Genomic DNA, 58,302 nt, shown 5'->3' on the forward strand with positions numbered 1-58,302 from the left:
GGAGCTTCACTCTGTGTCTATCCCATGCCCTGGGAGTGTGTGATGGGACAGTGTAGAGGGAGTTTCACTCTGTGTCTGACCTGTACACCTGGGAGTGTGTGATGGGACAGTGTAGAGGGAGTTTCACTCTGTGTCTGACCTGTGTCCCTGGGAGAGTGTGATGGGACAGTGTAGAGGGAGTTTCTCTCTGTGTCTGACCTGTGTCCCTGGGAGAGTGTGATGGGACAGTGTAGAGGGAGTTTCACTCTGTGTCTGACCTGTATATCTGGGAGTGTGTGATGGGACAGTGTAGAGGGAGCTTCACCACGTATCTAAACTGTGTCCTGGGAGAGTGTGATGGAACAGTGTAGAGGGAGCTTCACTTTGTGTCTATCCCATGCCCTGGGAGAGTGTGATGGGACAGTGTAGAGGGAGCTTCACTCTGTGTCTATCCCATGCCCTGGGAGAGTGTGATGGGACAGTGTAGAGGGAGTTTCACTCTGTGTCTGACCTGTACACCTGGGAGTGTGTGATGGGACAGTGTAGAGGGAGTTTCACTCTGTGTCTGACCTGTGTCCCTGGGAGAGTGTGATGGGACAGTGTAGAGGGAGTTTCACTCTGTGTCTGACCTGTATATCTGGGAGTGTGTGATGGGACAGTGTAGAGGGAGCTTCACCACGTATCTAAACTGTGTCCTGGGAGAGTGTGATGGAACAGTGTAGAGGGAGCTTCACTTTGTGTCTATCCCATGCCCTGGGAGAGTGTGATGGGACAGTGTAGAGGGAGTTTCTCTCTGTGTCTGACCTGTGCACTGGAGTGTGTGATGGGACAGTGTAGAGAGAGCTTCACTGTATCTAACCTGTACACCTGGGAGAGTGTGATGAGACAGTGTAGAGAGAGCTTCACTGTATCTAACCTGTACACCTGGGAGAGTGTGATGAGACAGTGTAGAGGGAGTTTCACACTGTGTCTGACCTGTACACTGGGAGAATGTGCTGGGACAGTGTAGAGGGAGTTTCACTCTGTCTCTAACCCATGTCCTGCGAGTGTGTGATGGGAGAGTGTAGAGGGAGTTTCACTCTGTGTCTGACCTGTACACTGGGAGAGTGTGCTGGGACAGTGTAGAGGGAGTTTCACTCTGTCTCTAACCCATGTCCTGCGAGTGTGTGATGGGACAGTGTAGAGAGAGCTTCACTTTGTGTCTAAACTGTGCCGTGATTGTGTGATGGGACTGTGCAGAGGCCCCCTTGGGCAATGCATTCTCCCTCTGGTGGGGAAAGTTAAAATTCAGGTCCTTTTTAAACCTACACCCTCACCTGAAACCTTAACCTTCTAACCTTAGCTGTAATCATCAATGAAAAAAACTATTCCCCTAACAGCCCTAGCACCCATCGGGGAAGAGGTACAGGAGCCTGAAGACACACACTCAGCGATTCAGGAACAGCTGGTTCCCCTCTGCCATCAGGGAGGAGGTACAGGAGCCTGAAGACACACACTCAACGATTCAGGAACAGCCTCTTCCCGTCTGCCATCAGGGAGGAGGTACAGGAGCCTGAAGACACACACTCAGCGATTCAGGAACAGCTGGTTCCCCTCTGCCATCAGGGAGGAGGTACAGGAGCCTGAAGACACACACTCAACGATTCAGGAGCAGCTTCTTCCCCTCTGCCATCAGGGAGGAGGTACAGGAGCCTGAAGACACACACTCAACGATTCAGGAACAGCTTCTTCCCCTCTGCCATCAGGGAGGAGGTACAGGAGCCTGAAGACACACACTCAGTGATTCAGGAACAGCTTCTTCCCTTCTGCCATCAGGGAGGAGGTACAAGAGCCTGAAGAGACACACTCAACAATTCGGGAACAGCTTCTTCCCCTCTGCCATCAGGGAGGAGGTACAGGAGCCTGAAGACACACACTCAACGAATCAGGAACAGCTTCTTCCCCTCTGCCATCCGGGAGGAGGTACAGGAGCCTGAAGACACACACTCAGTGATTCAGGAACTGCTCCTTCCCCTCTGCCATCAGGGAGGAGGTACAGGAGCCTGAAGACACACACTCAACGATTCAGGAACAGCTTCTTCCCCTCTGCCCTTAGGGAGGAGGTACAGGAGCCTGAAGACACACACTCAACGATTCAGGAACAGCTTCTTCCCCTCTGCCCTTAGGGAGGAGGTACAGGAGCCTGAAGACACACACTCAGTGATTCAGGAACAGCTTCTTCCCCTCTGCCATCAGGGAGGAGGTACAGGAGCCTGAAGACACACACTCAGTGATTCAGGAACAGCTTCTTCTCCTCTGCCATCCGATTCCTAAATGGACATTGAGCCCTTGGACACTAAATCACTTTTTGAATGCATATTATTTCTATTTTTGCTTGATTATTTAATCTGTTCAAAATACATTTACTGTAATTGATTTACTTGTTTATTTATTACTTTTTTTCCCCCTATATTGTGAATTGCATTGAACTGCTATTACTAAGTTAACAAATTTCACGTCACATGCCGGTGATAATGAACCTGATTCTGACAATGATTCTGATAATCATCTGTTCTGCACCAAGATACCAAAACCAGCCCCATCCAGCCTATCTTCATCCCCATAAGACGGCAATCCCAGGCAGCGTCCCGGGGAATCTCCTCTGCACCCTCTCCATGGGAAATCGTGCCATTCCCACCGCCCGGAGACCAGAACTAGTAGTCTGGCTGTAACTAGTGCGGAGCAAAGCTCGGTGAGCGCAGAAGAGATTCTTCAGCAACACACCTGAGATGGTGGGAGAACTTCTGTCAGAAACAGGATTAACATCACCGGCATGTGTCGTGAAATTTGTTGTCTTTGCGGCAGCAGTTCTATGCAATACTTAATAATAAAAACTAAAATAAAGCATGTGTAATATATATATGTGTAAAAAGTTAAATCAGTCATGCAAAAAATAAATAATGAGGCAGTGTTCATGGCTTCAGTGCCCATTCAGAAATCTGATGGCAGAGGGGAAGAAGCTGTTCCTGAATTGTTGAGTGTGTGTCTTCAGGCTCCTGTACCTCCTCCCTGATGGCAGAGGGGAAGAAGCTGTTCCTGAATCGCTGAGTGTGTGTCTTCAGGCTCCTGTACCTCCTCCCTGATGGCAGAAGGGAAGAAGCTGTTCCTGAATTGCTGAGTGTGTGTCTTCAGGCTCCTGTACCTCCTCCCTGATGGCAGAGGGGAAGAAGCTGTTCCTGAATCGCTGAGTGTGTGTCTTCAGGTTCCTGTACCTCCTCCCTGATGGCAGAGGGGAAGAAGCTGTTCCTGAATCGCTGAGTGTGTGTCTTCAGGCTCCTGTACCTCCTCCCTGATGGCAGAGGGGAAGAAGCTATTCCTGAATCGTTGAATGTGTGTCTTCAGGCTCCTGTACCTCCTCCCTGATGGCAGAGGGGAAGATGCTATTCCTGAATCGTTGAGTGTGTGTCTTCAGGCTCCTGTACCTCCTCCCTGATGGCGGAGGGGAAGAAGCTGTTCCTGAATCGCTGTGTCTTCAGGCTCCTGTACCTCCTCCCTGATGGCAGAGGGGAAGAAGCTGTTCCTGAATCGTTGAGTGTGTGTCTTCAAGCTCCTGTACCTCCTCCCTGATGACAGAGGGGAAGAAGCTGTTACTGAATCGTTGAGTGTGCGTCTTCAGGCTCCTGTACCTCGTCCCTGATGGCAGAGGGGAAGAAGCTGTTCCTGAATCGTTGAGTGTGTGTCTTCAGGCTCCTGTACCTCGTCCCTGATGGCAGAGGGGAAGAAGCTGTTCCTGAATCGTTGAGTGTGTTTCTTCAGGCTCCTGTACCTCCTCCCGGATGGTATCAATGAGAAGAGGGCACGTCCTGGGTGATGGGGGTCCTTAATGATGGACATCTCCTTTCTGAGGCACCAGTTCTTGCAGATGTCCTGGATTTTATGGAATTCGGTGACCGTGACGGAGCTGACCGAGTTTACAACCTTCTGCTAGCCTATTCTGATCCTGTGCAGTACCCCTCCCCTCCCTCTCCCCACCCTGGCATGCAAAAAATAAATAATGAGATAGTGTTCATGGCTTCAGTGCCCATTCAGAAATCTGATGGCAGAATGCTCGAAACGTTACATCTGAAGAAAATTCCAAGTGTCTTTGGTGACAGAGCAAATCTGCTGAAACTCGGAGTGAAATATAGCCGCTGCCTTTGCAGCCGCATCGATATGTTGGGCGCAGGTTAAAAACCCTCCGAGATATTGACACTGCTCGCACGTTCCGCTGAGTTTGCCCACCATTTGCCGACTGTGATGTCTCTATCCACCAGCGGTTCCCGAACTTCTTCCTTCATGCCACGGACCTCTACCGTTAACTGGGGGGAATAGTCTGTGGGCGCCAGGTTGGGAACCCCTCATCTGATTTTCCTGAATTAACCCCGCGTCCCTCTTCCTCCTTCCCCGTACCTGTTCAACCGTTACAACTGTATCTGCCTTACCACTGTTCCAACCTGGCATCCTCAGGCCGCCTCCCCCTCCCCCCCTACACCCCCGCAGGGGTTAACGTGCTTATTCCAGGCGGCTTCCTCGTGGCGGATCCCTGAAGTCTCACTCAAAGTAGAAGTTTATCGTCGGGGCAGGTAGACGTCACCACATACCACCCTGAGATTCTTTTTCCTGCGAGCAGACGCTACAAATCTGTACGACGACGACTGTAAACAGGTTCTGAAACCCGTAAACATCAGGAACTGTAAACTGTAAACAAACTGTGCCAATCCAGACAATAGATAAATGAGCTTGAAATAACCCAGATAAAAGGGTCCTTAAATTAGTTTAGTTATCCCTTTTGTTCAAGAGCCTAATGGGTGAGGGTTATAATTGTTCCTGAACCTGGTGGTGTGGGTCCTGAGGCTCCTGTACCTCCTTTCTGATGGTTGAGGGGTTATAACTGTCCCTGAACCTGGTGGTGTGGGTCCTGAGGCTCCTGTACCTCCGTTCTGATGGTTGAGGGGTAATAGCTGTTCCTGAACCTGGTGGTGTGGGTCCTGAGGCTCCTGTACCTCCTTTCTGATGGTTGAGGGGTTATAACTGTCCCTGAACCTGGTGGTGTGGGTCCTGAGGCTCCTGTACCTCCTTTCTGATGGTTGAGGGGTAATAGCTGTTCCTGAACCTGGTGGTGTGGGTCCTGAGGCTCCTGTACCTCCTTCCTGATGGTTGAGGGGTAATAGCTGTTCCTGAACCTGGTGGTGTGGGTCCTGAGGCTCCTGTACCTCCTTCCTGATGGTTGAGGGGTAATAGCTGTTCCTGAACCTGGTGGTGTGGGTCCTGAGGCTCCTGTACCTCCTTCCTGATAGTTGAGGGGTAATAGCTGTTCCTGAACCTGGTGGTGTGGGTCCTGAGGCTCCTGTACCTCCTCCTGATGGTTGAGGGGGTAATAACTGTTCCTGAACCTGGTGGTGTGGGTCCTGAGGCTCCTGTACCTCCTTCCTGATGGTTGAGGGGTTATAACTGTCCCTGAACCTGGTGGTGTGGGTCCTGAGTCTCCTGTACCTCCTTCCTGATGGTTGAGGGGGTAAGAACTGTTCCTGAACCTGGTGGTGTGGGTCCTGAGGCTCCTGTACCTCCTCCTGATGGTTGAGGGGGTAATAAATGTTCTTGAACCTGGTGGTGTGGGTCCTGAGGTTCCTGTACCTCCTTCCTGATGGTTGAGGGGTTATAACTGTCCCTGAACCTGGTGGTGTGGGTCCTGAGGCTCCTGTACCTCCTTCCTGATGGTTGAGGGGGTAAGAACTGTTCCTGAACCTGGTGGTGTGGGTCCTGAGGCTCCTGTGCCTTCTACCTGATGGTTGAGGGGTAATAATTGTTCCTGAACCTGGTGGTGTGGGCCCTGAGGTTCCTGAACCTCCTTCCTGATGGTTGAGGGGGTAATAACTGTCCTGAACCTGGTGGTGTGTGTCCTGAGGCTCCTGTGCCTTCTTCCTGATGGTTGAGGGGTAATAATTGTTCCTGAACCTGGTGGTGTGGCCCTGAGGTTCCTGTACCTCCTTCCTGATGGTTGAGGGGGTAATAACTGTTCCTGAACCTGGTGGTGTGGGTCCTGAGGCTCCTGTACCTCCTCCTGATGGTTGAGGGGGTAATAAATGTTCCTGAACCTGGTGGTGTGGGTCCTGAGGCTCCTGTACCTCCTTCCTGATGGTTGAAGCGTAATAACTGTTCCTGAACATGGTGGTGTGGGACCTGAGGTTCCTGTACCTCCTTCCTGATGGTTGAGGGGGTAATAACTGTTCCTGAACCTCATGGTGTGGGTCCTGAGGCTCCTGTACCTCTTTCCTGATGGTTGAGGGGTAATAACTGTTCCTGAACCTGGTGGTGTGAGTCCTGAGACTCCTGTACCTCCTTCCTGATGGTTGAGGGGTAATAACTGTTCCTGAACCTGGTGGTGTGGGTCCTGAGGCTCCTGTACCTCCTTCCTGATGGTTGAGGGGTAATAGCTGTTCCTGAACCTGGTGGTGTGGGTCCTGAGGCTCCTGTGCCTTCTTCCTGATGGTTGAGGGGTAATAATTGTTCCTGAACCTGGTGGTGTGGGCCCTGAGGTTCCTGTACCTCCTTCCTGATGGTTGAGGGGGTAATAACTGTCCTGAACCTGGTGGTGTGGGTCCTGAGGCTCCTGTAACTCCTTCCTGATGGTTGAAGCGTAATAGCTGTTCCTGAACCTGGTGGTGTGGGTCCTGAGGCTCCTGTGCCTTCTTCCTGATGGTTGAGGGGTAATAATTGTTCCTGAACCTGGTGGTGTGGGCCCTGAGGTTCCTGTACCTCCTTCCTGATGGTTGAGGGGGTAATAACTGTCCTGAACCTGGTGGTGTGTGTCCTGAGGCTCCTGTGCCTTCTTCCTGATGGTTGAGGGGTAATAATTGTTCCTGAACCTGGTGGTGTGGGCCCTGAGGTTCCTGTACCTCCTTCCTGATGGTTGAGGGGGTAATAACTGTTCCTGAACCTGGTGGTGTGGGTCCTGAGGCTCCTGTACCTCCTCCTGATGGTTGAGGGGGTAATAAATGTTCCTGAACCTGGTGGTGTGGGTCCTGAGGCTCCTGTACCTCCTTCCTGATGGTTGAAGCGTAATAACTGTTCCTGAACATGGTGGTGTGGGTCCTGAGGTTCCTGTACCTCCTTCCTGATGGTTGAGGGGGTAATAACTGTTCCTGAACCTCATGGTGTGGGTCCTGAGGCTCCTGTACCTCTTTCCTGATGGTTGAGGGGTAATAACTGTTCCTGAACCTGGTGGTGTGGGTCCTGAGGCTCCTGTACCTCCTTCCTGATGGTTGAGGGGTAATAGCTGTTCCTGAACCTGGTGGTGTGGGTCCTGAGGCTCCTGTACCTCCTTCCTGATGGTTGAGGGGTAATAGCTGTTCCTGAACCTGGTGGTGTGGGACCTGAGGCTCCTGTACCTCTTTCCTGATGGTTGAGGGGTAATAACTGTTCCTGAACCTGGTGGTGTGGGTCCTGAGGCTCCTGTACCTCCTCCTGATGGTTGAGGGGTAATAGCTGTTCCTGAACCTGGTGGTGTGGGTCCTGAGGCTCCTGTACCTCCTTCCTGATGGTTGAGGGGGTAATAACTGTTCCTGAACCTCATGGTGTGGGTCCTGAGGCTCCTGTACCTCTTTCCTGATGGTTGAGGGGTAATAACTGTTCCTGAACCTGGTGGTGTGGATCCTGAGGCTCCTGTACCTCCTCCTGATGGTTGAAGCGTAATAACTGTTCCTGAACCTGGTGGTGTGGGTCCTGAGGCTCCTGTACCTCCTTCCTGATGGTTGAGGGGTAATAGCTGTTCCTGAACCTGGTGGTGTGGGTCCTGAGGCTCCTGTGCCTTCTTCCTGATGGTTGAGGGGTAATAATTGTTCCTGAACCTGGTGGTGTGGGCCCTGAGGTTCCTGTACCTCCTTCCTGATGGTTGAGGGGGTAATAACTGTCCTGAACCTGGTGGTGTGTGTCCTGAGGCTCCTGTGCCTTCTTCCTGATGGTTGAGGGGTAATAATTGTTCCTGAACCTGGTGGTGTGGGCCCTGAGGTTCCTGTACCTCCTTCCTGATGGTTGAGGGGGTAATAACTGTTCCTGAACCTGGTGGTGTGGGTCCTGAGGCTCCTGTACCTCCTCCTGATGGTTGAGGGGGTAATAAATGTTCCTGAACCTGGTGGTGTGGGTCCTGAGGCTCCTGTACCTCCTTCCTGATGGTTGAAGCGTAATAACTGTTCCTGAACATGGTGGTGTGGGTCCTGAGGTTCCTGTACCTCCTTCCTGATGGTTGAGGGGGTAATAACTGTTCCTGAACCTCATGGTGTGGGTCCTGAGGCTCCTGTACCTCTTTCCTGATGGTTGAGGGGTAATAACTGTTCCTGAACCTGGTGGTGTGGGTCCTGAGGCTCCTGTACCTCCTTCCTGATGGTTGAGGGGTAATAGCTGTTCCTGAACCTGGTGGTGTGGGTCCTGAGACTCCTGTACCTCCTTCCTGATGGTTGAGGGGTAATAGCTGTTCCTGAACCTGGTGGTGTGGGTCCTGAGGCTCCTGTACCTCCTTCCTGATGGTTGAGGGGTAATAGCTGTTCCTGAACCTGGTGGTGTGGGTCCTGAGGCTCCTGTACCTCCTCCTGATGGTTGAGGGGGTAATAACTGTTCCTGAACCTGGTGGTGTGGGTCCTGAGGCTCCTGTACCTCCTTCCTGATGGTTGAGGGGGTAATAAATGTTCCTGAACCTGGTGGTGTGGGTCCTGAGGCTCCTGTACCTCCTTCCTGATGGTTGAGGGGTAATAGCTGTTCCTGAACCTGGTGGTGTGGGTCCTGAGACTCCTGTACCTCCTTCCTGATGGTTGAGGGGTAATAGCTGTTCCTGAACCTGGTGGTGTGGGTCCTGAGGCTCCTGTACCTCCTTCCTGATGGTTGAGGGGTAATAGCTGTTCCTGAACCTGGTGGTGTGGGTCCTGAGGCTCCTGTACCTCCTCCTGATGGTTGAGGGGGTAATAACTGTTCCTGAACCTGGTGGTGTGGGTCCTGAGGCTCCTGTACCTCCTTCCTGATGGTTGAGGGGTTATAACTATCCCTGAACCTGGTGGTGTGGGTCCTGAGTCTCCTGTGCCTTCTTCCTGATGGTTGAGGGGTAATAATTGTTCCTGAACCTGGTGGTGTGGGCCCTGAGGTTCCTGTACCTCCTTCCTGATGGTTGAGGGGGTAATAACTGTCCTGAACCTGGTGGTGTGTGTCCTGAGGCTCCTGTGCCTTCTTCCTGATGGTTGAGGGGTAATAATTGTTCCTGAACCTGGTGGTGTGGGCCCTGAGGTTCCTGTACCACCTTCCTGATGGTTGAGGGGGTAATAACTGTTCCTGAACCTGGTGGTGTGGGTCCTGAGGCTCCTGTACCTCCTCCTGATGGTTGAGGGGGTAATAAATGTTCCTGAACCTGGTGGTGTGGGTCCTGAGGCTCCTGTACCTCCTTCCTGATGGTTGAAGCGTAATAACTGTTCCTGAACATGGTGGTGTGGGTCCTGAGGTTCCTGTACCTCCTTCCTGATGGTTGAGGGGGTAATAACTGTTCCTGAACCTCATGGTGTGGGTCCTGAGGCTCCTGTACCTCTTTCCTGATGGTTGAGGGGTAATAACTGTTCCTGAACCTGGTGGTGTGGGTCCTGAGGCTCCTGTACCTCCTCCTGATGGTTGAAGCGTAATAACTGTTCCTGAACCTGGTGGTGTGGGTCCTGAGGCTCCTGTACCTCCTTCCTGATGGTTGAGGGGTAATAGCTGTTCCTGAACCTGGTGGTGTGGGTCCTGAGGCTCCTGTACCTCCTTCCTGATGGTTGAGGGGTAATAGCTGTTCCTGAACCTGGTGGTGTGGGACCTGAGGCTCCTGTACCTCTTTCCTGATGGTTGAGGGGTAATAACTGTTCCTGAACCTGGTGGTGTGGGTCCTGAGGCTCCTGTACCTCCTTCCTGATGGTTGAAGCGTAATAACTGTTCCTGAACCTGGTGGTGTGGGTCCTGAGGCTCCTGTACCTCCTTCCTGATGGTTGAGGGGTAATAGCTGTTCCTGAACCTGGTGGTGTGGGTCCTGAGGCTCCTGTACCTCCTTCCTGATGGTTGAGGGGGTAATAACTGTTCCTGAACCTCATGGTGTGGGTCCTGAGGCTCCTGTACCTCTTTCCTGATGGTTGAGGGGTAATAACTGTTCCTGAACCTGGTGGTGTGGGTCCTGAGGCTCCTGTACCTCTTTCCTGATGGTTGAGGGGTAATAGCTGTTCCTGAACCTGGTGGTGTGGGTCCTGAGGCTCCTGTACCTCCTTCCTGATGGTTGAGGGGTAATAGCTGTTCCTGAACCTGGTGGTGTGGGTCCTGAGGCTCCTGTGCCTTCTTCCTGATGGTTGAGGGGTAATAATTGTTCCTGAACCTGGTGGTGTGGGCCCTGAGGTTCCTGTACCTCCTTCCTGATGGTTGAGGGGGTAATAACTGTCCTGAACCTGGTGGTGTGTGTCCTGAGGCTCCTGTGCCTTCTTCCTGATGGTTGAGAGGTAATAATTGTTCCTGAACCTGGTGGTGTGGGCCCTGAGGTTCCTGTACCTCCTTCCTGATGGTTGAGGGGGTAATAACTGTTCCTGAACCTGGTGGTGTGGGTCCTGAGGCTCCTGTACCTCCTCCTGATGGTTGAGGGGGTAATAAATGTTCCTGAACCTGGTGGTGTGGGTCCTGAGGCTCCTGTACCTCCTTCCTGATGGTTGAAGCGTAATAACTGTTCCTGAACATGGTGGTGTGGGTCCTGAGGTTCCTGTACCTCCTTCCTGATGGTTGAGGGGGTAATAACTGTTCCTGAACCTCATGGTGTGGGTCCTGAGGCTCCTGTACCTCTTTCCTGATGGTTGAGGGGTAATAACTGTTCCTGAACCTGGTGGTGTGGGTCCTGAGGCTCCTGTACCTCCTTCCTGATGGTTGAGGGGTAATAGCTGTTCCTGAACCTGGTGGTGTGGGTCCTGAGACTCCTGTACCTCCTTCCTGATGGTTGAGGGGTAATAGCTGTTCCTGAACCTGGTGGTGTGGGTCCTGAGGCTCCTGTACCTCCTTCCTGATGGTTGAGGGGTAATAGCTGTTCCTGAACCTGGTGGTGTGGGTCCTGAGGCTCCTGTACCTCCTCCTGATGGTTGAGGGGGTAATAACTGTTCCTGAACCTGGTGGTGTGGGTCCTGAGGCTCCTGTACCTCCTTCCTGATGGTTGAGGGGTTATAACTATCCCTGAACCTGGTGGTGTGGGTCCTGAGTCTCCTGTACCTCCTTCCTGATGGTTGAGGGGGTAAGAACTGTTCCTGAACCTGGTGGTGTGGGTCCTGAGGCTCCTGTACCTCCTCCTGATGGTTGAGGGGTAATAACTGTTCCTGAACCTGGTGGTGTGGGTCCTGAGGTTCCAGTACCTCCTTCCTGATGGTTGAGGGGTTATAACTGTCCCTGAACCTGGTGGTGTGGGTCCTGAGGCTCCTGTACCTCCTTCCTGATGGTTGAGGGGTTATAACTGTCCCTGAACCTGGTGGTGTGGGTCCTGAGGCTCCTGTACCTCCTTCCTGATGGTTGAGGGGGTAAGAACTGTTCCTGAACCTGGTGGTGTGGGTCCTGAGGCTCCTGTACCTCCTTCCTGATGGTTGAAGCGTAATAACTGTTCCTGAACATGGTGGTATGGGTCCTGAGGTTCCTGTACCTCCTTCCTGATGGTTGAGGGGGTAATAACTGTTCCTGAACCTCATGGTGTGGGTCCTGAGGCTCCTGTACCTCCTTCCTGATAGTTGAGGGGGTAATAACTGTTCCTGAACCTGGTGGTGTGGGTCCTGAGGCTCCTGTGCCTTCTTCCTGATGGTTGAGGGGTAATAATTGTTCCTGAACCTGGTGGTGTGGGTCCTGAGGCTCCTGTACCTCCTTCCTGATGGTTGAAGCGTAATAACTGTTCCTGAACATGGTGGTGTGGGTCCTGAGGTTCCTGTACCTCCTTCCTGATGGTTGAGGGGGTAATAACTGTTCCTGAACCTCATGGTGTGGGTCCTGAGGCTCCTGTACCTCCTTCCTGATAGTTGAGGGGGTAATGACTGTTCCTGAACCTGGTGGTGTGGGTCCTGAGGCTCCTGTGCCTTCTTCCTGATGGTTGAGGGGTAATAATTGTTCCTGAACCTGGTGGTGTGGGCCCTGAGGTTCCTGTACCTCCTTCCTGATGGTTGAGGGGGTAATAACTGTCCTGAACCTGGTGGTGTGTGTCCTGAGGCTCCTGTACCTCCTCCTGATGGTTGAGGGGGTAATAAATGTTCCTGAACCTGGTGGTGTGGGTCCTGAGGCTCCTGTACCTCCTTCCTGATGGTTGAAGCGTAATAACTGTTCCTGAACATGGTGGTGTGGGTCCTGAGGTTCCTGTACCTCCTTCCTGATGGTTGAGGGGGTAATAACTGTTCCTGAACCTCATGGTGTGGGTCCTGAGGCTCCTGTACCTCTTTCCTGATGGTTGAGGGGTAATAACTGTTCCTGAACCTGGTGGTGTGGGTCCTGAGGCTCCTGTACCTCCTCCTGATGGTTGAAGCGTAATAACTGTTCCTGAACATGGTGGTGTGGGTCCTGAGGTTCCTGTACCTCCTTCCTGATGGTTGAGGGGGTAATAACTGTTCCTGAACCTCATGGTGTGGGTCCTGAGGCTCCTGTACCTCTTTCCTGATGGTTGAGGGGTAATAACTGTTCCTGAACCTGGTGGTGTGGGTCCTGAGGCTCCTGTACTTCCTTCCTGATGGTTGAAGCGTAATAACTGTTCCTGAACCTGGTGGTGTGGGTCCTGAGGCTCCTGTACCTCCTTCCTGATGGTTGATGGGTAATAGCTGTTCCTGAACCTGGTGGTGTGGGTCCTGAGGCTCCTGTACCTCCTTCCTGATGGTTGAGGGGTAATAGCTGTTCCTGAACCTGGTGGTGTGGGACCTGAGGCTCCTGTACCTCTTTCCTGATGGTTGAGGGGTAATAACTGTTCCTGAACCTGGTGGTGTGGGTCCTGAGGCTCCTGTACCTCCTCCTGATGGTTGAAGCGTAATAACTGTTCCTGAACCTGGTGGTGTGGGTCCTGAGGCTCCTGTACCTCCTTCCTGATGGTTGAGGGGTAATAGCTGTTCCTGAACCTGGTGGTGTGGGTCCTGAGGCTCCTGTACCTCCTTCCTGATGGTTGAGGGGTAATAGCTGTTCCTGAACCTGGTGGTGTGGGTCCTGAGGCTCCTGTACCTCCTCCTGATGGTTGAGGGGGTAATAACTGTTCCTGAACCTGGTGGTGTGGGTCCTGAGGCTCCTGTACCTCCTCCTGATGGTTGAGGGGGTAAGAACTGTTCCTGAACCTGGTGGTGTGGGTCCTGAGGCTCCTGTACCTCCTTCCTGATAGTTGAGGGGGTAATAACTGTTCCTGAACCTGGTGGTGTGGGTCCTGAGGCTCCTGTGCCTTCTTCCTGATGGTTGAGGGGTAATAATTGTTCCTGAACCTGGGTGGTGTGGGTCCTGAGGCTCCTGTACCTCCTTCCTGATGGTTGAAGCGTAATAACTGTTCCTGAACATGGTGGTGTGGGTCCTGATGTTCCTGTACCTCCTTCCTGATGGTTGAGGGGTAATAATTGTTCCTGAACCTGGTGGTGTGGGCCCTGAGGTTCCTGTACCTCCTTCCTGATGGTTGAGGGGGGTAATAACTGTTCCTGAACCTGGTGGTGTGGGTCCTGAGGCTCCTGTACCTCCTCCTGATGGTTGAGGGGGTAATAAATGTTCCTGAACCTGGTGGTGTGGGTCCTGAGGCTCCTGTACCTCCTTCCTGATGGTTGAAGCGTAATAACTGTTCCTGAACATGGTGGTGTGGGTCCTGAGGTTCCTGTACCTCCTTCCTGATGGTTGAGGGGGTAATAACTGTTCCTGAACCTCATGGTGTGGGTCCTGAGGCTCCTGTACCTCCTTCCTGATGGTTGAAGCGTAATAACTGTTCCTGAACATGGTGGTATGGGTCCTGAGGTTCCTGTACCTCCTTCCTGATGGTTGAGGGGGTAATAACTGTTCCTGAACCTCATGGTGTGGGTCCTGAGGCTCCTGTACCTCCTTCCTGATAGTTGAGGGGGTAATAACTGTTCCTGAACCTGGTGGTGTGGGTCCTGAGGCTCCTGTGCCTTCTTCCTGATGGTTGAGGGGTAATAATTGTTCCTGAACCTGGTGGTGTGGGTCCTGAGGCTCCTGTACCTCCTTCCTGATGGTTGAAGCGTAATAACTGTTCCTGAACATGGTGGTGTGGGTCCTGAGGTTCCTGTACCTCCTTCCTGATGGTTGAGGGGGTAATAACTGTTCCTGAACCTCATGGTGTGGGTCCTGAGGCTCCTGTACCTCCTTCCTGATAGTTGAGGGGGTAATGACTGTTCCTGAACCTGGTGGTGTGGGTCCTGAGGCTCCTGTGCCTTCTTCCTGATGGTTGAGGGGTAATAATTGTTCCTGAACCTGGTGGTGTGGGCCCTGAGGTTCCTGTACCTCCTTCCTGATGGTTGAGGGGGTAATAACTGTCCTGAACCTGGTGGTGTGTGTCCTGAGGCTCCTGTACCTCCTCCTGATGGTTGAGGGGGTAATAAATGTTCCTGAACCTGGTGGTGTGGGTCCTGAGGCTCCTGTACCTCCTTCCTGATGGTTGAAGCGTAATAACTGTTCCTGAACATGGTGGTGTGGGTCCTGAGGTTCCTGTACCTCCTTCCTGATGGTTGAGGGGGTAATAACTGTTCCTGAACCTCATGGTGTGGGTCCTGAGGCTCCTGTACCTCTTTCCTGATGGTTGAGGGGTAATAACTGTTCCTGAACCTGGTGGTGTGGGTCCTGAGGCTCCTGTACCTCCTCCTGATGGTTGAAGCGTAATAACTGTTCCTGAACCTGGTGGTGTGGGTCCTGAGGCTCCTGTACCTCCTTCCTGATGGTTGATGGGTAATAGCTGTTCCTGAACCTGGTGGTGTGGGTCCTGAGGCTCCTGTACCTCCTTCCTGATGGTTGAGGGGTAATAGCTGTTCCTGAACCTGGTGGTGTGGGACCTGAGGCTCCTGTACCTCTTTCCTGATGGTTGAGGGGTAATAACTGTTCCTGAACCTGGTGGTGTGGGCCCTGAGGCTCCTGTACCTCCTCCTGATGGTTGAGGGGTAATAGCTGTTCCTGAACCTGGTGGTGTGGGTCCTGAGGCTCCTGTACCTCCTTCCTGATGGTTGAGGGGGTAATAGCTGTTCCTGAACCTGGTGGTGTGGGTCCTGAGGCTCCTGTACCTCCTCCTGATGGTTGAGGGGGTAAGAACTGTTCCTGAACCTGGTGGTGTGGGTCCTGAGGCTCCTGTACCTCCTCCTGATGGTTGAGGGGGTAAGAACTGTTCCTGAACCTGGTGGTGTGGGTCCTGAGGCTCCTGTACCTCCTTCCTGATAGTTGAGGGGTAATAGCTGTTCCTGAACCTGGTGGTGTGGGTCCTGAGGCTCCTGTACCTCCTTCCTGATGGTTGAGGGGTAATAGCTGTTCCTGAACCTGGTGGTGTGGGTCCTGAGGCTCCTGTACCTCCTCCTGATGGTTGAGGGGGTAATAACTGTTCCTGAACCTGGTGGTGTGGGTCCTGAGGCTCCTGTACCTCCTCCTGATGGTTGAGGGGGTAAGAACTGTTCCTGAACCTGGTGGTGTGGGTCCTGAGGCTCCTGTACCTCCTTCCTGATAGTTGAGGGGGGTAATAACTGTTCCTGAACCTGGTGGTGTGGGTCCTGAGGCTCCTGTGCCTTCTTCCTGATGGTTGAGGGGTAATAATTGTTCCTGAACCTGGTGGTGTGGGTCCTGAGGCTCCTGTACCTCCTTCCTGATGGTTGAAGCGTAATAACTGTTCCTGAACATGGTGGTGTGGGTCCTGATGTTCCTGTACCTCCTTCCTGATGGTTGAGGGGTAATAATTGTTCCTGAACCTGGTGGTGTGGGCCCTGAGGTTCCTGTACCTCCTTCCTGATGGTTGAGGGGGTAATAACTGTTCCTGAACCTGGTGGTGTGGGTCCTGAGGCTCCTGTACCTCCTCCTGATGGTTGAGGGGGTAATAAATGTTCCTGAACCTGGTGGTGTGGGTCCTGAGGCTCCTGTACCTCCTTCCTGATGGTTGAAGCGTAATAACTGTTCCTGAACATGGTGGTGTGGGTCCTGAGGTTCCTGTACCTCCTTCCTGATGGTTGAGGGGGTAATAACTGTTCCTGAACCTCATGGTGTGGGTCCTGAGGCTCCTGTACCTCCTTCCTGATGGTTGAAGCGTAATAACTGTTCCTGAACATGGTGGTATGGGTCCTGAGGTTCCTGTACCTCCTTCCTGATGGTTGAGGGGGGTAATAACTGTTCCTGAACCTCATGGTGTGGGTCCTGAGGCTCCTGTACCTCCTTCCTGATAGTTGAGGGGGTAATAACTGTTCCTGAACCTGGTGGTGTGGGTCCTGAGGCTCCTGTGCCTTCTTCCTGATGGTTGAGGGGTAATAATTGTTCCTGAACCTGGTGGTGTGGGTCCTGAGGCTCCTGTACCTCCTTCCTGATGGTTGAAGCGTAATAACTGTTCCTGAACATGGTGGTGTGGGTCCTGAGGTTCCTGTACCTCCTTCCTGATGGTTGAGGGGGTAATAACTGTTCCTGAACCTCATGGTGTGGGTCCTGAGGCTCCTGTACCTCCTTCCTGATAGTTGAGGGGGTAATGACTGTTCCTGAACCTGGTGGTGTGGGTCCTGAGGCTCCTGTGCCTTCTTCCTGATGGTTGAGGGGTAATAATTGTTCCTGAACCTGGTGGTGTGGGCCCTGAGGTTCCTGTACCTCCTTCCTGATGGTTGAGGGGGGTAATAACTGTCCTGAACCTGGTGGTGTGTGTCCTGAGGCTCCTGTACCTCCTCCTGATGGTTGAGGGGGTAATAAATGTTCCTGAACCTGGTGGTGTGGGTCCTGAGGCTCCTGTACCTCCTTCCTGATGGTTGAAGCGTAATAACTGTTCCTGAACATGGTGGTGTGGGTCCTGAGGTTCCTGTACCTCCTTCCTGATGGTTGAGGGGGGTAATAACTGTTCCTGAACCTCATGGTGTGGGTCCTGAGGCTCCTGTACCTCTTTCCTGATGGTTGAGGGGTAATAACTGTTCCTGAACCTGGTGGTGTGGGTCCTGAGGCTCCTGTACCTCCTCCTGATGGTTGAAGCGTAATAACTGTTCCTGAACCTGGTGGTGTGGGTCCTGAGGCTCCTGTACCTCCTTCCTGATGGTTGATGGGTAATAGCTGTTCCTGAACCTGGTGGTGTGGGTCCTGAGGCTCCTGTACCTCCTTCCTGATGGTTGAGGGGTAATAGCTGTTCCTGAACCTGGTGGTGTGGGACCTGAGGCTCCTGTACCTCTTTCCTGATGGTTGAGGGGTAATAACTGTTCCTGAACCTGGTGGTGTGGGCCCTGAGGCTCCTGTACCTCCTCCTGATGGTTGAGGGGTAATAGCTGTTCCTGAACCTGGTGGTGTGGGTCCTGAGGCTCCTGTACCTCCTTCCTGATGGTTGAGGGGTAATAGCTGTTCCTGAACCTGGTGGTGTGGGTCCTGAGGCTCCTGTACCTCCTCCTGATGGTTGAGGGGGTAATAACTGTTCCTGAACCTGGTGGTGTGGGTCCTGAGGCTCCTGTACCTCCTCCTGATGGTTGAGGGGGTAAGAACTGTTCCTGAACCTGGTGGTGTGGGTCCTGAGGCTCCTGTACCTCCTTCCTGATAGTTGAGGGGGTAATAACTGTTCCTGAACCTGGTGGTGTGGGTCCTGAGGCTCCTGTGCCTTCTTCCTGATGGTTGAGGGGTAATAATTGTTCCTGAACCTGGTGGTGTGGGTCCTGAGGCTCCTGTACCTCCTTCCTGATGGTTGAAGCGTAATAACTGTTCCTGAACATGGTGGTGTGGGTCCTGAGGCTCCTGTACCTCCTCCTGATGGTTGAGGGGGTAATAACTGTTCCTGAACCTGGTGGTGTGGGTCCTGAGGCTCCTGTACCTCCTCCTGATGGTTGAGGGGGTAAGAACTGTTCCTGAACCTGGTGGTGTGGGTCCTGAGGCTCCTGAACCTCCTTCCTGATAGTTGAGGGGGTAATAACTGTTCCTGAACCTGGTGGTGTGGGTCCTGAGGCTCCTGTGCCTTCTTCCTGATGGTTGAGGGGTAATAATTGTTCCTGAACCTGGTGGTGTGGGTCCTGAGGCTCCTGTACCTCCTTCCTGATGGTTGAAGCGTAATAACTGTTCCTGAACATGGTGGTGTGGGTCCTGATGTTCCTGTACCTCCTTCCTGATGGTTGAGGGGTAATAATTGTTCCTGAACCTGGTGGTGTGGGCCCTGAGGTTCCTGTACCTCCTTCCTGATGGTTGAGGGGGTAATAACTGTTCCTGAACCTGGTGGTGTGGGTCCTGAGGCTCCTGTACCTCCTCCTGATGGTTGAGGGGGTAATAAATGTTCCTGAACCTGGTGGTGTGGGTCCTGAGGCTCCTGTACCTCCTTCCTGATGGTTGAAGCGTAATAACTGTTCCTGAACATGGTGGTGTGGGTCCTGAGGTTCCTGTACCTCCTTCCTGATGGTTGAGGGGGTAATAACTGTTCCTGAACCTCATGGTGTGGGTCCTGAGGCTCCTGTACCTCCTTCCTGATGGTTGAAGCGTAATAACTGTTCCTGAACATGGTGGTATGGGTCCTGAGGTTCCTGTACCTCCTTCCTGATGGTTGAGGGGGTAATAACTGTTCCTGAACCTCATGGTGTGGGTCCTGAGGCTCCTGTACCTCCTTCCTGATAGTTGAGGGGGGTAATAACTGTTCCTGAACCTGGTGGTGTGGGTCCTGAGGCTCCTGTGCCTTCTTCCTGATGGTTGAGGGGTAATAATTGTTCCTGAACCTGGTGGTGTGGGTCCTGAGGCTCCTGTACCTCCTCCTGATGGTTGAGGGGGTAATAACTGTTCCTGAACCTGGTGGTGTGGGTCCTGAGGCTCCTGTACCTCCTCCTGATGGTTGAGGGGGTAAGAACTGTTCCTGAACCTGGTGGTGTGGGTCCTGAGGCTCCTGTACCTCCTTCCTGATAGTTGAGGGGGTAATAACTGTTCCTGAACCTGGTGGTGTGGGTCCTGAGGCTCCTGTGCCTTCTTCCTGATGGTTGAGGGGTAATAATTGTTCCTGAACCTGGTGGTGTGGGTCCTGAGGCTCCTGTACCTCCTTCCTGATGGTTGAAGCGTAATAACTGTTCCTGAACATGGTGGTGTGGGTCCTGAGGCTCCTGTACCTCCTCCTGATGGTTGAGGGGGTAATAACTGTTCCTGAACCTGGTGGTGTGGGTCCTGAGGCTCCTGTACCTCCTCCTGATGGTTGAGGGGGTAAGAACTGTTCCTGAACCTGGTGGTGTGGGTCCTGAGGCTCCTGAACCTCCTTCCTGATAGTTGAGGGGGTAATAACTGTTCCTGAACCTGGTGGTGTGGGTCCTGAGGCTCCTGTGCCTTCTTCCTGATGGTTGAGGGGTAATAATTGTTCCTGAACCTGGTGGTGTGGGTCCTGAGGCTCCTGTACCTCCTTCCTGATGGTTGAAGCGTAATAACTGTTCCTGAACATGGTGGTGTGGGTCCTGATGTTCCTGTACCTCCTTCCTGATGGTTGAGGGGTAATAATTGTTCCTGAACCTGGTGGTGTGGGCCCTGAGGTTCCTGTACCTCCTTCCTGATGGTTGAGGGGGTAATAACTGTTCCTGAACCTGGTGGTGTGGGTCCTGAGGCTCCTGTACCTCCTCCTGATGGTTGAGGGGGTAATAAATGTTCCTGAACCTGGTGGTGTGGGTCCTGAGGCTCCTGTACCTCCTTCCTGATGGTTGAAGCGTAATAACTGTTCCTGAACATGGTGGTGTGGGTCCTGAGGTTCCTGTACCTCCTTCCTGATGGTTGAGGGGGTAATAACTGTTCCTGAACCTCATGGTGTGGGTCCTGAGGCTCCTGTACCTCCTTCCTGATGGTTGAAGCGTAATAACTGTTCCTGAACATGGTGGTATGGGTCCTGAGGTTCCTGTACCTCCTTCCTGATGGTTGAGGGGGTAATAACTGTTCCTGAACCTCATGGTGTGGGTCCTGAGGCTCCTGTACCTCCTTCCTGATAGTTGAGGGGGTAATAACTGTTCCTGAACCTGGTGGTGTGGGTCCTGAGGCTCCTGTGCCTTCTTCCTGATGGTTGAGGGGTAATAATTGTTCCTGAACCTGGTGGTGTGGGTCCTGAGGCTCCTGTACCTCCTTCCTGATGGTTGAAGCGTAATAACTGTTCCTGAACATGGTGGTGTGGGTCCTGAGGTTCCTGTACCTCCTTCCTGATGGTTGAGGGGGTAGTAACTGTTCCTGAACCTCATGGTGTGGGTCCTGAGGCTCCTGTACCTCCTTCCTGATAGTTGAGGGGGTAATGACTGTTCCTGAACCTGGTGGTGTGGGTCCTGAGGCTCCTGTGCCTTCTTCCTGATGGTTGAGGGGTAATAATTGTTCCTGAACCTGGTGGTGTGGGCCCTGAGGTTCCTGTACCTCCTTCCTGATGGTTGAGGGGGTAATAACTGTCCTGAACCTGGTGGTGTGTGTCCTGAGGCTCCTGTACCTCCTCCTGATGGTTGAGGGGGTAATAAATGTTCCTGAACCTGGTGGTGTGGGTCCTGAGGCTCCTGTACCTCCTTCCTGATGGTTGAAGCGTAATAACTGTTCCTGAACATGGTGGTGTGGGTCCTGAGGTTCCTTTACCTCCTTCCTGATGGTTGAGGGGGTAATAACTGTTCCTGAACCTCATGGTGTGGGTCCTGAGGCTCCTGTACCTCTTTCCTGATGGTTGAGGGGTAATAACTGTTCCTGAACCTGGTGGTGTGGGTCCTGAGGCTCCTGTACCTCCTCCTGATGGTTGAAGCGTAATAACTGTTCCTGAACCTGGTGGTGTGGGTCCTGAGGCTCCTGTACCTCCTTCCTGATGGTTGATGGGTAATAGCTGTTCCTGAACCTGGTGGTGTGGGTCCTGAGGCTCCTGTACCTCCTTCCTGATGGTTGAGGGGTAATAGCTGTTCCTGAACCTGGTGGTGTGGGACCTGAGGCTCCTGTACCTCTTTCCTGATGGTTGAGGGGTAATAACTGTTCCTGAACCTGGTGGTGTGGGCCCTGAGGCTCCTGTACCTCCTCCTGATGGTTGAGGGGTAATAGCTGTTCCTGAACCTGGTGGTGTGGGTCCTGAGGCTCCTGTACCTCCTTCCTGATGGTTGAGGGGTAATAGCTGTTCCTGAACCTGGTGGTGTGGGTCCTGAGGCTCCTGTACCTCCTCCTGATGGTTGAGGGGGTAATAACTGTTCCTGAACCTGGTGGTGTGGGTCCTGAGGCTCCTGTACCTCCTCCTGATGGTTGAGGGGGTAAGAACTGTTCCTGAACCTGGTGGTGTGGGTCCTGAGGCTCCTGTACCTCCTTCCTGATAGTTGAGGGGGTAATAACTGTTCCTGAACCTGGTGGTGTGGGTCCTGTGTCTCCTGTGCCTTCTTCCTGATGGTTGAGGGGTAATAATTGTTCCTGAACCTGGTGGTGTGGGTCCTGAGGCTCCTGTACCTCCTTCCTGATGGTTGAAGCGTAATAACTGTTCCTGAACATGGTGGTGTGGGTCCTGATGTTCCTGTACCTCCTTCCTGATGGTTGAGGGGTAATAATTGTTCCTGAACCTGGTGGTGTGGGCCCTGAGGTTCCTGTACCTCCTTCCTGATGGTTGAGGGGGTAATAACTGTTCCTGAACCTGGTGGTGTGGGTCCTGAGGCTCCTGTACCTCCTCCTGATGGTTGAGGGGGTAATAAATGTTCCTGAACCTGGTGGTGTGGGTCCTGAGGCTCCTGTACCTCCTTCCTGATGGTTGAAGCATAATAACTGTTCCTGAACATGGTGGTGTGGGTCCTGAGGTTCCTGTACCTCCTTCCTGATGGTTGAGGGGGTAATAACTGTTCCTGAACCTCATGGTGTGGGTCCTGAGGCTCCTGTACCTCCTTCCTGATAGTTGAGGGGTAATAACTGTTCCTGAACCTGGTGGTGTGGGACCTGAGGCTCCTGTACCTCTTTCCTGATGGTTGAGGGGTAATAACTGTTCCTGAACCTGGTGGTGTGGGTCCTGAGGCTCCTGTACCTCCTCCTGATGGTTTAAGCGTAATAACTGTTCCTGAACCTGGTGGTGTGGGTCCTGAGGCTCCTGTACCTCCTTCCTGATGGTTGAGGGGTAATAACTGTTCCTGAACCTGGTGGTGTGGGTCCTGAGGCTCCTGTACCTCCTTCCTGATGGTTGAGGGGTAATAGCTGTTCCTGAACCTGGTGGTGTGGGTCCTGAGGCTCCTGTACCTCCTTCCTGATGGTTGAGGGGTAATAGCTGTTCCTGAACCTGGTGGTGTGGGACCTGAGGCTCCTGTACCTCTTTCCTGATGGTTGAGGGGTAATAACTGTTCCTGAACCTGGTGGTGTGGGGTCCTGAGGCTCCTGTACCTCCTTCCTGATGGTTGAGGGGTAATAGCTGTTCCTGAACCTGGTGGTGTGGGTCCTGAGGCTCCTGTACCTCCTTCCTGATGGTTGAGGGGTAATAGCTGTTCCTGAACCTGGTGGTGTGGGTCCTGAGGCTCCTGTACCTCCTCCTGATGGTTGAGGGGGTAATAACTGTTCCTGAACCTGGTGGTGTGGGTCCTGAGGCTCCTGTACCTCCTTCCTGATGGTTGAGGGGTTATAACTGTCCCTGAACCTGGTGGTGTGTGTCCTGAGTCTCCTGTACCTCCTTCCTGTTGGTTGAGGGGGTAAGAACTGTTCCTGAACCTGGTGGTGTGGGTCCTGAGGCTCCTGTACCTCCTCCTGATGGTTGAGGGGTAATAACTGTTCCTGAACCTGGTGGTGTGGGGTCCTGAGGTTCCTGTACCTCCTTCCTGATGGTTGAGGGGTTATAACTGTCCCTGAACCTGGTGGTGTGGGTCCTGAGGCTCCTGTACCTCCTTCCTGATGGTTGAGGGGTTATAACTGTCCCTGAACCTGGTGGTGTGGGTCCTGAGGCTCCGGTACCTCCTTCCTGATGGTTGAGGGGGTAAGAACTGTTCCTGAACCTGGTGGTGTGGGTCCTGAGGCTCCTGTACCTCCTTCCTGATGGTTGAAGCGTAATAACTGTTCCTGAACATGGTGGTATGGGTCCTGAGGGTTCCTGTACCTCCTTCCTGATAGTTGAGGGGGTAATAACTGTTCCTGAACCTCATGGTGTGGGTCCTGAGGCTCCTGTACCTCCTTCCTGATAGTTGAGGGGGTAATAACTGTTCCTGAACCTGGTGGTGTGGGTCCTGAGGCTCCTGTGCCTTCTTCCTGATGGTTGAGGGGTAATAATTGTTCCTGAACCTGGTGGTGTGGGCCCTGAGGTTCCTGTACCTCCTTCCTGATGGTTGAGGGGGTAATAACTGTCCTGAACCTGGTGGTGTGTGTCCTGAGGCTCCTGTGCCTTCTTCCTGATGGTTGAGGGGTAATAATTGTTCCTGAACCTGGTGGTGTGGCCCCTGAGGTTCCTGATGGTTGAGGGGGTAATAAATGTTCCTGAACCTGGTGGTGTGGGTCCTGAGGCTCCTGTACCTCCTCCTGATGGTTGACGGGGTAATAAATGTTCCTGAACCTGGTGGTGTGGGTCCTGAGGCTCCTGTACCTCCTTCCTGATGGTTGAAGCGTAATAACTGTTCCTGAACATGGTGGTGTGGGTCCTGAGGTTCCTGTACCTCCTTCCTGATGGTTGAGGGGGTAATAACTGTTCCTGAACCTCATGGTGTGGGTCCTGAGGCTCCTGTACCTCCTTCCTGATAGTTGAGGGGGTAATAACTGTTCCTGAACCTGGTGGTGTGGGACCTGAGGCTCCTGTACCTCTTTCCTGATGGTTGAGGGGTAATAACTGTTCCTGAACCTGGTGGTGTGGGTCCTGAGGCTCCTGTACCACCTCCTGATGGTTGAAGCGTAATAACTGTTCCTGAACCTGGTGGTGTGGGTCCTGAGGCTCCTGTACCTCCTTCCTGATGGTTGAGGGGTAATAGCTGTTCCTGAACCTGGTGGTGTGGGTCCTGAGGCTCCTGTACCTCCTTCCTGATGGTTGAGGGGTAATAGCTGTTCCTGAACCTGGTGGTGTGGGACCTGAGGCTCCTGTACCTCTTTCCTGATGGTTGAGGGGTAATAACTGTTCCTGAACCTGGTGGTGTGGGTCCTGAGGCTCCTGTACCTCCTTCCTGATGGTTGAGGGGTAATAGCTGTTCCTGAACCTGGTGGTGTGGGACCTGAGGCTCCTGTACCTCTTTCCTGATGGTTGAGGGGTAATAACTGTTCCTGAACCTGGTGGTGTGGGTCCTGAGGCTCCTGTACCTCCTTCCTGATGGTTGAGGGGTAATAACTGTTCCTGAACCCGGTGGTGTGGGTCCTGAGGCTCCTGTACCTCCTTCCTGATGGTTGAGGGGTTATAACTGTCCCTGAACCTGGTGGTGTGTGTCCTGAGTCTCCTGTACCTCCTACCTGATGGTTGAGGGGGTAATAACTGTTCCTGAACCTGGTGGTGTGGGTCCTGAGGTTCCTGTACCTCCTTCCTGATGGTTGAGGGGTTATAACTGTCCCTGAACCTGGTGGTGTGGGTCCTGAGGCTCCTGTACCTCCTTCCTGATGGTTGAGGGGTTATAACTGTCCCTGAACCTGGTGGTGTGGGTCCTGAGGCTCCGGTACCTCCTTCCTGATGGTTGAGGGGGTAAGAACTGTTCCTGAACCTGGTGGTGTGGGTCCTGAGGCTCCTGTACCTCCTTCCTGATGGTTGAAGCGTAATAACTGTTCCTGAACATGGTGGTATGGGTCCTGAGGTTCCTGTACCTCCTTCCTGATGGTTGAGGGGGTAATAACTGTTCCTGAACCTCATGGTGTGGGTCCTGAGGCTCCTGTACCTCCTTCCTGCAAGTTGAGGGGGTAATAACTGTTCCTGAACCTGGTGGTGTGGGTCCTGAGGCTCCTGTGCCTTCTTCCTGATGGTTGAGGGGTAATAATTGTTCCTGAACCTGGTGGTGTGGGCCCTGAGGTTCCTGTACCTCCTTCCTGATGGTTGAGGGGGTAATAACTGTCCTGAACCTGGTGGTGTGTGTCCTGAGGCTCCTGTGCCTTCTTCCTGATGGTTGAGGGGTAATAATTGTTCCTGAACCTGGTGGTGTGGGCCCTGAGGTTCCTGATGGTTGAGGGGGTAATAAATGTTCCTGAACCTGGTGGTGTGGGTCCTGAGGCTCCTGTACCTCCTTCCTGATGGTTGAAGCGTAATAACTGTTCCTGAACATGGTGGTGTGGGTCCTGAGGTTCCTGTACCTCCTTCCTGATGGTTGAGGGGGTAATAACTGTTCCTGAACCTCATGGTGTGGGTCCTGAGGCTCCTGTACCTCCTTCCTGATAGTTGAGGGGGTAATGACTGTTCCTGAACCTGGTGGTGTGGGTCCTGAGGCTCCTGTGCCTTCTTCCTGATGGTTGAGGGGTAATAAATGTTCCTGAACCTGGTGGTGTGGGTCCTGAGGCTCCTGTACCTCCTTCCTGATGGTTGAAGCGTAATAACTGTTCCTGAACATGGTGGTGTGGGTCCTGAGGTTCCTGTACCTCCTTCCTGATGGTTGAGGGGGTAATAACTGTTCCTGAACCTCATGGTGTGGGTCCTGAGGCTCCTGTACCTCCTTCCTGATAGTTGAGGGGGTAATAACTGTTCCTGAACCTGGTGGTGTGGGACCTGAGGCTCCTGTACCTCTTTCCTGATGGTTGAGGGGTAATAACTGTTCCTGAACCTGGTGGTGTGGGTCCTGAGGCTCCTGTACCTCCTTCCTGATAGTTGAGGGGGTAATAACTGTTCCTGAACCTGGTGGTGTGGGACCTGAGGCTCCTGTACCTCCTTCCTGATGGTTGAGGGGTAATAGCTGTTCCTGAACCTGGTGGTGTGGGTCCTGAGGCTCCTCTACCTCCTTCCTGATGGTTGAGGGGTAATAGCTGTTCCTGAACCTGGTGGTGTGGGACCTGAGGCTCCTGTACCTCTTTCCTGATGGTTGAGGGGTAATAACTGTTCCTGAACCTGGTGGTGTGGGTCCTGAGGCTCCTGTACCTCCTTCCTGATGGTTGAGGGGTAATATCTGTTCCTGAACCTGGTGGTGTGGGTCCTGAGGCTCCTGTACCTCCTTCCTGATGTTTGAGGGGTAATAGCTGTTCCTGAACCTGGTGGTGTGGGTCCTGAGGCTCCTGTACCTCCTCCTGATGGTTGAGGGGGTCATAACTGTTCCTGAACCTGGTGGTGTGGGTCCTGAGGCTCCTGTACCTCCTTCCTGATGGTTGAGGGGTTATAACTGTCCCTGAACCTGGTGGTGTGTGTCCTGAGTCTCCTGTACCTCCTTCCTGATGGTTGAGGGGGTAAGAACTGTTCCTGAACCTGGTGGTGTGGGTCCTGAGGCTCCTGTACCTCCTCCTGATGGTTGAGGGGTAATAACTGTTCCTGAACCTGGTGGTGTGGGTCCTGAGGTTCCTGTACCTCCTTCCTGATGGTTGAGGGGTTATAACTGTCCCTGAACCTGGTGGTGTGGGTCCTGAGGCTCCTGTACCTCCTTCCTGATGGTTGAGGGGTTATAACTGTCCCTGAACCTGGTGGTGTGGGTCCTGAGGCTCCGGTACCTCCTTCCTGATGGTTGAGGGGGTAAGAACTGTTCCTGAACCTGGTGGTGTCGGTCCTGAGGCTCCTGTACCTCCTTTCTGATGGTTGAAGCGTAATAACTGTTCCTGAACATGGTGGTATGGGTCCTGAGGTTCCTGTACCTCCTTCCTGATGGTTGAGGGGGTAATAACTGTTCCTGAACCTCATGGTGTGGGTCCTGAGGCTCCTGTACCTCCTTCCTGATAGTTGAGGGGGTAATAACTGTTCCTGAACCTGGTGGTGTGGGTCCTGAGGCTCCTGTGCCTTCTTCCTGATGGTTGAGGGGTAATAATTGTTCCTGAACCTGGTGGTGTGGGCCCTGAGGTTCCTGTACCTCCTTCCTGATGGTTGAGGGGGTAATAACTGTCCTGAACCTGGTGGTGTGTGTCCTGAGGCTCCTGTGCCTTCTTCCTGATGGTTGAGGGGTAATAATTGTTCCTGAACCTGGTGGTGTGGGCCCTGAGGTTCCTGATGGTTGAGGGGGTAATAAATGTTCCTGAACCTGGTGGTGTGGGTCCTGAGGCTCCTGTACCTCCTTCCTGATGGTTGAAGCGTAATAACTGTTCCTGAACTTGGTGGTGTGGGTCCTGAGGTTCCTGTACCTCCTTCCTGATGGTTGAGGGGGTAATAACTGTTCCTGAACCTCATGGTGTGGGTCCTGAGGCTCCTGTACCTCCTTCCTGATAGTTGAGGGGGTAATGACTGTTCCTGAACCTGGTGGTGTGGGTCCTGAGGCTCCTGTGCCTTCTTCCTGATGGTTGAGGGGTAATAATTGATCCTGAACCTGGTGGTGTGGGCCCTGAGGTTCCTGTACCTCCTTCCTGATGGTTGAGGGGGTAATAACTGTCCTGAACCTGGTGGTGTGTGTCCTGAGGCTCCTGTGCCTTCTTCCTGATGGTTGAGGGGTAATAATTGTTCCTGAACCTGGTGGTGTGGGCCCTGAGGTTCCTGTACCTCCTTCCTGATGGTTGAGGGGGTAATAACTGTTCCTGAACCTGGTGGTGTGGGTCCTGAGGCTCCTGTACCTCCTCCTGATGGTTGAGGGGGTAATAAATGTTCCTGAACCTGGTGGTGTGGGTCCTGAGGCTCCTGTACCTCCTTCCTGATGGTTGAAGCGTAATAACTGTTCCTGAACATGGTGGTGTGGGTCCTGAGGTTCCTGTACATCCTTCCTGATGGTTGAGGGGGTAATAACTGTTCCTGAACCTCATGGTGTGGGTCCTGAGGCTCCTGTACCTCCTTCCTGATAGTTGAGGGGGTAATAACTGTTCCTGAACCTGGTGGTGTGGGACCTGAGGCTCCTGTACCTCTTTCCTGATGGTTGAGGGGTAATAACTGTTCCTGAACCTGGTGGTGTGGGTCCTGAGGCTCCTGTACCTCCTTCCTGATGGTTGAGGGGTAATAGCTGTTCCTGAACCTGGTGGTGTGGGTCCTGAGGCTCCTGTACCTCCTTCCTGATGGTTGAGGGGTAATAGCTGTTCCTGAACCTGGTGGTGTGGGTCCTGAGGCTCCTGTACCTCCTCCTGATGGTTGAGGGGGTAATAACTGCTCCTGAACCTGGTGGTGTGGGTCCTGAGGCTCCTGTACCTCCTTCCTGATGGTTGAGGGGTTATAACTGTCCCTGAACCTGGTGGTGTGTGTCCTGAGTCTCCTGTACCTCCTTCCTGATGGTTGAGGGGGTAAGAACTGTTCCTGAACCTGGTGGTGTGGGTCCTGAGGCTCCTGTACCTCCTCCTGATGGTTGAGTGGTAATAACTGTTCCTGAACCTGGTGGTGTGGGTCCTGAGGTTCCTGTACCTCCTTCCTGATGGTTGAGGGGTTATAACTGTCCCTGAACCTGGTGGTGTGGGTCCTGAGGCTCCTGTACCTCCTTCCTGATGGTTGAGGGGTTATAACTGTCCCTGAACCTGGTGGTGTGGGTCCTGAGGCTCCGGTACCTCCTTCCTGATGGTTGAGGGGGTAAGAACTGTTCCTGAACCTGGTGGTGTGGGTCCTGAGGCTCCTGTACCTCCTCCTGATGGTTGAGGGGTAATAACTGTTCCTGAACCTGGTGGTGTGGGTCCTGAGGTTCCTGTACCTCCTTCCTGATGGTTGAGGGGTTATAACTGTCCCTGAACCTGGTGGTGTGGGTCCTGAGGCTCCTGTACCTCCTTCCTGATGGTTGAGGGGTTATAACTGTCCCTGAACCTGGTGGTGTGGGTCCTGAGGCTCCGGTACCTCCTTACTGATGGTTGAGGGGGTAAGAACTGTTCCTGAACCTGGTGGTGTGGGTCCTGAGGCTCCTGTACCTCCTTTCTGATGGTTGAAGCGTAATAACTGTTCCTGAACATGGTGGTATGGGTCCTGAGGTTCCTGTACCTCCTTCCTGATGGTTGAGGGGGTAATAACTGTTCCTGAACCTCATGGTGTGGGTCCTGAGGCTCCTGTACCTCCTTCCTGATAGTTGAGGGGGTAATAACTGTTCCTGAACCTGGTGGTGTGGGTCCTGAGGCTCCTGTGCCTTCTTCCTGATGGTTGAGGGGTAATAATTGTTCCTGAACCTGGTGGTGTGGGCCCTGAGGTTCCTGTACCTCCTTCCTGATGGTTGAGGGGGTAATAACTGTCCTGAACCTGGTGGTGTGTGTCCTGAGGCTCCTGTGCCTTCTTCCTGATGGTTGAGGGGTAATAATTGTTCCTGAACCTGGTGGTGTGGGCCCTGAGGTTCCTGATGGTTGAGGGGGTAATAAATGTTCCTGAACCTGGTGGTGTGGGTCCTGAGGCTCCTGTACCTCCTTCCTGATGGTTGAAGCGTAATAACTGTTCCTGAACTTGGTGGTGTGGGTCCTGAGGTTCCTGTACCTCCTTCCTGATGGTTGAGGGGGTAATAACTGTTCCTGAACCTCATGGTGTGGGTCCTGAGGCTCCTGTACCTCCTTCCTGATAGTTGAGGGGGTAATGACTGTTCCTGAACCTGGTGGTGTGGGTCCTGAGGCTCCTGTGCCTTCTTCCTGATGGTTGAGGGGTAATAATTGATCCTGAACCTGGTGGTGTGGGCCCTGAGGTTCCTGTACCTCCTTCCTGATGGTTGAGGGGGTAATAACTGTCCTGAACCTGGTGGTGTGTGTCCTGAGGCTCCTGTGCCTTCTTCCTGATGGTTGAGGGGTAATAATTGTTCCTGAACCTGGTGGTGTGGGCCCTGAGGTTCCTGTACCTCCTTCCTGATGGTTGAGGGGGTAATAACTGTTCCTGAACCTGGTGGTGTGGGTCCTGAGGCTCCTGTACCTCCTCCTGATGGTTGAGGGGGTAATAAATGTTCCTGAACCTGGTGGTGTGGGTCCTGAGGCTCCTGTACCTCCTTCCTGATGGTTGAAGCGTAATAACTGTTCCTGAACATGGTGGTGTGGGTCCTGAGGTTCCTGTACATCCTTCCTGATGGTTGAGGGGGTAATAACTGTTCCTGAACCTCATGGTGTGGGTCCTGAGGCTCCTGTACCTCCTTCCTGATAGTTGAGGGGGTAATAACTGTTCCTGAACCTGGTGGTGTGGGACCTGAGGCTCCTGTACCTCTTTCCTGATGGTTGAGGGGTAATAACTGTTCCTGAACCTTGTGGTGTGGGTCCTGAGGCTCCTGTACCTCCTCCTGATGGTTGAAGCGTAATAACTGTTCCTGAACCTGGTGGTGTGGGTCCTGAGGCTCCTGTACCTCCTTCCTGATGGTTGAGGGGTAATAGCTGTTCCTGAACCTGGTGGTGTGGGTCCTGAGGCTCCTGTACCTCCTTCCTGATGGTTGAGGGGTAATAGCTGTTCCTGAACCTGGTGGTGTGGGACCTGAGGCTCCTGTACCTCTTTCCTGATGGTTGAGGGGTAATAACTGTTCCTGAACCTGGTGGTGTGGGTCCTGAGGCTCCTGTACCTCCTTCCTGATGGTTGAGGGGTAATAGCTGTTCCTGAACCTGGTGGTGTGGGTCCTGAGGCTCCTGTACCTCCTTCCTGATGGTTGAGGGGTAATAGCTGTTCCTGAACCTGGTGGTGTGGGTCCTGAGGCTCCTGTACCTCCTCCTGATGGTTGAGGGGGTAATAACTGTTCCTGAACCTGGTGGTGTGGGTCCTGAGGCTCCTGTACCTCCTTCCTGATGGTTGAGGGGTTATAACTGTCCCTGAACCTGGTGGTGTGTGTCCTGAGTCTCCTGTACCTCCTTCCTGATGGTTGAGGGGGTAAGAACTGTTCCTGAACCTGGTGGTGTGGGTCCTGAGGCTCCTGTACCTCCTCCTGATGGTTGAGGGGTAATAACTGTTCCTGAACCTGGTGGTGTGGGTCCTGAGGTTCCTGTACCTCCTTCCTGATGGTTGAGGGGTTATAACTGTCCCTGAACCTGGTGGTGTGGGTCCTGAGGCTCCTGTACCTCCTTCCTGATGGTTGAGGGGTTATAACTGTCCCTGAACCTGGTGGTGTGGGTCCTGAGGCTCCGGTACCTCCTTCCTGATGGTTGAGGGGGTAAGAACTGTTCCTGAACCTGGTGGTGTGGGTCCTGAGGCTCCTGTACCTCCTTCCTGATGGTTGAAGCGTAATAACTGTTCCTGAACATGGTGGTATGGGTCCTGAGGTTCCTGTACCTCCTTCCTGATGGTTGAGGGGGTAATAACTGTTCCTGAACCTCATGGTGTGGGTCCTGAGGCTCCTGTACCTCCTTCCTGATAGTTGAGGGGGTAATAACTGTTCCTGAACCTGGTGGTGTGGGTCCTGAGGCTCCTGTGCCTTCTTCCTGATGGTTGAGGGGTAATAATTGTTCCTGAACCTGGTGGTGTGGGCCCTGAGGTTCCTGTACCTCCTTCCTGATGGTTGAGGGGGTAATAACTGTCCTGAACCTGGTGGTGTGTGTCCTGAGGCTCCTGTGCCTTCTTCCTGATGGTTGAGGGGTAATAATTGTTCCTGAACCTGGTGGTGTGGGCCCTGAGGTTCCTGATGGTTGAGGGGGTAATAAATGTTCCTGAACCTGGTGGTGTGGGTCCTGAGGCTCCTGTACCTCCTTCCTGATGGTTGAAGCGTAATAACTGTTCCTGAACATGGTGGTGTGGGTCCTGAGGTTACTGTACCTCCTTCCTGATGGTTGAGGGGGTAATAACTGTTCCTGAACCTCATGGTGTGGGTCCTGAGGCTCCTGTACCTCCTTCCTGATAGTTGAGGGGGTAATAACTGTTCCTGAACCTGGTGGTGTGGGACCTGAGGCTCCTGTACCTCTTTCCTGATGGTTGAGGGGTAATAACTGTTCCTGAACCTGGAGGTGTGGGTCCTGAGGCTCCTGTACCTCCTCCTGATGGTTGAAGCGTAATAACTGTTCCTGAACCTGGTGGTGTGGGTCCTGAGGCTCCTGTACCTCCTTCCTGATGGTTGAGGGGTAATAACTGTTCCTGAACCTGGTGGTGTGGGTCCTGAGGCTCCTGTACCTTCTTCCTGATGGTTATGGGGTAATAACTGTCCCTGAACCTGGTGGTGTGGGACCTGAGGCTCCTGTACCTTCTTCCTGATGGTTATGGGGTAATAACTGTCCCTGAACCTGGTGGTGTGGGTCCTGAGGCTCCTGTACCTTCTTCCTGATGGTTATGGGGTAATAACTGTCCCTGAACCTGGTGGTGTGGGTCCTGAGGCTCCTGTACCTTCTTCCTGATGGTTATGGGGTAATAACTGTCCCTGAACCTGGTGGTGTGGGTCCTGAGGCTCCTGTACCTTCTTCCTGATGGTTATGGGGTAATAACTGTCCCTGAACCTGGTGTTGTGGGACCTGAGGTTCCTGATGGTTGAGGGGGTAATAAATGTTCCTGAACCTGGTGGTGTGGGTCCTGAGGCTCCTGTACCTCCTTCCTGATGGTTGAAGCGTAATAACTGTTCCTGAACATGGTGGTGTGGGTCCTGAGGTTCCTGTACCTCCTTCCTGATGGTTGAGGGGGTAATAACTGTTCCTGAACCTCATGGTGTGGGTCCTGAGGCTCCTGTACCTCCTTCCTGATAGTTGAGGGGGTAATGACTGTTCCTGAACCTGGTGGTGTGGGTCCTGAGGCTCCTGTGCCTTCTTCCTGATGGTTGAGGGGTAATAATTGTTCCTGAACCTGGTGGTGTGGGCCCTGAGGTTCCTGTACCTCCTTCCTGATGGTTGAGGGGGTAATAACTGTCCTGAACCTGGTGGTGTGTGTCCTGAGGCTCCTGTGCCTTCTTCCTGATGGTTGAGGGGTAATAATTGTTCCTGAACCTGGTGGTGTGGGCCCTGAGGTTCCTGTACCTCCTTCCTGATGGTTGAGGGGGTAATAACTGTTCCTGAACCTGGTGGTGTGGGTCCTGAGGCTCCTGTACCTCCTCCTGATGGTTGAGGGGGTAATAAATGTTCCTGAACCTGGTGGTGTGGGTCCTGAGGCTCCTGTACCTCCTTCCTGATGGTTGAAGCGTAATAACTGTTCCTGAACATGGTGGTGTGGGTCCTGAGGTTCCTGTACCTCCTTCCTGATGGTTGAGGGGGTAATAACTGTTCCTGAACCTCATGGTGTGGGTCCTGAGGCTCCTGTACCTCCTTCCTGATAGATGAGGGGGTAATAACTGTTCCTGAACCTGGTGGTGTGGGACCTGAGGCTCCTGTACCTCTTTCCTGATGGTTGAGGGGTAATAACTGTTCCTGAACCTGGTGGTGTGGGTCCTGAGGCTCCTGTACCTCCTCCTGATGGTTGAAGCGTAATAACTGTTCCTGAACCTGGTGGTGTGGGTCCTGAGGCTCCTGTACCTCCTTCCTGATGGTTGAGGGGTAATAGCTGTTCCTGAACCTGGTGGTGTGGGTCCTGAGGCTCCTGTACCTCCTTCCTGATGGTTGAGGGGTAATAGCTGTTCCTGAACCTGGTGGTGTGGGACCTGAGGCTCCTGTACCTCTTTCCTGATGGTTGAGGGGTAATAACTGTTCCTGAACCTGGTGGTGTGGGTCCTGAGGCTCCTGTACCTCCTTCCTGATGGTTGAGGGGTAATAGCTGTTCCTGAACCTGGTGGTGTGGGTCCTGAGGCTCCTGTACCTCCTTCCTGATGGTTGAGGGGTAATAGCTGTTCCTGAACCTGGTGGTGTGGGTCCTGAGGCTCCTGTACCTCCTCCTGATGGTTGAGGGGGTAATAACTGTTCCTGAACCTGGTGGTGTGGGTCCTGAGGCTCCTGTACCTCCTTCCTGATGGTTGAGGGGTTATAACTGTCCCTGAACCTGGTGGTGTGGGTCCTGAGGCTCCTGTACCTCCTTCCTGATGGTTGAGGGGTAAGAACTGTTCCTGAACCTGGTGGTGTGGGTCCTGAGGCTCCTGTACCTCCTCCTGATGGTTGAGGGGTAATAACTGTTCCTGAACCTGGTGGTGTGGGTCCTGAGGTTCCTGTACCTCCTTCCTGATGGTTGAGGGGTTATAACTGTCCCTGAACCTGGTGGTGTGGGTCCTGAGGCTCCTGTACCTCCTTCCTGATGGTTGAGGGGTTATAACTGTCCCTGAACCTGGTGGTGTGGGTCCTGAGGCTCCGGTACCTCCTTCCTGATGGTTGAGGGGGTAAGAACTGTTCCTGAACCTGGTGGTGTGGGTCCTGAGGCTCCTGTACCTCCTTCCTGATGGTTGAAGCGTAATAACTGTTCCTGAACATGGTGGTATGGGTCCTGAGGTTCCTGTACCTCCTTCCTGATGGTTGAGGGGGTAATAACTGTTCCTGAACCTCATGGTGTGGGTCCTGAGGCTCCTGTACCTCCTTCCTGATAGTTGAGGGGGTAATAACTGTTCCTGAACCTGGTGGTGTGGGTCCTGAGGCTCCTGTGCCTTCTTCCTGATGGTTGAGGGGTAATAATTGTTCCTGAACCTGGTGGTGTGGGCCCTGAGGTTCCTGTACCTCCTTCCTGATGGTTGAGGGGGTAATAACTGTCCTGAACCTGGTGGTGTGTGTCCTGAGGCTCCTGTGCCTTCTTCCTGATGGTTGAGGGGTAATAATTGTTCCTGAACCTGGTGGTGTGGGCCCTGAGGTTCCTGATGGTTGAGGGGGTAATAAATGTTCCTGAACCTGGTGGTGTGGGTCCTGAGGCTCCTGTACCTCCTTCCTGATGGTTGAAGCGTAATAACTGTTCCTGAACATGGTGGTGTGGGTCCTGAGGTTACTGTACCTCCTTCCTGATGGTTGAGGGGGTAATAACTGTTCCTGAACCTCATGGTGTGGGTCCTGAGGCTCCTGTACCTCCTTCCTGATAGTTGAGGGGGTAATAACTGTTCCTGAACCTGGTGGTGTGGGACCTGAGGCTCCTGTACCTCTTTCCTGATGGTTGAGGGGTAATAACTGTTCCTGAACCTGGAGGTGTGGGTCCTGAGGCTCCTGTACCTCCTCCTGATGGTTGAAGCGTAATAACTGTTCCTGAACCTGGTGGTGTGGGTCCTGAGGCTCCTGTACCTCCTTCCTGATGGTTGAGGGGTAATAACTGTTCCTGAACCTGGTGGTGTGGGTCCTGAGGCTCCTGTACCTTCTTCCTGATGGTTATGGGGTAATAACTGTCCCTGAACCTGGTGGTGTGGGACCTGAGGCTCCTGTACCTTCTTCCTGATGGTTATGGGGTAATAACTGTCCCTGAACCTGGTGGTGTGGGTCCTGAGGCTCCTGTACCTTCTTCCTGATGGTTATGGGGTAATAACTGTCCCTGAACCTGGTGGTGTGGGTCCTGAGGCTCCTGTACCTTCTTCCTGATGGTTATGGGGTAATAACTGTCCCTGAACCTGGTGGTGTGGGTCCTGAGGCTCCTGTACCTTCTTCCTGATGGTTATGGGGTAATAACTGTCCCTGAACCTGGTGTTGTGGGACCTGAGGTTCCTGATGGTTGAGGGGGTAATAAATGTTCCTGAACCTGGTGGTGTGGGTCCTGAGGCTCCTGTACCTCCTTCCTGATGGTTGAAGCGTAATAACTGTTCCTGAACATGGTGGTGTGGGTCCTGAGGTTCCTGTACCTCCTTCCTGATGGTTGAGGGGGTAATAACTGTTCCTGAACCTCATGGTGTGGGTCCTGAGGCTCCTGTACCTCCTTCCTGATAGTTGAGGGGGTAATGACTGTTCCTGAACCTGGTGGTGTGGGTCCTGAGGCTCCTGTGCCTTCTTCCTGATGGTTGAGGGGTAATAATTGTTCCTGAACCTGGTGGTGTGGGCCCTGAGGTTCCTGTACCTCCTTCCTGATGGTTGAGGGGGTAATAACTGTCCTGAACCTGGTGGTGTGTGTCCTGAGGCTCCTGTGCCTTCTTCCTGATGGTTGAGGGGTAATAATTGTTCCTGAACCTGGTGGTGTGGGCCCTGAGGTTCCTGTACCTCCTTCCTGATGGTTGAGGGGGTAATAACTGTTCCTGAACCTGGTGGTGTGGGTCCTGAGGCTCCTGTACCTCCTCCTGATGGTTGAGGGGGTAATAAATGTTCCTGAACCTGGTGGTGTGGGTCCTGAGGCTCCTGTACCTCCTTCCTGATGGTTGAAGCGTAATAACTGTTCCTGAACATGGTGGTGTGGGTCCTGAGGTTCCTGTACCTCCTTCCTGATGGTTGAGGGGGTAATAACTGTTCCTGAACCTCATGGTGTGGGTCCTGAGGCTCCTGTACCTCCTTCCTGATAGATGAGGGGGTAATAACTGTTCCTGAACCTGGTGGTGTGGGACCTGAGGCTCCTGTACCTCTTTCCTGATGGTTGAGGGGTAATAACTGTTCCTGAACCTGGTGGTGTGGGTCCTGAGGCTCCTGTACCTCCTCCTGATGGTTGAAGCGTAATAACTGTTCCTGAACCTGGTGGTGTGGGTCCTGAGGCTCCTGTACCTCCTTCCTGATGGTTGAGGGGTAATAGCTGTTCCTGAACCTGGTGGTGTGGGTCCTGAGGCTCCTGTACCTCCTTCCTGATGGTTGAGGGGTAATAGCTGTTCCTGAACCTGGTGGTGTGGGACCTGAGGCTCCTGTACCTCTTTCCTGATGGTTGAGGGGTAATAACTGTTCCTGAACCTGGTGGTGTGGGTCCTGAGGCTCCTGTACCTCCTTCCTGATGGTTGAGGGGTAATAGCTGTTCCTGAACCTGGTGGTGTGGGTCCTGAGGCTCCTGTACCTCCTTCCTGATGGTTGAGGGGTAATAGCTGTTCCTGAACCTGGTGGTGTGGGTCCTGAGGCTCCTGTACCTCCTCCTGATGGTTGAGGGGGTAATAACTGTTCCTGAACCTGGTGGTGTGGGTCCTGAGGCTCCTGTACCTCCTTCCTGATGGTTGAGGGGTTATAACTGTCCCTGAACCTGGTGGTGTGTGTCCTGAGTCTCCTGTACCTCCTTCCTGATGGTTGAGGGGGTAAGAACTGTTCCTGAACCTGGTGGTGTGGGTCCTGAGGCTCCTGTACCTCCTCCTGATGGTTGAGGGGTAATAACTGTTCCTGAACCTGGTGGTGTGGGTCCTGAGGTTCCTGTACCTCCTTCCTGATGGTTGAGGGGTTATAACTGTCCCTGAACCTGGTGGTGTGGGTCCTGAGGCTCCTGTACCTCCTTCCTGATGGTTGAGGGGTTATAACTGTCCCTGAACCTGGTGGTGTGGGTCCTGAGGCTCCGGTACCTCCTTCCTGATGGTTGAGGGGGTAAGAACTGTTCCTGAACCTGGTGGTGTGGGTCCTGAGGCTCCTGTACCTCCTTCCTGATGGTTGAAGCGTAATAACTGTTCCTGAACATGGTGGTATGGGTCCTGAGGTTCCTGTACCTCCTTCCTGATGGTTGAGGGGGTAATAACTGTTCCTGAACCTCATGGTGTGGGTCCTGAGGCTCCTGTACCTCCTTCCTGATAGTTGAGGGGGTAATAACTGTTCCTGAACCTGGTGGTGTGGGTCCTGAGGCTCCTGTGCCTTCTTCCTGATGGTTGAGGGGTAATAATTGTTCCTGAACCTGGTGGTGTGGGCCCTGAGGTTCCTGTACCTCCTTCCTGATGGTTGAGGGGGTAATAACTGTCCTGAACCTGGTGGTGTGTGTCCTGAGGCTCCTGTGCCTTCTTCCTGATGGTTGAGGGGTAATAATTGTTCCTGAACCTGGTGGTGTGGGCCCTGAGGTTCCTGATGGTTGAGGGGGTAATAAATGTTCCTGAACCTGGTGGTGTGGGTCCTGAGGCTCCTGTACCTCCTTCCTGATGGTTGAAGCGTAATAACTGTTCCTGAACATGGTGGTGTGGGTCCTGAGGTTACTGTACCTCCTTCCTGATGGTTGAGGGGGTAATAACTGTTCCTGAACCTCATGGTGTGGGTCCTGAGGCTCCTGTACCTCCTTCCTGATAGTTGAGGGGGTAATAACTGTTCCTGAACCTGGTGGTGTGGGACCTGAGGCTCCTGTACCTCTTTCCTGATGGTTGAGGGGTAATAACTGTTCCTGAACCTGGAGGTGTGGGTCCTGAGGCTCCTGTACCTCCTCCTGATGGTTGAAGCGTAATAACTGTTCCTGAACCTGGTGGTGTGGGTCCTGAGGCTCCTGTACCTCCTTCCTGATGGTTGAGGGGTAATAACTGTTCCTGAACCTGGTGGTGTGGGTCCTGAGGCTCCTGTACCTTCTTCCTGATGGTTATGGGGTAATAACTGTCCCTGAACCTGGTGGTGTGGGACCTGAGGCTCCTGTACCTTCTTCCTGATGGTTATGGGGTAATAACTGTCCCTGAACCTGGTGGTGTGGGTCCTGAGGCTCCTGTACCTTCTTCCTGATGGTTATGGGGTAATAACTGTCCCTGAACCTGGTGGTGTGGGTCCTGAGGCTCCTGTACCTTCTTCCTGATGGTTATGGGGTAATAACTGTCCCTGAACCTGGTGGTGTGGGTCCTGAGGCTCCTGTACCTTCTTCCTGATGGTTATGGGGTAATAACTGTCCCTGAACCTGGTGTTGTGGGACCTGAGGCTCCTGTACCTCCTTCCTGATGGCAGCAGTGAGAAGAGCGCGGCTTGGGTGGTGAGGATCTCTGACGATGGACGCTGCTTTTCTATGGCGATGTTTTACGTAGATGTGCTCAGTGGTTGGGAGGTTTTTACCCGTGATGTACTGGGCCGAGTCCACTTCCTTTTTGTAGGATTTTCCTCTCAAAGGCATTGGTGTTCCCGTAGCAGTCGGCCCACATTCTGCCACGCATCTGTAGAAACGTGCCAAGCTCTTCGGTGACCTGGCCAATCCTCTGAGACTGCCGTGCTTTCTGCTCCATCACCATGGGGCCAGGGCAGGCGGAGAACTTAAACGTCACTGCTCCCCTTCACAGTCGCCTCCCCGATCTCGTCCCCAACCCCTTTCCGTGCAGAGTTCGTGCCTGGGCGAGCGGGGCAGGTCTTTCTGAGGGACTCACCCTCCCCGTCTCCCCCCACCCTCAGGAGAACCCCTGGGGAACCTTCCTCGGAACGTGGCAGATGCCTCGCCGCATCCCGCAGCCCCGGCCCAACCTGACGGCCCGGAACAGCGCCGGCGCGGCCCGGCTCATCAGCCAGGTGGAGTCCTCTCCGCTGTACAAAGCCAGCAACGGATTCGGACTGCAGGCGGCCTTCCCGGTAGGAGCCGACGGCGGGGTGGGGGGGGGGGGGGCGGTGCGCCGCGCTGTGGGACGGGCGGACCAGGGGGACGCTGTGCGGTGTGTGTGTCTGTGGGGGGGGGTGCAACTAGAGAAGGTCTGTGAGCGAGCGCAGCACCGGTGGGGGGGAGTGCAGGGGGTGGGAGGGGTGGGAGCGCTGTCTGTTCACTTTCCTACCCTCACTCTGATTCTCTACCCCCCCCCCCCCCGCAGCACTGTGTGGAGCAGGTCCCGGAGGAGACATTCGAGGAACATTGCGCCCGGACCCAGGACACCCCCGCCCTCCCCTCCCGGCTCAGTGACCAGGAGGAAGGGACGGGCGACCCCACGCCCACAGGGACCCCTCCCGCCCAGGTCCTCCCCTCTCCCCCCGGGACACGGGGCATTGGGAGGGTCGCGACCCCTGGTGCCACCGGACGGGCGTTGGCCAGCCCAGAGGCCCCCCAGGGGAGCCCTGACCCTGCCCTCCAGTGCCGGAGCCCTCTGATTGGATGACCCAGCAGAGGTCAGGGTGGGGTCGCGGGGGGGGAACTTGGCGAACTGTGGGGAAACCTTTAACCAAATAAAATTGTCGAATCGAAACCCTGGCTCCCGTCTCTGATTGTTCACACCATAACCCCCGTAGTTCAAAGGCCATCTGTGGACTGGCCATTCACCTGCAGTGGGGGTCAGTGGGGGCCTTGCATTGGCACCACCACTGAACCTCATCATACCCTTCCCTGCCAACGGGGGGGTCACTCCCTCATCCACATGGCCACCAGACTGCACAGACGAAAGAACCAATAACCAAAAGCCAGGGGGCCACAGTGGAAAAATGGACCTCAGCAACATGGCAGTTGCAGTGTGACATTGGAAGAACCGATCGCATCAAAATAACTGCTGGACAGTGACCGCAGAAGAACTGCCCTCACCAACATGGCTATTAGAGACCGTGGAAGAATCGACCTCACCACCATGGCTGCTGGAAAACCACAGTGGAAGAACTGCCCTCACCAACATGGCTAATAGCGAAATTTCAAAAACTGCCCTCACCAACATGGCTATCAGACACAGGCATAATCGACCTCACCACCATGGCTGCTGGAAAACCACAGTGGAAGAACTGCCCTCACCAACATGGCTAATAGCGAAATTTCAAAAACTGCCCTCACCAACATGGCTATCAGACACCGGAAGAATCGACCTCACCACCATGGCTGCTGGAAAACCACAGTGGAAGAACTGCCCTCACCAACATGGCTATCAGACACAGGAATAATTGACCTCACCACCATGGCTGCTGGAAAACCACAGTGGAAGAACTGCCCTCACCAACATGGCTATCAGACACAGGAATAATCGACCTCACCACCATGGCTGCTGGAAAACCACAGTGGAAGAACTGCCCTCACCAACATGGCTATCAGACACAGGAATAATTGACCTCACCACCATGGCTGCTGGAAAACCACAGTGGAAGAACTGCCCTCACCAACATGGCTATCAGACACAGGAATAATCGACCTCACCACCATGGCTGCTGGAAAACCACAGTGGAAGAACTGCCCTCACCAACATGCCATATAATGGTTAGTATTCCAATGTGGATTTATGCAGTATGCCCACAAGAAAATGAATCTCTGGGCAGGAGATGGCGACGTATAAGTAGTTTTTGATAATAAATTTACTTTTAAGATTGAAAGCCAGAGAGTTGGGAAGTGATGTTGCCATTAATGACGCCTCGGGCCCAGATGCAGAGGATGGGAAGGAATGGAAGGAGAAGGGAAGGGGACAGGGACCCAGATAGGCTAAGGACAAAGCTTTATTGGAGATAAAGTACTGAGTTCGACATCCTCATCCATTTACACACTGATTTCCACTCACACCACGGCCAATGTCAGGCAGGTGGACCACCTGTGGCGCAGAGTACCCGGCCCATCGAGAGGATTAATGAAGGGGTGCCGGACTGTTCTCCACAGCACACCCTGTCCTTTACTTTTTGCTTTAGCTATAGAACCCTTAGCAATAGCACTTGGAGAATCTAAGGACATTTCTGGTGTGCTAAGGAAAGGTATGTCTCATAAAATTTCATTATACGCTGATGATATTTTACTTTTTATCTCTAACACTGAAACTTCTTTACCTTTGGTTCTTTCTTTAGTCTCCCAGTTTAGTTCTTTTTCAGGATATAAAGCTGAAACTACATAAAAGTGAGCTATTTCCTTTGAATGACCTAATTTCATCAAATGCCAAATTTCCGTTCAAAGTTGTTACAAGTCAATTTACATATCTAGGTGTAACAATTACTAAAACCTTCAAGAATTTATTTAAAGAAAACTTAAACCCTTTATTGAATTATGTGAAAAAGACACTTTCTAAATGGTCCCCTCTTTCTTTATCCCTAATTGGCCGAATTAATTCGATTAAAATGAAGATTCTTCCTAAATTTTTATATCTTTTTCAGGCCTTACCTATTTTTATTCCTAAGACGTACTTTGATTCTTTAGATTCAATTTTAACCTCTTATATTTGGAATAATAAACAAGCTTGTTTAAGTAAAGTTTACTTACAAAGAAATAAAGAGATGGATGGACTAGCCCTACCCAATTTTAGGTTTTACTATTGGGCTGCCAATATAAGGAATATTACTATTTGGTCCTATTATATTTATCATAAAGATTGCTCATCATGGGTCTCCTTAGAAGTCAATTCTGTAAAAAATTCCTCTATTGTCTCTCTTCTTGGATCATACTCTTCTTTTTCAGCAAATAAAACAACAGATAATATAATTGTTAAGCAAACTTTAAGGATCTGGTCTCAATTTAGAAAATTTTTTGGATTAGCAAATTTTTCATTATCATCTCCCATTCTCCTTAATTATTTTTTTATCCCTTCCATGACTGACAAAGTCTTTAAAGATTGGGACGAACTAGGTATTAAGTGTTTTTGGGACCTGTTTACCTCAGGATCTCTTGCTTCATTTGACCAATTGTCAAATAAATTTGCACTCCCAAATCACATTTTTACAGATATCTTCAAATGAGAGATTTTCTACGTTTCCAATTAGCTACTTTTCCTATAGGTCCTGATAAAAATTTACTAGATCATCTTTTAAATTTAAAACCTTTTGTTTATGGTTCTATTACCAGTATCTATAACTTGTTGATTTATTCTAGACAAGACTTTTTTTGTGGGTCTCTGGGGGTGAGGTGTGAGGTCTCAGGGGATGAGGTGTGGGGGGTCTCGGGGGGGTGAGCTGTGGGGGTCTCTGGGGGGTGAGGTGTGGGGTCTCTGGGGGTGAGGTGTGGGGTCTCTGGGGGTGAGGTGTGGGGTCTCAGGGGGTGAGCTGTGGGGGGTGAGGTGTGGGGTCTCGGGGGGTGGGGTCTCTGGGGGTGTGTGGGATCTCGGGGGGAGGTGTCGGGGGTCTCTGGGGGGTGAGGAGTGGGGTCTCTGGGGAGTGTGTGGGGGTCTCGGGGGGTGAGGTGTGGGGGTCACTGGGGGGTGAGGTGTGGGGTCTCAGGGGGGGAGCTGTGGGGTCTCGGGGGTGAGGTCTGGGGTCTCTGGGGGTGAGGTGTGAGGTCGGGGGGTGAGGTGTGGGGGTCTCGGGGGGGGTGAGGTGAGGGGTCTCAGGGGGGTGAGGAGGGGTCTCGGGCGGGTGAGATGAGGGGTCGCGGGGGGTGAGGTGTGGGGGGTCTTGGGGAGAGCTGTGGGGTCTCGGGGGGGGGAGTGAGGTGTGGGGACCCAGTGATGTGAAGTGTAGGTGTCAGGGGGGCGGGGGGGGGGTGTTAGTTGTGCGGTCACAGGAAGGTGAGGGGTGGGGACGGGGAGGTGTGTGGGGGTCTCTGGGGGGTGAGCTGCGGGGTCTCGGGGGGGAGGTGTGGGGGATCTTGGGGAGAGCTGTGGGGTCTCGGGGGGGAGGTGAGGGGTCTCGGGGGGGGGAGTGAGGTGAGGGGACCCAGTGGGGTGAAGTGTAGGTGTCAGGGGGGCGGGGGGGTGTTAGTTGTGTGGCCACAGGAAGGTGAGGGGTGGGGACCCAGTGAGGTGAGCGGTCTCAGGCAAGTGAGTTGTGGGGGTCTCGGGGGGGGAGAGGTGTTGGGGTCTCCGGGGGGTGAGGTGTGAGGTCTCAGGGTGTGTGGGGGGTCTCCGGGGGGTGAGGTGTGGGGTCTCTGGGGGTGAGGTGTGGGGTCTTGGGGAGTGAGGTGTGGTGGGTTTTGGTGAGATGTGGGGGGTCTCCGGGGGGTGAGGTGTGGGGTCTCTGGGGGGTGTGTGGGGGTCACTGGGGGGTGTGTGGGGTCTCAGGGGGTGAGCTGTGGGGTCTCGGGGGGTGAGGTGTGGGGTCTCTGGGGGTGAGGTGTGAGGTCTCGGGGGTGAGGTGTGGGGGTCTCGGGGGAGTGAGGTGAGGGTTCTCGGGGGGGTGAGGTGAGGGGTCTCAGGGGGTGAGGTGTGGGGGTCTCGGGGGTGAGGTGTGGGGGTCTCGGGGGAGTGAGGTGAGGGTTCTCGGGGGGGTGAGGTGAGGGGTCTCAGGGGGTGAGGTGTGGGGGTCTCGGGGTGAGGTGTGGGGTCTCGGAGGGTGAGGTGTGGGGTCTCGGGGTTGTGTGGGGGTCTCGGGGGTTGAGGTGTGGGGTCTCGGGGTTGTGTGGGGGTATCGGGGGTGAGGTGTGGGGTCTTGGGGAGTGAGGTGTGGTGGGTTTTGGTGAGGTGTGGGGGGTTTTGGGGGGTGTCTGGGGGTCTCTTGGGGTAAGGTGTGGGGTCTCGGGGGGTGTGTGGGGGTCTCGGGGGGTGAGGTGTGGTGGGTTTTGATGAGGTGTGGGGGGCCTCGGGGGGTGAGGTGTGGGGTCTCGGGGTGAGGTGTGGGGCCTCGGGGGGTGAGGTGTGGAGGTCTCGGGGTGAGGTGTGGGGTCTCAGGGGGAATGAGGTGAGGGGTGTCGGGCAGGTGAATTGTGGGGGTCTTGGGGGGGGGGAGTGAGGTGAGGGGACCCAGTGGGGTGAAGTGTAGGTGTCAGGGGGGTGGGGGGGTGTTAGTTGTGCGGTGACAGGAAGGTGAGGGGTGGGGTCTCAGGGAGGTGAGCGGTGGGGGTCTCGGGGGGTGAGATGTGGGGTCTTGGGGAGTGAGGTGTGGTGGGTTTTGGTGAGGTGTGGGGGGTCTCGGGGTGAGGTGTGGGGTCTCGGGGTAAGGTGTGGGGTCTCGGGGGGTGTGTGGGGGTCTCGGTGGGTGAGGTGTGGTGGGTTTTGATGAGGTGTGGGGGGCCTCGGGGGGTGAGGTGTGGGGGTCTCAGGGGAGGTGTGGGGGGTCTCGGGGGGTGAGGTGTGGTGGGTTTTGGTGAGGTGTAGGGGGTCTTGCTGGGAGGTGTGGGGGTCTCATGGGGGTGTGTGGTCTTGGGGAGAGCTGTGGAGTCTCGGGGGGGTGAGGTGAGTGGTCTCGGGGGGGGGGGAGTGAGGTGAGGGGACCCAGTGATGTGTAGTGTAGGTCTCAGGGGGGCGGGGGGTGTTAGATGTGCGGTCACAGGAAGGTGAGCTGTGGGGTCTGGGGGGGGTGAGGTGAGGTGTGGGGACCCAGTGAGGTGGTGTAGGTGTCAGGGGGGCAGGGGGGTGTTAGTTGTCCGGTGACAGGAAGGTGAGGGGTGGTGACTTGGGGAGGTGAGGTGGGGTGGGGTCTGGGGGAGGTGTGTGGGGGTCTCAGGGGGGAGTGAGGTGAGGGGTGGGGTCTCGGGGGGGAGTGAGGTGAGGGGACCCAGTGAGGTGGTGTAGGTGTCAGGGGGCGGGGGGGTGTTAGTTGTGCGGTGACAGGAAGGTGAGGGGTGGTGTCTGGGGGGGGTGAGGTGAGGTGTGGGGACTGGGGGAGGTGAATTGTAGGGGTCTCGGGGGGGAGTGAGGTGAGGGGTGGGGTCTCGGGGGGGAGTGAGGTGAGGGGTGTCGGGCAGGTGAGCTGTGGGGTCTCGGGGGGGGAGTGAGGTGTGGGGACCCAGTGGGGTGAAGTGTAGGTGTCAGGGGGGCGGGGGGTGTTAGCTGTGCGGTGACAGGAAGGTGAGGGGTGGGGTCTGGGGGGAGTGAGGTGGGGTGGGGTCTGGGGGAGGTGTGTGGGGGTCTCAGGGGGGGTGTGAGGGGGGTCTTGGGGAGAGCTGCGGGGGTCTCGGGGGGGAGTGAGGTGAGGGGACCCAGTTGGGTGAAGTGTAGGTGTCAGGGGGGCGGGGGGGGTGTTAGTTGTGCGGTGACAGGAAGGTGAGGGGTGGGGGTCTCGGGGGGTGAGATGTGGGGGTCTCGGGGGGGGGAGTGAGGTGAGGGGTGTCGGGCAGGTGAATTGTGGGGGTCTCGGGGGGGAGTGAGGTGAGGGGTGTCGGGCAGGTGAGGGGTGGGGACTCGGGGGGGGGGAGTGAGGTGAGGGGACCCGGGCAGGTGAATTGTGGGGGTCTCGGGGGGGGAGTGAGGTGAGGGGACCCAGTGGGGTGAAGGGTAGTTGTCAGGGGTTGTCAGGTGTTAGTTGTGCGGTGATAGGAAGGTGAGGGGTGGGGACTCGGGGGGAGTGAGGTGAGGGGTGTCGGGCAGGTGAATTGTGGGGGTCTCGGGGGGTGAGGGGACCCAGTGGGGTGAAGGGTAGTTGTCAGGTAGTTGTCAGGTGTTAGTTGTGCGGTGATAGGAAGGTGAGGGGTGGGGACTCGGGGGGAGTGAGGTGAGGGGTGTCGGGCAGGTGAATTGTGGGGGTCTCGGGGGGGGAGCTGCGGGGTCTCGGGGGGGAGGTGTGGGGGATCTTGGGGAGAGCTGTGGGGTCTCGGGGGGGAGGTGAGGGGTCTCGGGGGGGGAGTGAGGTGAGGGGACCCAGTGGGGTGAAGTGTAGGTGTCAGGGGGGCGGGGGGGTGTTAGTTGTGTGGCCACAGGAAGGTGAGGGGTGGGGACCCAGTGAGGTGAGCGGTCTCAGGCAGGTGAGTTGTGGGGGTCTCGGGGGGGGAGAGGTGTTGGGGTCTCCGGGGGGTGAGGTGTGAGGTCTCAGGGTGTGTGGGGGGTCTCCGGGGGGTGAGGTGTGGGGTCTCTGGGGGTGAGGTGTGGGGTCTTGGGGAGTGTGGTGGGTTTTGGTGAGATGTGGGGGGTCTCCGGGGGGTGAGGTGTGGGGTCTCTGTGGGGTGTGTGGGGGTCACTGGGGGGTGTGTGGGGTCTCAGGGGGTGAGCTGTGGGGTCTCGGGGGGTGAGGTGTGGGGTCTCTGGGGGTGAGGTGTGAGGTCTCGGGGGTGAGGTGTGGGGGTCTCGGGGGAGTGAGGTGAGGGTTCTCGGGGGGGGGTGAGGTGAGGGGTCTCAGGGGGTGAGGTGTGGGGGTCTCGGGGGTGAGGTGTGGGGGTCTCGGGGGAGTGAGGTGAGGGTTCTCGGGGGGGTGAGGTGAGGGGTCTCAGGGGGTGAGGTGTGGGGTCTCGGGGTTGTGTGGGGGTCTCGGGGGTTGAGGTGTGGGGTCTCGGGGTTGTGTGGGGGTATCGGGGGTGAGGTGTGGGGTCTTGGGGAGTGAGGTGTGGTGGGTTTTGGTGAGGTGTGGGGGGTCTTGGGGGGTGTCTGGGGGTCTCCTGGGGTAAGGTGTGGGGTCTCGGGGGGTGTGTGGGGGTCTCGGGGGGTGAGGTGTGGTGGGTTTTGATGAGGTGTGGGGGGCCTCGGGGGGTGAGGTGTGGGGTCTCGGGGTGAGGTGTGGGGCCTCGGGGGGTGAGGTGTGGAGGTCTCGGGGTGAGGTGTGGGGTCTCAGGGGGAGTGAGGTGAGGGGTGTCGGGCAGGTGAATTGTGGGGGTCTCGGGGGGGGGGAGTGAGGTGAGGGGACCCAGTGGGGTGAAGTGTAGGTGTCAGGGGGGTGGGGGGGTGTTAGTTGTGCGGTGACAGGAAGGTGAGGGGTGGGGTCTCAGGGAGGTGAGCGGTGGGGGTCTCGGGGGGTGAGATGTGGGGTCTTGGGGAGTGAGGTGTGGTGGGTTTTGGTGAGGTGTGGGGGGTCTCGGGGTGAGGTGTGGGGTCTCTTGGGGTAAGGTGTGGGGTCTCGGGGGGTGTGTGGGGGTCTCGGTGGGTGAGGTGTGGTGGGTTTTGATGAGGTGTGGGGGGCCTCGGGGGGTGAGGTGTGGGGGTCTCAGGGGAGGTGTGGGGGGTCTCGGGGGGTGAGGTGTGGTGGGTTTTGGTGAGGTGTAGGGGGTCTTGCTGGGAGGTGTGGGGGTCTCGTGGGGGTGTGTGGTCTTGGGGAGAGCTGTGGAGTCTCGGGGGGGTGAGGTGAGTGGTCTTGGGGGGGGGGGAGTGAGGTGAGGGGACCCAGTGATGTGTAGTGTAGGTCTCAGGGGGGCGGGGGGTGTTAGATGTGCGGTCACAGGAAGGTGAGCTGTGGGGTCTGGGGGGGGTGAGGTGAGGTGTGGGGACCCAGTGAGGTGGTGTAGGTGTCAGGGGGGCAGGGGGGTGTTAGTTGTCCGGTGACAGGAAGGTGAGGGGTGGTGACTTGGGGAGGTGAGGTGGGGTGGGGTCTGGGGGAGGTGTGTGGTGGTCTCAGGGGGGAGTGAGGTGAGGGGTGGGGTCTCGGGGGGGAGTGAGGTGAGGGGACCCAGTGAGGTGGTGTAGGTGTCAGGGGGCGGGGGGGTGTTAGTTGTGCGGTGACAGGAAGGTGAGGGGTGGTGTCTGGGGGGGGTGAGGTGAGGTGTGGGGACTGGGGGAGGTGAATTGTAGGGGTCTCGGGGGGGGAGTGAGGTGTGGGGACCCAGTGGGGTGAAGTGTAGGTGTCAGGGGGGCGGGAGGTGTTAGCTGTGCGGTGACAGGAAGGTGAGGGGTGGGGTCTGGGGGGAGTGAGGTGGGGTGGGGTCTGGGGGAGGTGTGTGGGGGTCTCAGGGGGGGTGTGAGGGGGGTCTTGGGGAGAGCTGCGGGGGTCTCGGGGGGGAGTGAGGTGAGGGGACCCAGTGAGGTGGTGTAGGTGTCAGGGGGCGGGGGGGTGTTAGTTGTGCGGTGACAGGAAGGTGAGGGGTGGTGTCTGGGGGGGGTGAGGTGAGGTGTGGGGACTGGGGGAGGTGTGTGGGGGTCTCTGGGGGGTGAGGTGTGGGGTCTCAGGGGGGTGAGGTGAGGGGGGTCTTGGGGAGAGCTGTGGGGGTCTCGGGGAGTGAGGTGAGGGGTGTCGGGCAGGTGAATTGTGGGGGTCTCGGGGGGGAGTGAGGTGAGGGGACCCAGTGGGGTGAAGTGTAGGTGTCACGGGGGCGGGGGGAGTGAGGTGAGGGGTGTCGGGCAGGTGAGGGGTGGGGACTCGGGGGGGGGGAGTGAGGTGAGGGGACCCGGGCAGGTGAATTGTGGGGGTCTCGGGGGGGGAGTGAGGTGAAGGGACCCAGTGGGGTGAAGGGTAGGTGTCAGGGGGGCGGGGGGGGGGGTGTTAGTTGTGCGGTGACAGGAAGGTGAGGGGTGGGGACTCGGGGGAAGTGAGGTGAGGGGTGTCGGGCAGGTGAATTGTGGGGGTCTCGGGGGGGGGAGTGAGGTGAGGGGTGTCGGGCAGGTGAGGTGAGGGGACACAGTGGGGTGAAGTGTAGGTGTCAGGGGAGTGGGGGGGGTGTTAGTTGTGCGGTGACAGGAAGGTGAGGGGTGGGGTCTGGGGGGGGTGAGGTGAGGGGGGTCTTGGGGAGAGCGGTGGGGGTCTCGGGGGGAGAGAGGTGAGGGGACCCGGGCAGGTGAATTGTGGGGGTATCGGGGGGGGGGAGTGAGGTGAGGGGACCCAGTGAGGTGAAGTGTAGGTGTCAGGGTGGCGGGGGGGGGGTGTTAGTTGTGCGGTGACAGGAAGGTGAGGGGTGGGGTCTCGGGGGGGAGTGAGGTGAGGGGTGTCGGGCAGGTGAATTGTGGGGGTCTCGGGGGGGGGGAAGTGAGGTGAGGGGACCCAGTGGGGTGAAGTGTAGGTGTCACGGGGGCGGGGAGGTGTTAGTTGTGCGGTGACAGGAAGGTGAGGGGTGGGGTCTGGGGGAGAGCTGTGGGGGTCTCGGGGGGGGTGAGGTGAGGGGTGTCGGGCAGGTGAATTGTGGGGGTCTCGGGGGGGGGAGTGAGGTGAGGGGACCCAGTGGGGTGGTGTAGGTGTCACGGGGGCGGGGGGGGGTGTTAGTTGTGCGGTGACAGGAAGGTGAGGGGTGGGGGTCTCGGGGGGGGGGAGTGAGGTGAGGGGACCCGGGCAGGTGAATTGTGGGGGTCTCGGGGGGGGGGGAGTGAGGTGAGGGGACCCAGTGGGGTGAAGTGTAGGTGTCAGGGGGGCGGGGGGGGTGTTAGTTGTGCGGTGACAGGAAGGTGAGGGGTGGGGGTCTTGGGGGGTGAGATGTGGGGGTCTCGGGGGGGGAGTGAGGTGAGGGGTGTCGGGCAGGTGAGGTGAGGGGACCCAGTGGGGTGAAGTGTAGGTGTCAGGGGAGTGGGGGGGGTGTTAGTTGTGCGGTGACAGGAAGGTGAGGGGTGGGGTCTGGGGGGGGTGAGGTGAGGGGGGTCTTGGGGAGAGCGGTGGGGGTCTCGGGGGGAGAGAGGTGAGGGGACCCGGGCAGGTGAATTGTGGGGGTATCGGGGGGGGGGAGTGAAGTGAGGGGACCCAGTGAGGTGAAGTGTAGGTGTCAGGGTGGCGGGGGGGGGGTGTTAGTTGTGCGGTGACAGGAAGGTGAGGGGTGCGGTCTCGGGGGGGAGTGAGGTGAGGGGTGTCGGGCAGGTGAATTGTGGGGGTCTCGGGGGGGGGAAGTGAGGTGAGGGGACCCAGTGGGGTGAAGTGTAGGTGTCACGGGGGCGGGGAGGTGTTAGTTGTGCGGTGACAGGAAGGTGAGGGGTGGGGTCTGGGGGAGAGCTGTGGGGGTCTCGGGGGGGGTGAGGTGAGGGGTGTCGGGCAGGTGAATTGTGGGGGTCTCGGGGGGGGGAGTGAGGTGAGGGGACCCAGTGGGGTGAAGTGTAGGTGTCACGGGGGCGGGGGGGGGTGTTAGTTGTGCGGTGACAGGAAGGTGAGGGGTGGGGGTCTCGGGGGGGGGAGTGAGGTGAGGGGACCCGGGCAGGTGAATTGTGGGGGTCTCGGGGGGGGGGGGAGTGAGGTGAGGGGACCCAGTGGGGTGAAGTGTAGGTGTCAGGGGGCCGGGGGGGGTGTTAGTTGTGCGGTGACAGGAAGGTGAGGGGTGGGGGTCTTGGGGGGTGAGATGTGGGGGTCTCGGGGGGGGAGTGAGGTGAGGTGTGTCGGGCAGGTGAATTGTGGGGGTCTCGGGGGGGAGTGAGGTGAGGGGTGTCGGGCAGGTGAGGGGTGGGGACTCGGGGGGGGGAGTGAGGTGAGGGGTGTCGGGCAGGTGAATTGTGGGGGTCTCGGGGGGGAGTGAGGTGAGGGGTGTCGGGCAGGTGAGGGGTGGGGACTCGGGGGGGGAGTGAGGTGAGGGGTGTCGGGCAGGTGAATTGTGGGGGTCTCGGGGGGGAGTGAGGTGAGGGGACCCAGTGGGGTGAAGTGTAGGTGTCAGGGGGGCGGGGGGGTGTTAGTTGTGCGGTGACAGGAAGGTGAGGGGTGGGGACTCGGGGGGGGGGGAGTGAGGTGAGGGGACCCAGTGGGGTGAAGTGTAGGTGTCTCGGGGGGGGGGGGGGGAGTGAGGTGAGGGGTGTCGGGCAGGTGAGGGGTGGGGACTCGGGGGGGGGAGTGAGGTGAGGGGACCCAGTGGGGTGAAGTGTAGGTGTCAGGGGGGCGGGGGGGGGGTGTTAGTTGTGCGGTGACAGGAAGGTGAGGGGTGGGGTCTCGGGGGGGAGTGAGGTGAGGGGTGTCGGGCAGGTGAATTGTGGGGGTCTCGGGGGGGGGAGTGAGGTGAGGGGACCCAGTGGGGTGAAGTGTAGGTGTCAGGGGGGCGGGGGGGGTGTTAGTTGTGCGGTGACAGGAAGGTGAGGGGTGGGGACTCGGGGGGGGGGTGAGGTGTGGGGACCCAGTGGGGTGAAGTGTAGGTGTCAGGGGGGCGGGGGGGTGTTAGTTGTGCGGTGACAGGAAGGTGAGGGGTGGGGACTCGGGGGGGGGAGTGAGGTGAGGGGACCCAGTGAGGTGGTGTAGGTGTCTGGAGGGCGGGGGGGTGTTAGTTGTGCGGTGACAGGAAGGTGAGGGGTGGGGACTCGGGGGGGGGGAGTGAGGTGAGGGGACCCAGTGAGGTGGTGTAGGTGTCTGGAGGGCGGGGGGGTGTTAGTTGTGCGGTGACAGGAAGGTGAGGGGTGGGGACTCGGGTCGGGGAGTGAGGTGAGGGGACCCAGTGGGGTGAAGTGTAGGTGTCAGGGGGGCGGGGGGGTGTTAGTTGTGCGGTGACAGGAAGGTGAGGGGTGGGGACTCGGGGGGGAGTGAGGTGTGGGGACCCAGTGGCGTGAAGTGTAGGTGTCAGGGGGGCGGGAGGGTGTTAGTTGTGCGGTGACAGGAAGGTGAGGGGTGGGGACTCGGGGGGGAGTGAGGTGTGGGGACCCAGTGGGGTGAAGTGTAGGTGTCAGGGGGGCGGGAGGGTGTTAGTTGTGCAGTGACAGGAAGGTGAGGGGTGGGGACTCGGGGGGGGAGTGAGGTGAGGGGTGTCGGGCAGGTGAATTGTGGGGGTCTCGGGGGGGGGAGTGAGGTGAGGGGACCCAGTGGGGTGAAGTGTAGGTGTCAGGGGGGCGGGGGGGTGTTAGTTGTGCGGTGACAGGAAGGTGAGGGGTGGGGACTCCGGGGGGGGGAGTGAGGTGAGGGGTGGGGACTCGGGGGGGAGTGTGGTGAGGGGACCCAGTGGGGTGTAGTGTAGGTGTCACGGGGGCGGGGGGGTGTTAGTTGTGCGGTGACAGGAAGGTGAGGGGTGGGGACTCGGGGGGGGGGTGAGGTGAGGGGACCCAGTGGGGTGTAGTGTAGGTGTCAGGGGGGCGGGGGGGTGTTAGTTGTGCGGTGACAGGAAGGTGAGGGGTGGGGGGAGTGAGGTGAGGGGTGGGGACTCGGGGGGGAGTGAGGTGTGGGGACCCAGTGGGGTGAAGTGTAGGTGTCAGGGGGGCGGGGGGGTGTTAGTTGTGCGGTGACAGGAAGGTGAGGGGTGGGGACTCCGGGGGGGGGAGTGAGGTGAGGGGTGGGGACTCGGGGGGGAGTGTGGTGAGGGGACCCAGTGGGGTGAAGTGTAGGTGTCAGGGGGGCGGGGGGGGGGTGTTAGTTGTGCGGTGACAGGAAGGTGAGGGGTGGGGACTCCGGGGGGGGGAGTGAGGTGAGGGGTGGGGACTCGGGGGGGAGTGTGGTGAGGGGACCCAGTGGGGTGTAGTGTAGGTGTCACGGGGGCGGGGGGGTGTTAGTTGTGCGGTGACAGGAAGGTGAGGGGTGGGGACTCGGGGGGGGTGAGGTGAGGGGACCCAGTGGGGTGAAGTGTAGGTGTCAGGGGGGCGGGGGGGGGGGTGTTAGTTGTGCGGTGACAGGAAGGTGAGGGGTGGGGACTCGGGGGGGGGGTGAGGTGAGGGGACCCAGTGGGGTGAAGTGTAGGTGTCAGGGGGGCGGGGGGGTGTTAGTTGTGCGGTGACAGGAAGGTGAGGGGTGGGGTCTCGGGGGGGAGTGAGGTGATGTGTGTCGGGCAGGTGAATTGTGGGGGACTCGGGGGGGGGTGATGTGAGGGGACCCAGTGAGGTGGTGTAGGTGTCAGGGGGCGGGGGGGTGTTAGTTGTGCGGTGACAGGAAGGTGAGGGGTGGGGTCTCGGGGGGGAGTGAGGTGATGTGTGTCGGGCAGGTGAATTGTGGGGGACTCGGGGGGGGGTGATGTGAGGGGACCCAGTGAGGTGGTGTAGGTGTCAGGGGGCAGGGGGGTGTTAGTTGTGCGGTGACAGGAAGGTGAGGGGTGGGGTCTCGGGGGGGAGTGAGGTGATGTGTGTCGGGCAGGTGAATTGTGGGGGACTCGGGGGGGAGTGAGGTGAGGGGTGTCGGGCAGGTGAGGGGTGGGGACTCGGGGGGGAGTGAGGTGAGGGGTGTCGGGCAGGTGAGGGGTGGGGTCTCGGGGGGGAGTGAGGTGAGGGGACCCAGTGAGGTGGTGTAGGTGTCAGGGGGGCGGGGGGGTGTTAGTTGTGCGGTGACAGGAAGGTGAGGGGTGGTGTCTGGGGGGGGTGAGGTGAGGTGTGGGGACTGGGGGAGGTGTGTGGGGTTCTCTGGGGGGTGAGGTGTGGGGTCTCAGGGGGGTGAGGTGAGGGGGGTCTTGGGGAGAGCTGTGGGGGTCTCGGGGAGTGAGGTGAGGGGTGTTGGGCAGGTGAATTGTGGGGGTCTCGGGGGGGGAGTGAGGTGAGGGGACCCAGTGGGGTGAAGTGTAGGTGTCAGGGGGGCAGGGGGGTGTTAGTTGTCCGGTGACAGGAAGGTGAGGGGTGGTGACTTGGGGAGGTGAGGTGGGGTGGGGTCTGGGGGAGGTGTGTGGGGGTCTCAGGGGGGAGTGAGGTGAGGGGTGGGGTCTCGGGGGGGAGTGAGGTGAGGGGACCCAGTGAGGTGGTGTAGGTGTCAGGGGGCGGGGGGGTGTTAGTTGTGCGGTGACAGGAAGGTGAGGGGTGGTGTCTGGGGGGGGTGAGGTGAGGTGTGGGGACTGGGGGAGGTGAATTGTAGGGGTCTCGGGGGGGAGTGAGGTGAGGGGTGGGGTCTCGGGGGGGAGTGAGTTGAGGGGTGTCGGGCAGGTGAGCTGTGGGGTCTCGGGGGGGGAGTGAGGTGTGGGGACCCAGTGGGGTGAAGTGTAGGTGTCAGGGGGGCGGGGGGTGTTAGCTGTGCGGTGACAGGAAGGTGAGGGGTGGGGTCTGGGGGGAGTGAGGTGGGGTGGGGTCTGGGGGAGGTGTGTGGGGGTCTCAGGGGGGGTGTGAGGGGGGTCTTGGGGAGAGCTGCGGGGGTCTCGGGGGGGAGTGAGGTGAGGGGACCCAGTGAGGTGGTGTAGGTGTCAGGGGGCGGGGGGGTGTTAGTTGTGCGGTGACAGGAAGGTGAGGGGTGGTGTCTGGGGGGGGTGAGGTGAGGTGTGGGGACTGGGGGAGGTGTGTGGGGGTCTCTGGGGGGTGAGGTGTGGGGTCTCAGGGGGGTGAGGTGAGGGGGGTCTTGGGGAGAGCTGTGGGGGTCTCGGGGAGTGAGGTGAGGGGTGTCGGGCAGGTGAATTGTGGGGGTCTCGGGGGGGGAGTGAGGTGAGGGGACCCAGTGGGGTGAAGTGTAGGTGTCAGGGGGGCGGGGGGGGTGTTAGTTGTGCGGTGACAGGAAGGTGAGGGGTGGGGGTCTCGGGGGGTGAGATGTGGGGGTCTCGGGGGGGGAGTGAGGTGAGGGGTGTCGGGCAGGTGAATTGTGGGGGTCTCGGGGGGGAGTGAGGTGAGGGGTGTCGGGCAGGTGAGGGGTGGGGACTCGGGGGGGGGGAGTGAGGTGAGGGGACCCGGGCAGGTGAATTGTGGGGGTCTCGGGGGGGGAGTGAGGTGAGGGGACCCAGTGGGGTGAAGGGTAGTTGTCAGGGGGGCGGGGGGGGTGTTAGTTGTGCGGTGATAGGAAGGTGAGGGGTGGGGACTCGGGGGGAGTGAGGTGAGGGGTGTCGGGCAGGTGAATTGTGGGGGTCTCGGGGGGGGAGCTGCGGGGTCTCGGGGGGGAGGTGTGGGGGATCTTGGGGAGAGCTGTGGGGTCTCGGGGGGGAGGTGAGGGGTCTCGGGGGGGGAGTGAGGTGAGGGGACCCAGTGGGCGTGAAGTGTAGGTGTCAGGGGGGCGGGGGGGTGTTAGTTGTGTGGCCACAGGAAGGTGAGGGGTGGGGACCCAGTGAGGTGAGCGGTCTCTGGCAGGTGAGTTGTGGGGGTCTCGGGGGGGGAGAGGTGTTGGGGTCTCCGGGGGGTGAGGTGTGAGGTCTCAGGGTGTGTGGGGGGTCTCCGGGGGGTGAGGTGTGGGGTCTCTGGGGGTGAGGTGTGGGGTCTTGGGGAGTGTGGTGGGTTTTGGTGAGATGTGGGGGGTCTCCGGGGGGTGAGGTGTGGGGGTCTCTGGGGGGTGTGTGGGGGTCACTGGGGGGTGTGTGGGGTCTCAGGGGGGTGAGCTGTGGGGGTCACTGGGGGGGTGTGTGGGTCTCAGGGGGTGAGCTGTGGGGTCTCGGGGGGTGAGGTGTGGGGTCTCTGGGGGTGAGGTGTGAGGTCTCGGGGGTGAGGTGTGGGGGTCTCGGGGGAGTGAGGTGAGGGTTCTCGGGGGGGGGGTGAGGTGAGGGGGTCTCAGGGGGTGAGGTGTGGGGGTCTCGGGGGTGAGGTGTGGGGGTCTCGGGGGAGTGAGGTGAGGGTTCTCGGGGGGGGTGAGGTGAGGGTCTCAGGGGGTGAGGTGTGGGGTCTCGGGGTTGTGTGGAGGTCTCGGGGGTTGAGGTGTGGGGTCTCGGGGTTGTGTGGGGGTATCGGGGGTGAGGTGTGGGGTCTTGGGGAGTGAGGTGTGGTGGGTTTTGGTGAGGTGTGGGGGGTCCTTGGGGGGTGTCTGGGGTCTCTTGGGGTAAGGTGTGGGGTCTCGGGGGGTGTGTGGGGGGTCTCGGGGGGTGAGGTGTGGTGGGTTTTGATGAGGTGTGGAGGGCCTCGGGGGGGTGAGGTGTGGGGTCTCGGGGTGAGGTGTGGGGCCTCGGGGGGTGAGGTGTGGAGGTCTCGGGGTGAGGTGTGGGGTCTCAGGGGAGTGAGGTGAGGGGTGTCGGGCAGGTGAATTGTGGGGGTCTTGGGGGGGGGGGAGTGAGGTGAGGGGGACCCAGTGGGGTGAAGTGTAGGTGTCAGGGGGGTGGGGGGGTGTTAGTTGTGCGGTGACAGGAAGGTGAGGGGGTGGGGTCTCAGGGAGGTGAGCGGTGGGGGTCTCGGGGGGTGAGATGTGGGGTCTTGGGGAGTGAGGTGTGGTGGGTTTTGGTGAGGTGTGGGGTGTCTCGGGGTGAGGTGTGGGGTCTCTTGGGGGTAAGGTGTGGGGTCTCGGGGGGTGTGTGGGGGTCTCGGTGGGTGAGGTGTGGTGGGTTTTGATGAGGTGTGGGGGGCCTCGGGGGGTGAGGTGTGGGGGTCTCAGGGGAGGTGTGGGGGGTCTCGGGGGGTGAGGTGTGGTGGGTTTTGTGAGGTGTAGGGGGTCTTGCTGGCGAGTGTGGGGGTCTCGTGGGCGGTGTGTGGTCTTGGGGAGAGCTGTGGAGTCTCGGGGGGGGTGAGGGTGAGTGGTCTTGGGGGGGGGGGGAGTGAGGTGAGGGGACCCAGTGATGTGTAGTGTAGGTCTCAGGGGGGGCGGGGGGTGTTAGATGTGCGGTCACAGGAAGGTGAGCTGTGGGTCTGGGGGGGGGTGAGGTGAGGGTGTGGGGACCCAGTGAGGTGGTGTAGGTGTCAGGGGGGCAGGGGGGTGTTAGTTGTCCGGTGACAGGAAGGTGAGGGGTGGTGACTTGGGGAGGTGAGGTGGGGTGGGGTCTGGGGGAGGTGTGTGGTGGTCTCAGGGGGGAGTGAGGTGAGGGGTGGGGGTCTCGGGGGGGAGGAGGTGAGGGGACCCAGTGAGGTGGTGTAGGTGTCAGGGGGCGGGGGGGGGTGTTAGTTGTGCGGTGACAGGAAGGTGAGGGGTGGTGTCTGGGGGGGGGTGAGGTGAGGGTGTGGGGACTGGGGGAGGTGAATTGTAGGGGTCTCGGGGGGGGATTGAGGTGAGGGGTGGGGGTCTCGGGGGGGAGTAAGGTGAGGGGTGTCGGGCAGGTGAGCTGTGGGGTCTCGGGGGGGGAGTGAGGTGTGGGGACCCAGTGGGGTGAAGTGTAGGTGTCAGGGGGGCGGGGGGTGTTAGCTGTGCGGTGACAGGAAGGTGAGGGGTGGGGTCTGGGGGGAGTGAGGTGGGGTGGGGGTCTGGGGGAGGTGTGTGGGGGTCTCAGGGGGGGGTGTGAGGGGGGTCTTGGGGAGAGCTGCGGGGGTCTCGGGGGGGAGTGAGGTGAGGGGACCCAGTGAGGTGGTGTAGGTGTCAGGGGGCGGGGGGTGTTAGTTGTGCGGTGACAGGAAGGTGAGGGGTGGTGTCTGGGGGGGGTGAGGTGAGGTGTGGGGACTGGGGGAGGTGTGTGGGGGTCTCTGGGGGGTGAGGTGTGGGGTCTCAGGGGGGTGAGGTGAGGGGGGGTCTTGGGGAGAGCTGTGGGGGTCTCCGGGAGTGAGGTGAGGGGGTGTCGGGCAGGTGTATTGTGGGGGTCTCGGGGGGGGAGTGAGGTGAGGGGACCCAGTGGGGTGAAGTGTAGGTGTCACGGGGCGGGGGGGAGTGAGGTGAGGGGTGTCGGGCAGGTGAGGGGTGGGGACTCGGGGGGGGGGGGAGTGAGGTGAGGGGGACCCGGGCAGGTGAATTGTGGGGGTCTCGGGGGGGGAGTGAGGTGAAGGGACCCAGTGGGGTGAAGGGTAGGTGTCAGGGGGGGCGGGGGGGGGGGGTGTTAGTTGTGCGGTGACAGGAAGGTGAGGGGTGGGGACTCGGGGAAGTGAGGTGAGGGGTGTCGGGCAGGTGAATTGTGGGGGTCTCGGGGGGGGGAGTGAGGTGAGGGGTGTCGGGCAGGTGAGGTGAGGGGACCCAGTGGGGGTGAAGTGTAGGTGTCAGGGGAGTGGGGGGGGTGTTAGTTGTGCGGTGACAGGAAGGTGAGGGGTGGGGTCCTGGGGGGGGGTGAGGTGAGGGGGGTCTTGGGGAGAGCGGTGGGGGTCTCGGGGGGAGAGAGGTGAGGGGACCCGGGCAGGTGAATTGTGGGGGTATCGGGGGGGGGAGTGAGGTGAGGGGACCCAGTGAGGTGAAGTGTAGGTGTCAGGGTGGCGGGGGGGGGTGTTAGTTGTGCGGTGACAGGAAGGTGAGGGGTGGGGTCTCGGGGGGGAGTGAGGTGAGGGGTGTCGGGCAGGTGAATTGTGGGGGTCTCGGGGGGGGGGAAGTGAGGTGAGGGGACCCAGTGGGGTGAAGTGTAGGTGTCACGGGGGCGGGGAGGTGTTAGTTGTGCGGTGACAGGAAGGTGAGGGGTGGGGTCTGGGGGAGAGCTGTGGGGGGTCTCGGGGGGGGTGAGGTGAGGGTGTCGGGCAGGTGAATTGTGGGGGGTCTCGGGGGGGGAGTGAGGTGAGGGGACCCAGTGGGGTGAAGTGTAGGTGTCACGGGGGCGGGGGGGGGGGTGTTAGTTGTGCGGTGACAGGAAGGTGAGGGGTGGGGGTCTCGGGGGGGGGAGTGAGGTGAGGGGACCCGGGCAGG

General features: G+C 57.0%; 2 protein-coding genes across 5 annotated transcripts; one reads left to right on the forward strand and one right to left on the reverse strand.

Annotated features, from left to right (window-relative positions):
• Positions 1-32,472: 32,472 nt before the first annotated feature.
• On the reverse strand, positions 32,473-38,488 carry LOC132387517 (putative uncharacterized protein DDB_G0291608). Of its 4 annotated transcripts, none has more exons than XR_009509916.1 (2): positions 35,235-38,336; positions 32,473-35,164 (listed from the first exon to the last, which is right to left on the reverse strand). XR_009509916.1 is itself a non-coding variant. In XM_059959890.1 (2 exons), the coding sequence occupies exons 1-2, from the start codon at positions 37,936-37,938 to the stop codon at positions 34,871-34,873; spliced, it is 1,845 nt and encodes a 614-aa protein (XP_059815873.1). In that variant the 5' UTR covers positions 37,939-38,488; the 3' UTR covers positions 32,473-34,870. The 4 variants fall into 4 exon arrangements, 3 of the variants coding, with proteins under 3 accessions (XP_059815873.1, XP_059815870.1, XP_059815872.1); XM_059959890.1 differs by having other exon boundaries at positions 32,473-35,179; positions 36,403-38,488; XM_059959887.1 differs by having other exon boundaries at positions 32,473-38,228; positions 38,299-38,412.
• Positions 38,489-38,740: 252 nt separating this feature from the next.
• On the forward strand, positions 38,741-39,813 carry LOC132387518 (protein Flattop-like). The gene is made up of 2 exons (XM_059959891.1): positions 38,741-39,219; positions 39,453-39,813. The coding sequence occupies exons 1-2, from the start codon at positions 38,887-38,889 to the stop codon at positions 39,732-39,734; spliced, it is 615 nt and encodes a 204-aa protein (XP_059815874.1). The 5' UTR covers positions 38,741-38,886; the 3' UTR covers positions 39,735-39,813.
• Positions 39,814-58,302: the final 18,489 nt, after the last annotated feature.

The sequence above is a fragment of the Hypanus sabinus genome, unplaced genomic scaffold, assembly GCF_030144855.1.
Source record: "Hypanus sabinus isolate sHypSab1 unplaced genomic scaffold, sHypSab1.hap1 scaffold_1932, whole genome shotgun sequence".
NCBI classification, from domain to species: Eukaryota; Metazoa; Chordata; class Chondrichthyes; order Myliobatiformes; family Dasyatidae; genus Hypanus; species Hypanus sabinus.

Coding starts and splice junctions, on each gene's coding strand:
- LOC132387517 (XM_059959887.1), bottom strand. CDS start 37,938: ATGAGGTTCAGGAACAGTTATTACCCCCTCAACCATCAGGAAGGAGGT.
- LOC132387518 (XM_059959891.1), top strand. CDS start 38,887: ATGGGGCCAGGGCAGGCGGAGAACTTAAACGTCACTGCTCCCCTTCAC. Junction 39,220..39,452: donor GACTGCAGGCGGCCTTCCCG/GTAGGAGCCGAC, acceptor CCCCCCCCGCAG/CACTGTGTGGAGCAGGTCCC.